Source organism: Drosophila ananassae, assembly GCF_017639315.1.
Source record: "Drosophila ananassae strain 14024-0371.13 chromosome 4 unlocalized genomic scaffold, ASM1763931v2 tig00000054, whole genome shotgun sequence".
NCBI classification, from domain to species: Eukaryota; Metazoa; Arthropoda; class Insecta; order Diptera; family Drosophilidae; genus Drosophila; species Drosophila ananassae.
Window position 1 is genome coordinate 169,941 of NW_025319037.1, and position 71,043 is coordinate 240,983.

Here is a 71,043-nt window from a genome sequence, read left to right on the forward strand (position 1 = left end):
TTTCGATCAAAGTTGTGTGTTATCGGATCTTCTTAAGATTAAGCCCGTGTATTCGCCAGGCCCTGATGGAGTACCAGGCTGTGTTCTGAAGTACTGCGCCGAGGCACTGTGCAAACCGCTTGTTAAACTCTTTAATCTATCGCTGGAAACTTCGATCTTTCCCCTTATGTGGAAGGAATCCTTCATTATTCCGCTGCATAAAAAAGGGAAAAAATCCGACGCTGCTAATTATAGAGGCATCTCTAAATTGTCAGCAATTCCAAAGCTTTTTGAAAAACTTATCACTCCACATTTGCAACACCTATGTAGTTCAATAATAACTCCGTGCCAGCATGGCTTCATGAAGCGCCGCTCCACCACTACCAACTTATTGGAGCTAACATCTTTTATCACGGATGGCTTCCGGAATGGCTTACAAACAGACGTCATATACACTGACTTCAGTAAAGCATTTGACTCTGTTAACCATTCGCTTCTTATAAGTAAACTCAGTCTTTTGGGATCCCCAACTGATCTTCTTATGTGGATTTCGAGCTACTTATCAGGGAGAACCCAACGTGTTTTCTTTAAAGATGTTACCTCGCGTTTAGTCCGCGCCACATCGGGGGTGCCCCAAGGAAGCCATCTTGGACCCCTACTCTTTACTTTGTTTATTAACGACTTGCCCCTTGCCTTAACTAATTCACTTGTACTTATGTACGCTGATGACTTTAAGCTATGCCTTCAGTATAAATTCACTAGCGCCCAGTCTAGACTTCAATCCGATTTGGATAAACTTCAAAATTGGTGTTTAGCAAATAACCTAAAGCTTAATGGATCGAAATGTAAACTTATGTCTTTTTACCGATCTAGTCCTCACCAGGCTATGTACTTTCTCTATGGGAACGCCTTAGAACGATTAACTCAGGTTAACGATCTAGGTGTCCTATTAGATTTGAAACTTAAATTTACCGACCATGTATCTACCATGGTTAATAAAGCCATGGGTGTTCTTGGTTTTATTAAAAGATGGTCAAAAGAATTTAATGACCCGTACATAACTAAAACGTTATATACATCACTGGTCCGTCCGATTCTAGAGTATGGATCGTGTGTCTGGAGTCCTCAATATGGAGTACACCAAGATCACATTGAATCTGTACAAAAAACTTCCTTACTTTTGCGCTTAGGGGACTCAATTGGGATGCAAATCTTTACCTCCCCTCTTATCGTAGTAGACTTTTACTAATCAACTTACCATCATTAACAAACCGTAGAACGATGCTGGGTGTCATGTTTCTATACAATCTTATTTATGGAAATATTGACAGCCAGCATTTACTAATACGCTTAAATTTTAACGTTCCTAGTAGAAGGACCAGAAACTTTCGTCCTCTACTCCTCAGCCATTGTAGTTCGACATATGCCCAACACGATCCGTTCAGGGTATTATGTTCGGACTACAATGGTCTCTACCACATCTTATCACTTTGCTCTACTAACAATCTTAAATCGCTTATATTAACCGCCTTATCTATGCAACACCCTTCCTCGTAATATCTTTCTCCTATTCCTCGCTTATCTGTCTCGGATCTATTCCCGCGATTCGAGCCGTACGTTACGCGGCAGCGTCCCTCGGTCGGTTGGACGGGAGGTGGGCTGTACGTATGCAGTGGGAACCGCGCAAAAAAAAAAAAAACGTCAAAGTAATGGCATTTCCGATCAATCAGTAATATGGCAGCTATAGGATATAGTCGAGTTGTATGGCAGCTATAGGATATTCCTTGAATTCATTTGGAGTTTTGCCATGGAGGACAAGGCGGACAATTGAGTTGGCGGCAAATTCGGGTGCCGAATTTTTTTTTACCGTTCCTGCTCTTTGAGTAGCAAGGGAAATGAGCGGCTGCATAATTGAGGGAGGATCAAGCTGTCCCGCGATCTTTGGGCTGCAACTTTCCTAGTAGCAGATTTTTCCCGCTTAGAATATTTATTCAACGGCTGAAGGCAATTGGATTGAGTATCCAGCGTACTGAGTTGATCGTTAATTTTTGGGAAACCAACGATCAATTCTTTAATGCCAGCACATTTGGCGTGCGAGACACTTTCGCACAGCCAACAATAGATGCTGGCCTGGGATGAAGAAATCGGCTTATTACAGCCCGGAACATCGCTGGCCTGGGACGGACAACTAAAAGATTTGTTGACCCTATCATCATTAATCCAGCTTCAACAGACCAGACATCAACGAAATTGGGCTAAAAATCGAAATCAGCAATATCAGCGGTAAGAATGACAGACTGACCAGAGAGAGCAAAACCAGCGAGCTCAGCAGAAACCCAATACCAAGCGATCTGAGTCAGCTAACCCAGAACTAGTACCTAGCACTTACTTTCTTGAACATTAATCTTACTGTGCTTACTTTCATTAAAATTGCCCAGCTAACCATAATTCAGCCACAACATGTGTAATTATTTGATCTTATGAAAGATCACCTCGTCCAAAATAAAGACAGATTGGAATACTTACAAAATGTAACTTTTGATCTGTCGGGTCAAGCAGCCGCCGGAAAGTTTAGCCAACAATAATTTATTAAATTCGCTTATCTTTTTTTTAATTTTTATGTCTCTATTTGTGTCGCTCACTCTCGTGCATTTGATCAGTCACCTGCATCTGCCGTCATGCGCTAGCGTTGCCTCGTTTTCTCGCGGTATCTCTCGGTCGCTCCGCAGCATCAAGCGGTGAGACGCGCTCCCGCGTCATTTACTTCAAAATTCGGTCTTCAACCCTACGCAGGTCCCATATGTAATTTGTATATATATAAACCAAATCAAGTTATGAAAATAAATTGTGTTTTAAATAATAATAAATTAAGACCTAGATTTGAAACATTAATTAAAGCTCCCGAAAACGCTCGGTAACTGAACATTGGTGAACCCCGACGTGATTTTGCTTAAGATTGTGCCTTTGAAAATTTGAGCTATTTCTGCCACCAATTATGTGAGTCGTTCGGCAGAACTTTCCAGGCTTTGCCGCCACTGCCCACTTTTAGTGGAGGTTATGCGGAGTGGCTTGACGTTCTCGACCATGGTTTACCATCTCGACCATTCATAAGTCGGGTCGAGAAGCTTCAGCGGTTGCGGCTGCCTACCTGCCTTGACCTGAGACTGTTCGATCTTTGGAGCTCACGGGCAAAAAATAGGACGTCGCGTATGAGCTGCTAAACAAAAGGTTAAGTAATCGCAGGATTATTTTTAGCTAAGCTCATGTTAATAAGAGAATGTATCTGAGGGTCGTAGAATCCGCAACGGCGACGAGGCTTCACGAGCTTTCGGATAAATTTAATTCGCATATGCGAGCCCTTGGGCACATGGGCACAATGAAGCAGATTGCTAACTGCATCATAACCCAAGTGCTTTTGCAGAAGATTGATAATGCCACGCAATCTAAGTGGAAGGAAATGCAAGCAGACTCGGATTCCTTGAGCAGAGATGCCGGAGTTTGGAAAGCTTGGATTTTCCGACGCCATCACATGCACCAAACCTTGCGGTAGAACGACGTGGACCCATTCATCCAGGTGACTCTGCATTAGTGATTACAATCTCTTCCACATGTATGATCTGTGATGGCCATTCTCACATAATAAACTCCTGCCCAAGGTTTTGAAGCTCGTCGCCAGAGGATCGTTTAGGGACGCAGGCATCATAGTCTTCTGCATTTTGGTGGCAACTCGCAAGCTGGTATCCAAGGCCAACACCCTCTCCCGAGGTTTCCGCATCTAGCGACGTTCGTTCAGTTTCTCGTTCAGCGTCCGCTGCCATTCATTCGTCGCGAACTGCGAAGTTTCGTGCATAAAAACCTGTGCGATGACCGGCACCTGTGATGATGAAATTCTCATAAGGATCGGTCAGCTATATACGATCCGATATATATATAATATTATAAGCTGCTACCTAACTGCAAGGGTATATACACTTCGGTCCGAAATAATCATTATTATTATCTGAGCGAAAAAATAAAAGTCCCAAATAATCATTATGGTCAAAAATATCACTTAATTCATGATTGCGGGCTATGTATTAAATTTTTTGGACATATGCGAACATATCTCCATAGCCCAGGTATATAGGTCCAAATCAACACTATGATTTTTCCGCGATCACTCCTTCAAACTATTAAAAATTAGAAAAAACAGAAATATATTTTCAATGAGAGACTAGTCCGGGCCGAAACAAATAGGCAGACATACAGACCGAGAGACAGTCGATAGACGGTTTTAAGGTCTTTTACGGCGTTGCACACTTTTGACCAAAATTATAATGCCTCTGCTAAGGTATAAAAACAGGAAGCAATTTTTTTTTAATAGTTAGTTTTAAAAGTTAGTCGACCACTCGACTTGTATTCAAGAATACGAGAAAGAAAAAAATGTCCTATGTTCCCAAAATCATCTATCTACTTTCCTCTGTGCAGCTGCAAACAAGGCAGTGCTTGTCCACGTAGCTGGCAGCAAAAGATGCCCACTCCGGAGGCTACCAAAATCGGGCAAACCGCCGGAGGCCCCATAGTCCAAGCCAAGGCAATCGAGAGGAACAAGAAATACCGAATGATCGCCACGCTGGACATTAAGAATGCCTTTAACAGAGGCGTTGTACAAAATCCGAGTGCCAACAAGCATTGTGGAGGTTACAAGGTCGTACCTTAGCGATCGTACCATCAGGTATGAGACGACCGCAGGCGTCCATGAGCATGCAGCCCTATGCAAAGTCATGTATGCTCAGACTATGCTCAGAGCTCCCAGACCGTACTTAACATACCTAGTCGGATTCGCGGACGACTTGTCAGGATGTTGAGATTTCCTGGAATGCTGCAGTTGCAAGCGTCATCGATTGGCTCGACCAGGCAGGGCGAAGCATAGCCCACCGCAAGACGGAGGCTGCAGGGGCCCACAGCAAGGACGCACAATATTGCTCCAGACCGTCTGCAGTACGACGACCGTCCGTGTGGGCGGAGGCAGCCAAAACAAGATCGTACACAAAGGGGCTAAACAGCATATACAGCACTCCGGCGGCAACACGCCATCAGCTAAAACTGAGCTCGAGAGCAACGAGTATCCAAAAGTGGCAAAGACGTTGAGACAAGTCGACCAAGGGACGCTGGACCCACCAATTGGTCACCGACCTTAAGAAATGGGGCCAAACGAGACCCGGCGAGGTAAACTTCTATCTCACGCAAGTTAGCTACCTGTCACCTTAAAGTTTTGTAAATAAAGTAACGATAAAAAAAAAATATATACGTCGGCGACCCTGACCCTTCCGTTCGCGCCGGCGTAAGTCTCGACGACCCTGGCGGTGATCCACTGTTGGGGCGGCTGGTTGTCCTCGGCGACCAGGACCAGATAGCCATTCCTGGCGTCCTCCTGCTCCCGCTGCCACTTCGACCGCGCCTGTAGACGTACTCCCGGGACCATCGCTGCCAAAACGTTTGCTTGATAGACGAGACAAGCCGCCATCGCCGCAATCTCGGTATTAAAATATCTTTTAACTGTGACAAGGCAAGCTGAATTTTGTTGCACGCGGTTTCCAAGTGCAGTGGAATCGACTCATCCCAATCTAGCTTAATAACTAGCTTGGATTGAGTATCCAGCGTACTGAGTTGATCGTTAATTTTTGGGAAACCAACGATCAATTCTTTAATGCCAGCACATTTGGCGTGCGAGACACTTTCGCACAGCCAACAATAGATGCTGGCCTGGGATGAAGAAATCGGCTTATTACAGCCCGGAACATCGCTGGCCTGGGACGGACAACTAAAAGATTTGTTGACCCTATCATCATTAATCCAGCTTCAACAGACCAGACATCAACGAAATTGGGCTAAAAATCGAAATCAGCAATATCAGCGGTAAGAATGACAGACTGACCAGAGAGAGCAAAACCAGCGAGCTCAGCAGAAACCCAATACCAAGCGATCTGAGTCAGCTAACCCAGAACTAGTACCTAGCACTTACTTTCTTGAACATTAATCTTACTGTGCTTACTTTCATTAAAATTGCCCAGCTAACCATAATTCAGCCACAACATGTGTAATTATTTGATCTTATGAAAGATCACCTCGTCCAAAATAAAGACAGATTGGAATACTTACAAAATGTAACTTTTGATCTGTCGGGTCAAGCAGCCGCCGGAAAGTTTAGCCAACAATAATTTATTAAATTCGCTTATCTTTTTTTTAATTTTTATGTCTCTATTTGCGTCGCTCACTCTCGTGCATTTGATCAGTCACCTGCATCTGCCGTCATGCGCTAGCGTTGCCTCGTTTTCTCGCGGTATCTCTCGGTCGCTCCGCAGCATCAAGCGGTGAGACGCGCTCCCGCGTCATTTACTTCAAAATTCGGTCTTCAACCCTACGCAGGTCCCATATGTAATTTGTATATATATAAACCAAATCAAGTTATGAAAATAAATTGTGTTTTAAATAATAATAAATTAAGACCTAGATTTGAAACATTAATTAAAGCTCCCGAAAACGCTCGGTAACTGAACATTGGTGAACCCCGACGTGATTTTGCTTAAGATTGTGCCTTTGAAAATTTGAGCTATTTCTGCCACCAATTATGTGAGTCGTTCGGCAGAACTTTCCAGGCTTTGCCGCCACTGCCCACTTTTAGTGGAGGTTATGCGGAGTGGCTTGACGTTCTCGACCATGGTTTACCATCTCGACCATTCATAAGTCGGGTCGAGAAGCTTCAGCGGTTGCGGTCCTTCCTTCGAGAACCTGCCTTGACCTGAGACTGTTCGATCTTTGGAGTTCACGGGCAAAAACTAGGACGTCGCGTAGGAGCTGCTAAACAAAAGGTTAAGTAATCGCAGGATTATTTTTAGCTAAGCTCATGTTAATAAGAGAATGTATCTGAGGGTCGTAGAATCCGCAACGGCGACGAGGCTTCACGAGCTTTCGGATAAATTTAATTCGCATATGCGAGCCCTTGGGCACATGGGCACAATGAAGCAGATTGCTAACTGCATCATAACCCAAGTGCTTTTGCAGAAGATTGATAATGCCACGCAATCTAAGTGGAAGGAAATGCAAGCAGACTCGGATTCCTTGAGCAGAGATGCCGGAGTTTGGAAAGCTTGGATTTTCCGACGCCATCACATGCACCAAACCTTGCGGTAGAACGACGTGGACCCATTCATCCAGGTGACTCTGCATTAGTGATTACAATCTCTTCCACATGTATGATCTGTGATGGCCATTCTCACATAATAAACTCCTGCCCAAGGTTTTGAAGCTCGTCGCCAGAGGATCGTTTAGGGGAAGTTAGGCGATTGGATTTATGCCGTAAGGGCCTTGGATCTGGGCACCTATCTCGGCATTGCAATGCTTTAAGCTGCCGTGCGTGTGGACGCAGGCATCATAGTCTTCTGCATTTTGGTGGCAACTCGCAAGCTGGTATTCAAGGCCAACACCCTCTCCCGAGGTTTCCGCATCTAGCGACGTTCGTTCAGTTTCTCGTTCAGCGTCCGCTGCCATTCATTCGTCGCGAACTGCGAAGTTTCGTGCATAAAAACCTGTGCGATGACCGGCACCTGTGATGATGAAATTCTCATAAGGATCGGTCAGCTATATACGATCCGATATATATATAAAATTATAAGCTGCTACCTAACTGCAAGGGTATATACACTTCGGTCCGAAATAATCATTATTATTATCTGAGCGAAAAAATAAAAGTCCCAAATAATCATTATGGTCAAAAATATCACTTAATTCATGATTGCGGGCTATGTATTAAATTTTTTGGACATATGCGAACATATCTCCATAGCCCAGGTATATAGGTCCAAATCAACACTATGATTTTTCCGCGATCACTCCTTCAAACTATTAAAAATTAGAAAAAACAGAAATATATTTTCAATGAGAGACTAGTCCGGGCCGAAACAAATAGGCAGACATACAGACCGAGAGACAGTCGATAGACGGTTTTAAGGTCTTTTACGGCGTTGCACACTTTTGACCAAAATTATAAAAACAGGAAGCAATTTTTTTTTAATAGTTAGTTTTAAAAGTTAGTCGACCACTCGACTTGTATTCAAGAATACGAGAAAGAAAAAAATGTCCTATGTTCCCAAAATCATCTATCTACTTTCCTCTGTGCAGCTGCAAACAAGGCAGTGCTTGTCCACGTAGCTGGCAGCAAAAGATGCCCACTCCGGAGGCTACCAAAATCGGGCAAACCGCCGGAGGCCCCATAGTCCAAGCCAAGGCAATCGAGAGGAACAAGAAATACCGAATGATCGCCACGCTGGACATTAAGAATGCCTTTAACAGAGGCGTTGTACAAAATCCGAGTGCCAACAAGCATTGTGGAGGTTACAAGGTCGTACCTTAGCGATCGTACCATCAGGTACGAGACGACCACAGGCATCCATGAGCATGCAGCCCTATGCAAAGTCATGTATGCTCAGACTATGCTCAGAGCTCCCAGACCGTACTTAACATACCTAGTCGGATTCGCGGACGACTTGTCAGGATGTTGAGATTTCCTGGAATGCTGCAGTTGCAAGCGTCATCGATTGGCTCGACCAGGCAGGGCGAAGCATAGCCCACCGCAAGACGGAGGCTGCAGGGGCCCACAGCAAGGAGGCACAATATTGCTCCAGACCGTCTGCAGTACGACGATGCTATATGCAGCCTCCGTGTGGGCGGAGGCAGCCAAAACAAGATCGTACACAAAGGGGCTAAACAGCACATACAGCACTCCGGCGGCAACACGCCATCAGCTAAAACTGAGCTCGAGAGCAACGAGTATCCAAAAGTGGCAAAGACGTTGAGACAAGTCGACCAAGGGACGCTGGACCCACCAATTGGTCACCGACCTTAAGAAATGGGGCCAAACGAGACACGGCGAGGTAAACTTCTATCTCACCCAAGTTAGCTACCTGTCACCTTAAAGTTTTGTAAATAAAGTAACGATAAAAAAAAAATATATACGTCGGCGACCCTGACCCTTCCGTCCGCGCCGGCGTAAGTCTCGACGACCCTGGCGGTGATCCACTGTTGGGGCGGCTGGTTGTCCTCGGCGACCAGGACCAGATAGCCCTTCCTGGCGTCCTCCTGCTCCCGCTGCCACTTCGACCGCGCCTGTAGACGTACTCCCGGGACCATCGCTGCCAAAACGTTTGCTTGATAGACGAGACAAGCCGCCATCGCCGCAATCTCGGTATTGAGATATCTTTTAACTGTGACAAGGCAAGCTGAATTTTGTTGCACGCGGTTTCCAAATGCAGTGGAATCGACTCATCCCAATCTAGCTTAATAAGCCAAAGTTCCTGCAACAGGATCTTTCCTTTAATAAGGATCGGGCCTAATAAGTCAAGGGGGTCGAAAAGCTTTGATGTCTCCTAAAGAATATTCCGCTTAGTCGCCCTTTGACCGATGACTGACATATCAATTTCGAATTTAAACACGTCATCTTTAGGAATCCAAACGATTCCTAATGTTTTTGTCAGCCATGAGTCCGAAAGTGTTATTGGCTTAACCGTGCTCTCGGATGCAGTAACTTCAGGCGAGTTTGAAAACCATCTACTCAATTCAAACCCAGCGTTTTAAAGAACCTGAGTTACTTCAGACTTAATTGTCTTTAGCTCCTCCAGGCAACCAGCACCCGTTAACATGTCGTCGCGTAAAAGTCAGACCCAATAACTTTAGCAGCTCGAGGGAATGTATGTTTCGCGGATTCACTCAAGCTCTTCAAACACCTTATGGCCAGGAATGGGGCTGGTGCAGTGCCATAAGTAACGGTGTTGAGCTTGCACAATTTCAAGGACTCAGATTATTTTCTCCACCCTATCAACTGATATCGTCGATCTGCTTCATTAACCATCACTTGACGATACATCTTTTTTATGTCGGCTACCAGAGCGAATTTGTTTAGCCGAAATCTAAGAAGAGCTCTTCCTGAATTGTTGGACCCACCATCAACAACTCGGATCTCGAGATAATCTTCTCTCGAGCGACAGAAATCGGCGTTTGGCTATCTCGAATGAGTTGCCAAACCGCTTGGATCCGACTTAAATGGAAGTTTAACTTCAAATCGACCTGAAGGCAGTATTCTTGTAGTCTTCCAAACATGTTCCTCACATAGCTCTTGTTCTGGCGACAACATCTTTTTAGAAGATGGAACTTCTTCCAACGACCAGAATTTTTTCAAGTTTTTGTCTATTAACTCTAATATTTCTTCTTGGCAATTCAGGCTAGAGACCGGCTGTTGAGGAGTTGAGGAATTTGCCAGATATTTTCCCAATACTATCCACCCAAGGAGAGTTTTTTGAAGGATGGGATGGTTCGGACCTTGCTTTATTTGGCCAACGGACAACAGTTCGAAAAATGACTCAGCTCCAATTAGCATATCTATCCGCTGAGGTTTGTAAAAATATGGGTCTGCTAATGGCAAGTTCTTTGGTAGGGTCCAATCTTTCACGTTCACTGACTGATCAGGGTGATAGCCTGAAATTGTTTTCAAAACCCAAAAGTCGAACGGAAACTCGCTACCATTGACTCTCGACTTCACCACGGTGTGTATCTTTTTCTTTACTTATGAATTAGTTTGACCAATTCCAAGCAAGTTGATGCACGATTCCTCCCTACGGATCTGTAAGCGTTGAGCAAGATCTTCTGTAATAAAATTCATTTGTGACCCTGAGTCATGTAATGCCCGGGCCAATATGTGCTCATCATTTTTTGTTCGAACGCTTACGTTGCTAACAAAACCCTTTCTACAGACGACGCGTGCGAAGCATGTGAAGTAGAAGGGCCATCATTCGTTAACGCTGGAGGAGGATTTTGTGTGGGTGGTGGGAACGCTAAGTTATTTTCAGTCACTGTAAATCGGTGCAGAAGTTTATGGTGCGATCTTGCACAGATTTGACACCTGGTCGATTTGCACTTCGCTACCGTGTGACCTTTTCGCAGACAATTCAAACATAGGGAGGCTGACTTAACAAACTCAAACCTTTGTATTACAGCAAGGCGAGCGAACGGACTGCACTGGGCCAAAAAATGGTTGTTAGCGTTACAATAACTGCAAGCTGGTTTGGCGTTGGTAGAAGAACAAGCCAACGAAGTTCTATTCAGTTGCTTGCTGAACCCAGTTTTTTCTTGTTTTGGGTTGCCAGTCTCTTCAGCGGACAGATGCTGGTATCTACGATTTAGTATTTTTTCGAAATCGGACCACAGCGGCAATTCCTCATAATCCAATGACTCTTCCCATTTTTGCTTGGTCACTGGATCCACTCTACTCAAAACTAAATGAATAATCATTGAGTTTGCAATTTTAGTATCATCTCCTATGGATAATAGTGATCCATAAATTGATGACACAGTGTCGATGAGACCCCTCAACGACGACGCAGACGGCTGGGAAATTCTCGGAAGGCTGAAGAGATGACGCAAAGATGAGACATTCGTTATCATAAACTCTTTTTAGACTAGCGATAGCCTTGTCGTAATTACTCTCGGTGACTTGGAATGCCTTGAAAGTTCCTAAGGCTTCACCAGAGAGGCAAGAAATTAAATGATTAAATTTCTCGATAACTGGAATGTTCACATCTTTGTCAACTAATGACTCGAAAAGACTTATGAAATTTCTGAAATCCGAATAATTTCCACTGAATTTTGGCAACGCCAAACTGGGAAGTCGAGCTCGAGTTGGGGCTGCAGAAATTGCAGTAGCTGGGCGGGACTCTTCAGCTGAATTAAAGGCATTACATAAGGACATAATCCTTGCCTTGGTAGTTATTCCTAATTTTTTCAACTCGGCTCCGAAATCATCCAATTCGTCAATTTGCTCGATCTGGTCTTGCAACTCATTTGCTTTAGAAATTGTCTCATCTAAAACATGAAGCCTACATTCTAGCTCGGTCTTTTCTAGAGGAAGTGATCCAGCTTCCAAACGTTCCTCTAACCGGCGAATGCTTTTTACTTTAACATTTAATCTTCTTTTTAAATCATGAAGGGTCGTGGTATTAATTTTAAGTTTATTACTCTCCATTCTAGAATTATTAATTTTCTAAAAAGAAGCGAATTCGCTGCAATTTAAATATTTAAAAATTATTTAAAATTTAATAAATAAATAAAATTTTAATATTTATATAAAATTAAATAAATGTTAATTTTAATTTCGGTACAAACAACGAAAACAATAATAATTAATTAATTTACTAAATTTAAATTTACTTTTATTTAAAATGTTTATTTTAAAGTAATTCTGTGGATTTTAATTTTTTATTTATTATAATAAGAAATAATTAATTAATTTTCAACCAACGAAAACAATTGGTAGTCAAATAAAATATAGTCGAGGCACTGAGAATTTAAATATTTGTTCGCCAGTGATACCGAAAACAATATACCGAACCAAATTGTAGGGTATCGCGTCACTTGGCGTTCAGTTGAACAAAAGGCGCCAAAATTGCATATACGTGCATACATACAGCAGCGGATAACAGAGGGAGGCGAAAACGATAAGTTCAACGCTGCATCTATTTGTATGTACCAATTATTTATGCACAAATATATAAAATAATTTTTTAGCTGCACTTTATCTATTTTATTGGCAAATATTTACAATATCGAAAACGAGGGGTAGGGGCGACAGTGATTTTCTGCATCTTAATTTTTGTCCACAGGCAATTGTTCATATGTATTGGCAATATTTAATAAAATTTATACATAATATCATTATTCACTTTCTCACTGCTCTACTATTTTTAAAGTACGTATGCGCCAAGAATTGAAAGGAGGGTGCAATATTCCAGCACACGACGAATATTATTTTGTCTTTTCTCGACTTTCAATTTTTTGCACAAATACCTGCAGTTCTGATTTTGGATCCTTTAATCCTGCGGCCTATTTATTGCGGCGAAGCGGGGCAAATTCACGGGAGAGTGCAAGTGAGCTTTTCTTGCGCTCCCGCTCCGCCCTATGCTAACTTATACTAGACTTTAATACAATTCAAAACTTCTACAAAATCTTCTACATTAATTCTAAAATACTTTTATGGCTGAGATTAAAAATACGCCGTAAAATTGAGTTTTTTATCAACAAAACAGCTTCTACTCTTACTTTTCAACCCGCGATCGGCGGAAAAATCGGCGATTAAGAGCAGCCCGGCTGTACTGATCGCTGAAAGCCAAAGGTCTTGCTCACCCGCTCTACTCACTCTGACTCCCGTGTAAAACCCCCCTCCATTGGTGGAACCAAATGTCGCACCAAGAGGAACATAGAGGAAGTATAGTGTAAAAGGAGTTGAAGAGTCGCATGCGTCAAGCGACCGCAACGGGCAAACAAAATCTACAGAATGTGAACATTGCATCAAAAGTTACGCCAGACGTCTTCTTCGCCAAAGATGTGAGGTCCTCATTCGGTTCCCTAAACACCACCAACGGCTTCTCCTATACCGATGCTCTACGCACTAGAATGAAAAATCCAATTCAGCCTAACTTACAAAGCGCTCAACAGGCCCCAGAACAGCCACATAGCAAAACGGAAACTATGATGCTTACCCTCCAACAAAGTACGATGGAGCTTATGTCATTCATGAAAACGACCATGCAAACACTTGTTCAAAACCAGAACATGGTAATACATAATCTATGCAGACTCTACGAAACCCATATTGACGTTGGTGGAAACGGATCTTACAAGCAAATAAAACATTTAAATAAGAGGCTATAAAATCTACCGCACAGATCATCCAGATGGGAAAGCACACGGCGGAACTGGAATTCTAATCAGAGAACGCGTTAAACACCATTTTCACATAAGGTTTGCAACAAACTTCTTGCAGGCCACATCGATACAAATTCAGTCAAGAAACGGAAGCCTTTCAATCGCTGCCGTTTACTGCCCTCCTCGTTTCTCAATCTCGGGAGGACAATTTATGGACCTCTACAATTCACTCAGGATTTCTTTTTATAGCCGCAGGAGACTACAACGCCAATCACACGCACTGGGGATCACGTCTAGTGACTCCCAGAGAAAGGAATTGTACAATGCAATTATAAATGTGAGAAATAAGCTGGACTATGTTTCCCTTAGAAGTCCCACATGCTGGCCAACCGACCGACGCAAGCTCCCAGACCTTATTGATTTTGCGGTGACAAAAAACATACCTCGCCATCCAATAAGTACCAAAGCAGTCTCGGACTTATCATCAGACCACTCGCTTGTGCTTTTAAGGCTTCTTCAATGCCCAGAAATAACCAAAAACCCCCTCAGGCTGGCTTAAATACAAAAAGTTCGTGAGTGCCCACATAGAACTCGCCCCGGAGCTTAACATGGAATCGGACATCGACTACACTACGAGCCCCCTGGAAGAAGTACTGGTTGAGGCAGCTAAAATCTCTAATCCTCAAAGGAAGGAAGTAGACCGAAACCAATACTACAAATCCAATCAGCAAATCTAACAGCTCGTGCGAGAAAAGAGTCGCACGCTTCGTGATTAGCAAAACAGCAGATCACCAGCTTCAAAGTAACACCTTAAGGAAGCAACCCGATCACCCGACCAGGCTCTTCACCAACAGGAAAAAAAATGCACAGCTGAGGTACATCCAGAATCACCCGATAAGAAACGGGATACTCGCATCTACGAAGACCGAGCTGAAACATTCGCTACACATCTCAAAAGTGTCTTCCAGCCAAACCCTGCCTCAAATTCATTCCTCCTGCCAGTCATTCAGCCAGAGGCTACCCCTCAGCCAACTGCACCTTCATTCCGGCCGAACGAAATCGAAAAAGTCATAAGAGCGCTAAAAGCTATAAAGAGCAAATGAACAGTTTAACATCCGAAATACACTCAGCCTTCGAACGGCGAGAATACTGTAGCGCTATTTTTCTCAACGTATCTCAAGCTTTCGGCCGAGTTTGGCTTAATGGACTCATGTACAAAATTAAAACGTATTTGCCAATATACACCCACAAGTTATCAAACCTCTACAATAGGGAGAATACTGAGAATAGTGAGATGCAACGCAGCTATCTGGACTAAAGAAAATCTGAGAGCCATTAGCTGTGGGGGAACGCGAGCAGCAGCAAAATATACATCATAAAGCGCGCACAATCACAAATCTTGAGAACTATCACTGGGGCACCTTGGTATATTCGCAACGAAAACATCCACCGGAATCTGGGCATCATCGCAGTGGAAGACGAAATCCAGACGAATCTGCAAAAAGAGTCCTATAAAGAAAAACTGTCTTCACTCACAAATTTCCACGCTCGGGGATTGACTTGGGTTTCTAGCGGATCTCGCCTGCGACGCCACGACCTTCCAACCCAGCAATCGATTTTTTTGGGCGTCTAACTCTGTACAGTCAATATGACTGTCAGTTAAGATAAAAATATAAGATTTGACAAACCTCTTGTTAGTCTCGCAAAGAAAAGATTCAAGGAATAAAAGCAACGTTTAAAAAAAATTTCCACGTGCAACACCAATAAAAGCGAATGAGCCAAATAAAAAAAAACAAATGTTTCACAAAAAAATATATTTTTTTAGTGAAATTTTTTTGTCTTCTATAACGACGTAACAATATTATGTCCCAAAAACGGCAGTGGTTGTAATTTAAACAATGCAGTGCTTTTTTATATGCATTATATGCTCAGTGAGGACATTTGCTTAATAACCATTTTGCTCGTAAAGTTGTGAATTTCTGAGTCTTCTCATTAAGACATGGGACACTGAAACACTAGCTTAGTGTTTAGCTTAGTGGAGAGCCTTGTGGGTTCTGACGCCAAGGGTCCTGAGTCTAGTTCTAGTTGAGCAAAGTTCTAGTTGGTTCTTTTTTACTTTAAGCCAAAATTGGTAGTTTACCGTTGTTGGACCGTTATTATTTTATAGAGAGAGAAGTTATCGACTATACCGTGTTGCCCGCTTCTTTCGTCAACGCCAGGTGGCATCCTCGAATCAAGGGCGCCACTGTTCTCCCTCTCCAGGAACGACTGGACTACGATATGTTGAACTGGATTCTTTTCTTCTAGTAAGTTATTGGCTGGACTGAAATTGTAGGTTTGATCCATTTGGGCTCCTATTTGGGATCCTATCGACAAAAATAGCTTCTTTTTTGCTGTTGATATTCAGTTGTTCGTTGTTGCAATAAATGATTTGAAACGGTCCCGAGTAAGGTGACCAAAAAATGCTTCGTCATCTGTCGTGTATCGGTCCTGACATATGCGTGGGAGAAATTGTGATTTTTTTTACACGAAACATTTTTTGGGTTTTAGGTTTCGACATTCCCCAAGGAAATCGGCCGGATCTATGTACGTCTGTTGGTCGATGTTTGGCAAACGTAGCGTTGTTCCGTCGAGCATCTCCGCAGCCGATGATTTAAAGTCCTTCTTTATGCATGTCCGAAGTCCCAACAAGAAGATAGGTAGTAGCTCTGGCCAAGGAGTTGTTGGGTGACATATCATCACATTGAACGAGCTCGCAGCTCTGAGTGATAACCAAACGTGTGCATGTGTTAACTACCCATAAGTTGAGCCAGCTGCTTTGGTCCAGCCCCGATTCAAATGGCTTTAGCCACTGATTTGGCTGCCATGTTTGTGAGAGGAATCGTGTCCAAATAACTGGGCAATGCTTAGAAAAACTATTACACGTATCAGCTGCGGGCAAGGGCATACAAGCCGTAGTAAAGGGAATTCAACCCGATTTTACCGCCGCGGAAATAAAAACCGCCCTTAAAGAAAGGGGCTTCGCCGCCAAGAATGTTATTAACATTCTAAATAAAGATAAAAAGCCACAACCCCTCCTCAAGGTCGAGCTCAAGCCAGAAAGCTGGTCGCTGAAGAAGAACGAAGTCCACCAAATCACAGTTGAAGAGCCACATAAACGCAACGGTCCAATGTAATGCACTAATTGCCTAGAGTATGGACCCACTAGGTCATACTACACAATTCGGGCTGTCTGTGTAGTCTGCGGGGACGCTCACAACTCCACTCACTGCACTACAAACAAGGACAGTACCGTAAAGAAATATGGAAACTGCGGAGGCAACCAAACTATAGAGGAAGTATAGTGTACAAGGAGTTGAAGAGTCGCATGCGTCAAGCGACCGCAACGGGCAAACAAAATCCACAGAATGTGTACATTGCATCAAAAGCTACGCCAAACGTCTTTTTCGCCAAAGCTGTGAGGTCCTCATTCGGTTCCCTAAACACCACCAACGGCTTCTCCTATACCGATGCTCTACGCACTAAAATGGAAAATCCAATTCAGCCTAGTTAGGCTAAGGCTAAGTAAGTTTACAAAGCGCTCAACAGGCCCCAGAACAGCCAAATAGCAAAACGGAAACTATGATGCTTATCCTCCTACAAAGTATTATGGAGATTATGTCATTCATGAAAACGACCATGCAAACACTTGTTCAAAACCAGAACATGGTAATACATAATCTATGCAGACTCTACGAAACCCATATTGACGTTGGTGGAAACGGATCTTACAAGCAAATAAAACTTTCAAATAAGAGGCTATACAATCTACCGCACAGATCATCCAGATGGGAAAGCCCACGGCGGAACTGGAGTTCTAATCAGCGAACGCTTTAAACACCATTTTCACAAAAGGTTTGCAACAAACTTCTTGCAGGCCACATCGATAAAAATTCAGTCAAGAAACGGAAGCCTTTCAATCGCTGCCGTTTTCTGCCCTTCTCGTTTCTCAATCTCGGGAAGACAATTTATGGACCTCTACAATTCACTTAGGATTTCTTTTTATAGCCGCAGGAGACTACAACGCCAAACATATGCACTGGGGATCGCGTCTAGTGACTCCCAGAGGAAGGCATTGTACAATGCAAATATAAATATGAGAAATAAGCTGGACTATGTTTCCCCTGGAAGTCCCACATGCTGGCAAGCTCCCAGACCTTATTGATTTTGCGGTGACAAAAAACATACCTCGCAATCTAATCGGATGACCACTCGCCTGTGCTTTTAACGCTTCTTCAATGCTCAGAAATAACCAAAAACCCCCTCAGCCTGACGTCGCCAAAAACGAACTGGCTTAAATACAAAAATTACGTGAGTGCCCATATAGAACTCGCCCCGGAGCTTAACATGGAATCGGACATCGACTACACTACGAGCCCCCTGGAAGAAGTACTCGTTGAGGCAGCTAAAATCTCTACTCCTCAAGGGAAGGAAGTAGGCCAAAACCAATACTACAAATCCAATCAGCAAATCGAACAGCTCGTGCGAGAAAAGAGTCGTACGCGTCGCGATTGGCAAAACAGCAGATCACCAGCTTCAAAGCAACACCTTAAGGAAGCAACCCGATCACTCGACCAGGCTCTTATTCGGACATTAGGCATTATTTCGGATCACAAAAGCAGGTTTAATTCTATTGACAAAAATAGCTTCTTTTTTTCTGTTGGTATTCAGTTGTTCGTTGTTGCGATTAACGATTTGAAACGGTCCCGAGTAAGGTGAACAAAAAATGCTTCGTCAAAAAGAAGGAGTCAGCCAATAATTTGACGGCCGACGGTCCTGACATATGCGTGGGAGAAATTGTGATTTTTTTTACACGAAACATTTTTTGGGTTTTAGGTTTCGACATTCCCCAAGGAAATCGGCCGGATCTATGTACGTCTGTTGGTCGATGTTTGGCAAACGTAGCGTTGTTCCGTCGAGCATCTCCGCAGCCGATGATTTAAAGTCCTTCTTTATGCATGTCCGAAGTCCCAAAAAGAAGATAGGTAGTAGCTCTGGCCAAGGAGTTGTTGGGTGACATATCATCACATTGAACGAGCTCGCAGCTCTGAGTGATAACCGAACGTGTGCATGTGTTAACTACCCATAAGTTGAGCCAGCTGCTTTGGTCCAGCCCCGATTCAAATGGCTTTAGCCACTGTTTTGGCTGCCATGTTTGTGAGAGGAATCGTGTCCAAATAACTGGGCAATGCTCAGAAAAACTATTACACGTATCAGCTGCGGGCAAGGGCATACAAGTCGTAGTAAAGGGAATTCAACCCGATTTTACCGCCGCGGAAATAAAAACCTCCCTTAAAGAAAGGGGCTTCGCCGCCAAGAATGTTATTAAAATTCTAAATAAAGATAAAAAGCCACAACCCCTCCTCAAGGTCGAGCTCAAGCCAGAAAGCTGGTCGCTGAAGAAGAACGAAGTCCACCAAATCACAGTTGAAGAGCCACATAAACGCAACGGTCCAATGTAATGCACTAATTGCCTAGAGTATGGACCCACTAGGTCATACTACACAATTCGGGCTGTCTGTGTAGTCTGCGGGGACGCTCACAACTCCAATCAATACACTACAAACAAGGACAGTACCGTAAGAAATATGGAAACTGCGGAGGCAACCAAACTATAGAGGAAGTATGCGGAAGTATAGAGGAGGCATGCGACTCTTCAACTCCTTGTACACTAACAAGGAGTTGAAGAGTCGCATGCGTCAAGCGACCGCAACGCGCAAACAAAATACGCCAAACGTCTTCTTCGCCAAAGCTGTGAGGTCCTCATTCGGTTCCCTAAACGCCACCAACGGCTTCTCCTATACCGATGCCCTACGCACTAGAATGGAAAATCCAATTCAGCCCAACTCACAAAGCGAAAACGATAGTCAAACAATCAATCAAACAATCAAACAATCGCATAATCAAACAAAAAATCAATGAACAACAATAACAGCAGCAGCAAGCACAATGGTAGTCCAACAAGAAAACCTGTCCTGCGCAGATGACCAATAAGATGATGTTCCAAAAACCAGCAACAGCCAAACCAACATGCGAGAAAAACGGAGAATAGAAATAACTGAGTGAGTTGAGTGCAAGCAACGGGAAGACGAGGAGGTGTTAAAAATAAGGTGAACATAAGAAAAGCTCCCGCGTGGTCGACTGCACAAAAGTTGCAGGCCGAGCATAATTTTTTTTAAAAAACAAGCCTCACAGAGAGACGCCCACATGCAACATAAAATACAAAATATAAGAAAGATGACATTCTTCTCTTTATCTCAAAGCGGACGGACGTATTTTTTTTTGTGCGCACTGCGTTGTTATAAAATTTGCTTATTAGATTTCCATAAAAAATCGGTGTTTATTTCTATTCACTTAAAAAAATAAAAATAATAACAAATTGCAATTCATAGATCCGTATCGCTTCGCGTGTGCAGTTGGGAGGTAAAATAATAATTTTAAAAATTTTCTTCCAAAAATAGTCCTGCTCTGCTTTTTCATTTCTTACGGTGTTGCTTCTATTCTATTGCTCCTATTTCTCACCCAATATAGATTCTTATCTCTATTCTTTGCATTTTACTACCTCGCACTAACAGCTCTCTTCAATCTCCCCCATTCGTTTCCCTGGTACAGTGGTACAAGGTTCATTAATATTATTAATAAATTAATTATTTAATTTTTAATAATTTTTAATAAATTGATTATTTTAATTTTTAATAATTATGGAATTTAAATTGGTCTGTGCGTTGAAGTCTTGTAATAAGACAATCTCGTCTTCCCAGCCTACCATCCACTGCTGGCTCTGTGAAAACGTTTTACACGCTAAGTGTGCCGGGTTCACGGCCTCAGTGTCGGATGCAATCTCGCGTAGGTCTGGACTCCACTTTTGCTGTGACGGTTGTCGTGCTGTTCAGGACGAAATGAGATCGTTCATGAGGCAGAATAAAAGCGGATTCAAGGAGTTGATTAGTGGTTTTCGAAAAATCAATGACCAACTCTGTGCGCTCGATACACAGTTTAGTAGTCTTTGACTACTAAACGAGTCTCCAAAGCGTAAAAAATCCTCTTTTAGTGATGTGCTTATGGCGAATAATCTTCAGCCTGCTCAGCCGACAACTATGCAGCCGCTTATATCTCTGCCCAAGGGCCGGACCTGAGAAAAATTCAGCTTCCGAATACCTCAGGATTAATGAGCAAATGTCCGATATGTCCTCTGTGGCATCGCTTCAAGTGATCCCAGACCCATTAAAGTAAACCCCTGTAACAGTCACCAAACAGGGCAATCAACCGCCCGGACCCCCGGTACGTACTGATGCCGCTGTACTAGTTGCGGCGGCACCAAAACTCTTGCAGGTGATCCCACCATCGAAACATATTTTTGTTTCCCGGCTTGCTCCTGATACTTCTGAGATTGATATCTCTGCTTACATCAAAGCCAAAACAAAAGTCGACATAAAGGTGGTGGACATTACAAAATGTAAATATTCATACACCAGGCACACGTCATCTTTCAAAATACGTGTGCCCTTGCAGATGTTCAAGACGATTTGTACCGCCAGCTTTTGGCCAGAGAATATTTTCGTCCAAGAACATCAGCCAAGTACGGTGAAAAAAAAAATGACCAAACCTGTGTGTGTAAAACTCCCACATGTTACGGCCACTGACCAACCTTCCACTTCATCTTCCTCTGTTTTAAAAAACTAATGTCTTCTCTAACACTTACCTTAAACTTCCCAAACTGTATTCTGATAGTTCTTTCTTTGCATCTCACATTATTTTATTTATAGAAACTTGGTTAAAGCCGGAGATCTTAAGCTCCGAAGTTTTTCCTAGTTGGTACACCACTTTTAGATGTGATAGAACTCTGCGAAGAGGACGGAGGAGGACTGTTAATCTCTGTAGACTCCAAACTCGCTTCTGAAGAGGTAAAATCACAAGAGTTTGGTGACATTGAATTCCTTTGCATCAATATCACTTTGTTCGATCAATCTTTGTATGTTACCTGTTCTTACATACACCTTCGTCCGAACCGCCAACAAACTGGCAACATTTGTCCGCTATTCGTTTGGTTTTCGATCGTCTGTCTGATAGTGACCAGCTGATGGGTGACTTTAATATCCCAGAACTTATATGGCCAAATGTTGAAAATTCATCGTCTTTACAGTTTAACTCCCACTACGACTTCCCTGTGGGCATGTTTGACATGTCACTCGAGCAAATTAACCACGTTAGAAATACTTTAGGTCGGCTGTTGGACTTATGTTTCGTTTCTGATCCTGATGGAATTACTCTTTCCAGAACTTTGCCCCTTTCTGACAATGAGGATTCATATCATCCCACTCTTGAGCTTTCAATTGAAAACAACTCCTTAATTGACCTTAAGTCTACACTTAAATCTCATAAAGTTCGTTTCTTTCGTAAGGCTGACTTTATGAAATTAAATGAGTTAATTTCGGAATTTGATTGGTCTGATTTACTGGCATGCGATGATATAAACTTAGCATTACAAAAATTGTATTTCACTGACAACTTATTTTTTTACGTTTGTGTGCCGTGAAAATATCCGTCCGCTTCAACGAATCCGCCTTGGTATACAAGGCATCTTAACTACTTAAAGAATAGTATGAGTAGACTTTTGAATAAACATAGATTATCTGGCTGTACAGTTAGTTATTCTAGGTACTTAGTAGCCCAGTCCAATTTTACCGTGCATAACGCAGAATGTTATAGGAGTTATATTCGCCGCTGCAGGATTCAGTTTACTCACGATCCGAAGCAGTTTTATAACTTTGTAAACACTAAGCGTAAACATGTATCTTTTCCCCCCCTGCTTACGTTTGAGAACTCTTATGCCTATGTTTGAGAACTCTATGCGCATGCCTGTAGCCCAAGACCAGTGCGAAGACCGGCACCGGCCCCGCCTGAGCCAATAGGCCCCGGACATCTGCAGCAGATCAACAGCGAGAGGGGCAAACCGCCATTTTCGCCTACGAAGGAGCGTCAGTGAAGCCAACCGTCGACGACCAGCTGACGCAGAAGATACGGGTCATTAATGTTCAGATAACCGGAGCATGCCTGTACTTATAAATATAATATAAAATATACATACATATCTCTATATATATAAAAATGATTTGCTGTTCGTTAGACTCGCTAAAACTCGAGAACGGCTGAACGGATTTATCTTATCTTAGTCTTGAATTATTCGTGGAGGTCTAGGGAAGGATTAAAAGGTGAAAAAGAAAAATTCGAATAATTGCCGGGAAAATCCTCAAACCGCATTTTTCTATTTCCCATACAAACGTTTTCTAAATAAAATGGAGACTACAATAATAGTAGGCGCCTGTACGTGATACATTGTTTGACAGCTACTCATTGTTCTCTGCTTAGTTAATTTTATGAGACAAACCGATATTGTGTTTACTGAAAAATTGTGAAAAAAATTTTAATTTGAAATTTTCTCACTTCTCAAGCCAGATGTACTGGAAATTGTAAGCGCTTAAAATCGAATGGTATGTTCGTTGGATTAGTCGGTATCCGCGGAAATTTTCTCACTTTGATTAATTACAATTTACGATGCCGAGGAGAAAACGGCCTGACTTAGGTCGTCGTAGTCAATTAAATGTGCGAAGAGCTACCTCACGTGCTAACCGCACTGACAGATCAAGAAAATATGTCAGAATTGCGTTCTTTAGTGAGTGACAATGTAGAAGATGGGCTTAGAATGCAACGATTTCGTGCACATCAAACACATCGACAGCAAGCTAGACAATTCCATTGAATTGAGCGAATCCGTAGACGCAGTACTCCTGTGATTCTTGAACGAGCTGCATTCCACTATGATCCGGCAATTGATTATTGTGCCGACCAATCAGTAAAAATTGGGGAAATGAAAACAATTTGTAAATATTTTAAGGCGTTACAGTACACTGGTGAATCTACTGAATTATGTTGCGCTGAAGGCAAAGTAAAATTGCCACAATTGGTCCCACCACCAGATCCTTTACGCTCTTTAGTTTCTGGGATTGGAAATGATTCGAAGCACTTCTTGACCAACATTCAGAAATATAACAACTGTTTCCAGAAGACATCATTTGGTGCTACACATATTATACAAGACAATTTCATGCCCACTTTTAAGGTAATATATAAAAATATTCAAGTTTGTATTAAAATATATATATAGGAAATAAATAATGGCAAAATTTTGATAAATCACAGATACAAGGACAATTTTATCACTTACTGGGAACTCAGTTACCACTACCTGATGAAGATCATCAATTTTTACAAATTTATTTTATAGGCAATTCAGATGCGGAAATTAATAATCGTTGTGCTCACAATCGAACAGTGAAGAGAACCATTGTCCAACAATTACAATTGTTTCTTCATCAGAATAACAATTTAGTAAGCATGATCAAAATAGCATTGGATCGGATGCCATCTGATAGCCATATTACTGGAAGACTGGCTGTGAAAAGACTGATGAATAACGTCATTGAGGCGACAATCATAAAAAGAAAATACAAAGGAGAGGATGTCTTGATCCCGCGGATACCGATGATTCCGACGGACATACCATTCGATTTTAAACGCTTACAATTTCCTGTACGTCTGGTTTTTGCGATGAACATAAATAAATCGCAAGGACAATCGTTAGAAGTTTGTGGAATCAACTTTGAGTTTCCCTGTTTCGCGCATGGACAATTATATGTCGCGTGTTCGCGCGTCGGAAAACCGTCTTCTTTGTTTATTTACGCACCGCAAAACAAAATAAAAAATATAGTTTATGAGAAAGCTTTAAATTAATTAACAGACTGAATTTTAACAGTGTGTGTCTGTGAATATCAAATTTAAATCTTATAAATCTTATAAATATTTCAGGAAAACTCTGTTTTGTAAGTAAGCAACATGATGTATCGAAAATAAAAATAAAACTTCATGTTTTATTCAATAAATGAAGTTGAATAAAATAAGAGTGTACTCTTTAATTTTTGGGATTGAAAATGATTAAATTATAGCTCCGCGAAACTTAATTTTACACCTAATCTTCAGTTCTTACTGTATCAGATAATTTTTTTAAGTTTGAAAAATTTTAAATTTTGTCACAAAAGAAGATTCTGAACGCAACAAAAAAAAAAAACAACAGCTGGCAGTACGAAGTCTGCCGGGTCAGCTAGTAGTATATATAATATAAAAAAAAATTTGTGTAAAAGCGTGCGGAACCATTTCCGCTCGTTTAGAAGTATAACCCGTAAAGCTATGCGAAAAAATAGGTAGGATAAATGTAAAAGAAACAAAAAAAAACATATAAGAAAGAATAGATGTGAAGTAATTCGATAAGTAAATTCAGTGAGGAAATAGGTGATAATTATAACTATAATTATAATTTTACAAAAACAAAAATAGCTTAAGTCAGTGGATTCCACTGCTAACGTAATAAATAAAGTTGAGCCAAATAACATTAATTTGGAATTTGTAAATATTATGCTATTAATTCATAATGTGTGCCAATTGCTTTTATAAATTATCATAGCTTGCAAATAACTGTTAACCGATTCGAGCGGTCTCAAAATAAGTGTTTGTCACTGAGACTTTGAGCAAAAAGTCTGAGAGCAACCGATTGAGTTGCTCGTATACAAATTGTGCTCGCGCTCAGTCAAAGCACACTTTTTTCTGTTTTCGTTTGGTCTGCTCATTCTAGGACCGTTTGCTTGCGTTCGACGATTCAAAAAGTCTTTTGTGCATGTATGTGTGTATGTGAAGTTTAGTGGGCTCAACTTGTCAATTTGCTTTGTAAATCTCTCGTGTAAACCGTGATTCATCAAATTTATTGAAAATGGGACGAGAATTTAATAAAAAAGTGCATCAATTTCATCAATATTTAACAAAATGGACAGCAAAGTTGTCCAAAGTTTAGTTGTTAAGCTTAACTCAAAATAAATTAAAAGGAAAATATTCATTTTTTAATTAAAATAATCAATATATTTATTTGAAATTGGAAAATTCACGTTTAAAATTTTAATAAGTTTTTTCGTCAAATTTCATGTACCATGTGCCACTGTGCAGCGAAACGAAAACAAATTATTGAAAAGACTTTTTGCGCTGACTTTTTCAGTCAATCGGTCTTTTACTGAGTCTCTCTGTGCGAGTGTCACTCAAATCTCTCATTGAGCGATGTTCGGTAGATGAGAGTTTCATGATTTGCTCATTGTAATTCGTTCAACAGAAAACCGAAACAAAAAAAAACAAAGCCTGCTGCTCAGAGAGGGACCGAAACGGCATGCTTTGTTTCGGTTGCTCTCGCAAACAGAGCGTAAGCAAAAAAACGGTTAACAGTTATTTGCAAGCTATGTAAATTATACAAACTTCACAATAAATGTTTGAAAAAAAGATATATGAGCCAAGCAAACGACTTGGACAAAATTTAAAAAAAAACAAGAAAGGAAAGCTAACTTTGGTCGGAGCCAAAGTTGACCCTTGCAGTTAAGGTTTCTCCATTTCCGATCGTTCAGTTATATGTCGTCTATAGGATATAGTCGACCGATCCTTATGAAATTTGGCAGGTCGAATTATATTAGAATATATATAGATATATAATAAATATCCCAAAATAGAATCTGTACCAAGTCCCATCTTTCTAACTTAAAAACACCAAAGTTATCCAATTCCGATCCTTATAAAATTTTGTACACAAGATATTTTGATCAAATATAACATGTGTGGAAAGTCCCAACCCTCTAACTTAAAAAACACCAAAGTTATGGCGATAGCTTTAAAACTAGAGACTAGTTTGCGTAGAAACCGACAGACAGACGGACATGCTTATATCGACTCAGGAGGTGATATATATACTTTATAGGGTCGGAGATGTCTCCTTCACTGCATTGCACACTTTTGACCAAAATTATAGTACCCTATGCAAGGGTATAAAAAGAGAACAAAGCACACAAACAACAAATATTAATGATGCAAAATATTATGAAATATTATAAAACAAGAAAGGAAAACTAACTTCGGGCGTAGCCGAAGTTGATATACCCTTGCAGTTGAGTCGCGGTCCGCTAGGTGGCGCCACGCATCTTATATTATTAGATATATAGCGGATCGTATATAGTCTGCCGATCCTTATGAAATTTTGTACATAAGATATTTTGGTCAAATATAACATGTGTGGAACCCAACCCTCTAACTTAAAAAACACCAAAGTTATGGCATTTCCGATCAATCAGTTATATGGCAGCTATAGGATATAGTCGACCGATCCCGGCCGTTCCGACTTATATACTACCTGCAAGGAAAAAAACGATGTGTGCAAAGTTTTAACTCGATAGCTCCAAAACTGAGAGACTATTTTGCGTAGAAACCGACAGACAGACAGACAGACAGACAGACGGACAGACAAACAGACGGACATGCTCATATCGACTCAGGAGTTGATCCTGATCAAGAATATATATACTTTATAGGGTCGGAGATGTCTCCTTCACTGCGTTGCACACTTTTGACCAAAATTATAATACCCTCTGCAAGGGTGTAAAAAAGTAACGACAATGAAATAAAATAAAGAAAATTTAAAACAAAATATATATATATATACTAGCTGTCCCGGCAGACTTCGTACTGCCAGCTGTTGTTTTTTTTTGTTGCGTTCAGAATCTTCTTTTGTGACAAAATTTAAAATTTTTCAAACTTAAAAAAATTATCTGATACAGTAAGAACTGAAGATAGCTAAAATTAAGTTTCGCGGAGCTATCATTTTAATCATTTTCAATCCCAAAAATTAAAGAGTACCCTCTTATTTTATTCAACTTCATTTATTGAATAAAACCATGAAGTTTTATTATTATTTTCGATACATCATGTTGCTTACTTACAAAACTCTGTCTCTGTCTCTGTCTCTGTCTCTGTCTCTGTCTCTGTCTCTGTCTCTGTCTCTGTCTCTGTCTCTGTCTCTGTCTCTGTCTCTGTTGAATAAAACCATGAAGTTTTATTATTATTTTCGATACATCATGTTGCTTACTTACAAAACTCTGTCTCTGTCTCTGTCTCTGTCTCTGTCTCTGTCTCTGTCTCTGTCTCTGTCTCTGTCTCTGTCTCTGTCTCTGTCTCTGTCTCTGTCTCTGTCTCTGTCTCTGTCTCTGTCTCTGTCTCTGTCTCTGTCTCTGTCTCTGTCTCTGTCTCTGTCTCTGTCTCTGTCTCTGTCTCTGTCTCTGTCTCTGTCTCTGTCTCTGTCTCTGTCTCTGTCTCTGTCTCTGTCTCTGTCTCTGTCTCTGTGCAACACCTTCAACACCATGAATGATGCCATATCCAAATTCGTAAACAGTTGCACATAAGCAACTGGACAACCTAATACTGTCCTTTATTTTAAAAATAATTCACAGCATGGTGGAAACCGCGGACGTGGAAATTTCAGAGGAAACTCAAGAGGCCGTGGCAAGTCGAATCGAGGCCACAATAACAATAACACAAATAATAATGTGAGAGTTGCCCAGAATAATTCGGAAAACTCTCGCCCTTCAGATGTTCAGCAGTAGGCAGTTATGCGGTTCATACAATCAATCTTAGCTTAAATATATTTTTTGTCTTTTATAATGTAAAGACAATAAAAAACTTGTATTTTTAATAGATACTGGTGCAGACATATCTCTGTTAAAGGAAAATTCGGATATCTTTCATGATATCCAAATCAATAAGAAAATCAATATCCATGGCATAGGCCAAGATATAATACAATCGAACGGACTAATTTCAATAGAGATACAGACAGGTAAATACATAATTCCACGCGATTTTCACTTAGTAAATTTGCACTTCGCAATACCTTGTGATTAAATAATAGGCATTGATTTCATTAAGAAAATCAATTGCCAATTAGATTTCAAACCAAATGAAGATTGGCTCATAATGAGACCAAAAAATGTTAATTTCCCAATTTATGTTCCAATAACATACAGTTCTGGTAATAATTCCATTGTTCTACCAGCAAGATCCCAAGTTGTCCGAAAGATTCATCTATCATCAGATGAAGAAAGTATATTAATACCTAATCAGGAAATTCAACATGGCATTTATGTTGCGAACACGGTCGCATCAACCAAAAATGCATTCTCTCCAACTACGACGTAGTTCACAAAAATCCAAAAAATAGAGAAAAAAAGGTTTTATCACAATTAGCTAAAAATTTCCCACCACAATTCAAAAACGAACTGCCTAATTTACGCCCCCAGTTTTGTGACGTGTTCGGACTTGAAACCGTATCAATCACTACCAACAATTTCTACAAGCAAAAGCTAAGATTGAAGGATGATGAACCAGTTCACATAAATAATTATAGAAGTCCACATAGTCAGAAAGATGAAATTAATATACAGGTACAAAAATTAATAGACAATAAAATAGTAGCACCGTCTGTATCAGCCTATAACAGCCCACTGTAATTAGTTCCGAAGAAACCACTTCCTGGATCTGATAAGAAAAATGGCGATTAGTAATTGATTACCGTCAAATTAACAAAAAACTGTTGTCGGATAAATTCCCGCTACCTAGAATTGATGATATTTTGGATCAACTAGGAAGAGCGAAACATTGCTCATGTCTGGACTTAATGTTTGGCTTTCATCAAATTGAACTTGAAAAAGGTTCAAGGGATGTAATGTCATTTTCAACGAGTAATGGCTCGTATCGTTTCACACGATGACCTTTCGGTTTAAAAATAGCGCCTAATTCATTTCAGAGGATGATGACTATTGCACTCTCTGGATTAGAACCTTCACAAGAATTCCTTTATATGGATGACTTAATAGTTATAGGTTGTTCCGAAAAACATATGCTTAAAAACTTAACTGATGTTTTTGAGAAATGTACGGATTTCAACCTTAAGTTACATCCTGAAAAATGCTCATTTTTCATGAAGTCACCTTTCTGGGACATAAATGCACTGATAAAGGAATCTTGCCAGACGACAAAAAATACGACGTCATTAAGAATTACCCAGTCCCTCATAATGTGGACAGCGCTAGAAGATTTGTTGCATTTTGCAATTACTAAAGACGTTTTATCAAAAATTGTGCCGATTATGCTGGTCACATAACAAGATTATGTAAAATAGATGTTAAATTCGAATGGACAACTGATTGCCAGAATGCCTTCGAACATCCCAAATCGGCACTAGTAAATCTGAATTTATTACAATACCCAGATTTCAGCAAAGAATTTTGCATAATAACGGATGCAAGTAAGCAAGCGTGTGGAGCGGTTTTAACTCAAAACAAAAATGGACTCCAACTTCCTGTTGCTTATGCATCAAGATCGTTTATTAAGCGTGAAAGTAATAAAAGTACAACAGAACAAGAATTGACAGCAATTCATTGGGCAATAACTTATTTCAGACCATATGGTTAAGGTGAAGTCACTGTCAAGACTGATCATAGACCCTTAAGTTACCTGTTCTCAATGAATAATCCCAACTCAAAGCTAACGCGCATGCGACTTGAGCTGGAAGAATATAATTTCATTTTGGAATATCTGAAGGGAAAAGACAACTATGTAGCTGATGCGTTATCAAGAATAACCATCAAAGACCTACAAAATATAACTAGAATTTCAATAAAGTCACTACAAGATATCAGAATAGATAGAAAATCCGCGCGGGAAATAAAGAAAAAGAATTGCCTACGAAATCTTTAGATTCAGCTTCTAGGCCCAACGTATATGAAGTCATAAACAATGACGAAGTACGTAAAGTAGTGACATTGCATGTAAAAGATATGTTATGTTTATTTAAACATGGCAGAAAAATTACTGCAAGATTCGATGTTAGCGATTTATATACCAATGGAACTTTAGACTTAGGTAAATTTTCCAAAGGTATGAACTGCAAGCCGGTATAAATAAAATCAGCCAACTCATGGTGGCACCGTGGGAAAATATCTTTGAATATACTTCAATAGATAATTTAAATTTATGGGCAATAAAATATTGTAAACATTAAGAGTAGCGCTACTGAACCCGGTGACCATAATAAATAATCAAAAAGATAAAGAAGCTATTCTGAAGCTATTCTAAAGAAGCTAATTTCCATGACGGTCCTATACAAGGAGGTCATACTGATATTTCAAAAACTTTAGTGAAAATGAAAAGATATTATTTTTGGAAAAATATGACTCGTGAGAGCACAGAATACATACGAAAATGTCAGAAATGGCAGAAAGCTAAAGTAACTAAACATAGTAAGACCCCATTAACAATAACAGACACACCTAAAAATGTTTTCGACAGAGTGATAGTGGGCACTATTGGTCCGCTACCCAAATCAGAAAATGGTAACGAGTATGCAGTCATGTATATGTGACCTAACTAAGTATTTAGTTGCCATACCTGTACCAAACAAGAAAGCTAATACTGTCGCTAAAGCAATATTTGAATCTTTTCTTCTGTAGTACGGTCCAATGAAGACGTTCACTACGGACAGAACAGAACACAAGAATTCAATTATAGACAATTTGTAAATAGTATTTAAAGTATTTAAATATTAAAAATATTACGTCTAAAGCACACCACCACCAGACAGTTGGAACAATAGATAGAAGTCATAGAACTTTTAATGAATATGTCGGAGAGGAGGTAATTCAGTCTCTCGTTAGACTTTAGACTTTAAGGTGTGACCATAGGTCGTGCTGGTATGATGGGGACTCAGTTTGCGAACTAAGGCCGTGTGTGGCTTCGTTGTGTTGCTAGATCTGTTAGATCTCTCCTTTTTCATCTCTTCTTCGTACTGAATTTAGCGTGTTGAGTTAACTTCTAATCTATTGACCAATGATGAGCAACAAAGGCAACGAGGACTCGCTGCATCAGCCAGAACATGGCATGGAACACCACCAGGGGATCGAACAATCGAATAATGAGAGCCCGGGAGGAGAAGGCTTAACTTATTCGACATCAGAAGTGGGATTCGGCCCTAACCAAACTTCTTCTAAAGACGTATTTGTGCTGTTAAAACAACAAAAGCGGAACTTTCTGGAACTGGTTAAGAGGCTACAGATGCCGGCGAGTGAGTTGCAACCGACTAGCGAGATTTGCCTGCCGAAATATAATCCGGACGTTGTTGTTGTGGATTCCACGCAGTGGTACGCTACGGTCGACATCATCTTACGAGAAAAACCATTAAGTGACAACGCTCTTACCAGAGACCAGCTCTAACCAGAGACGAAGCGAGCTAAAACTGCGGAAATCAAATGTTAACTGTGTGGAAAACTAGGCCACAAAAAGCAAGACTGTAGATCCGGATCCCAGGATTCGACAACTGGAAAGGAGTGGCGGTCAGCGCAGCCCCGTCATGGAAGGACAAACGTAACGTGCTACAGATGTCAGGAGCCGGGACACATAGCCACTAATTGTCAAAAAAAAGTGCAGAACGCTGGATTGGGAGTCAGAACAGAAGAAAGAGTGGAGCTATGCGCTTTAGTGGAGCCTCAATCGAGTATGCTGGTCAATGGTGAGAGATTTCCAATTACATTTGATTCGGGAGCTGAGTGCTCATTAATTTAGGAAAGCATTTCAAATAAGTTAGTTGGTAAGAGAATTCTTAGCGTTATTTCTTTAAAGGGGATAGGTAATGCCAATACCTACAGTACCTCACAAGTTGAATCAAACATCATGATTGATGGTAATACCTGGTTGTTTTGTTTCATATAGTACCAAACGAATGTATGAAAAATCATATTGTAATCGGCAGAGAAATATTAGCTGAAGGGTTTTCAGTAGAAGTCTCCTATGATAATTTTAAAATTGTTCAATCTAAAGTTGTAAACATTTGTGAAACCGTTCAACCTACTAATTTTGATAATATTGAGACGGAAATGGCCGAAAATGAAAAATTAATTTTAACATCATTGCTAAAGCAACATTCTCTATCTTTTATCGAAGGCACTCCACAAACACGTGTGAATACTGGGGAAATGCATATTCGTTTGATTGAATCGACTAAGACTTTGCAAAGGCGACCATACAGGTTTAGTCCAAGTGAACGGGAGTTAGTACGTGATAAAAATAAAGAATTGATCGAATATAAAATTATCAGTCCTAGTAACTCACCATTTGCGAGTCCTGCATTATTAGTAAAGAAGAAAAACGGCTCAGCAAGACTTTGCGTTGATTATAGAGAATTTAATAAGAATACCGTAGCTGATAAGTTTCCAATACCGTTAATATCAGATCAAATAGCTAGACTTAGGGGAGCTACAGCCAGCATTTACTAACACGCTTAAATTTTAACATTCCTAGTAGAAGGACCAGAAACTTTCGTCCTCTACTCCTTAGCCATTGTAGTTCGACATATGCCCAACACGATCCGTTCAGGATATTATGTTCGGACTACAGTGGTCTCTACCACATCTTGTCACTTTGCTCTACTAACAATCTTAAATCGCTTATATTAACCGCCTTATCTGTGCAACACTCTTCCTCGTAATATCTTTCTCCTAATCCTCGCTTATCTATCCCGGATCTATTCCCGCGATTCGAGCCGTACGTTACGCGGCAGCGTCCCTCGGTCGGTTGGACGGGAGGTGGGCTGTACGTATGCAGTGGGAACCGCGCAAAAAAAAAAAAAAAAAAAAACGCACCTTCAGTGTTCCAGAGAGCTGTATTAAAGGCACTAGGCAGTCTTGCTCATTCGTTTGTAATTGTTTATATGACTGACATATTAATTGTTTCAGAAACGAAGGAAGAAGCGTATGAACGTTTGAAACTTGTATTAATGAAGGCAGGATTCTCTTTTAACATTTCAAATTGCTTTTTCTTGAGAACTTCAGTGCGCTACCTGGGCTATAAGATACAGGGGATAAGATAGCGGGGCTATAAGATACATAAGATAGCGGGGAGATACGTCCAAATTATAACAAAATTAAATCACTAGTGGCGTTGCCTCCACCAAAGTCAGTTGCTTCTTTAAGACAGTTCATTGGGCTAGCGTCTTAATTTCGTCAATTCATTCCGTGGTTTTCTGAACTGATGAAGCCATTATATTTTCTCACATCTGAAAAGATTAGATTTGATTTTCAAACACAACATGAACAAATTCGCAGTAAAATCATAAGTGTGTTAACAAATAAGCCTGTTTTGATTATTTTTGATCCTCAATTTCCCATAGAACTGCATACCGATGCCAGCTCTATCGGGTATGGTGCCATCCTTTTGCAACTACCACCTGCGAGCAACTAGCCCCTGCGAGTCCAGATATACATCATACAAATAAAGTGGAGTTGTCACCTAGGATTTATCGTTGGTGGGAGTTCCTACAAACATTTGAATTCGAAATTGAATACACGGAAGGTAAACGTATGGCGAACGTTGACTTTTTATCTAGGAACCCGGTGTGTCTAAAAAATAAGTCAGTACCAATTAAAATAGAAGAAAAACGAATTGACTTAACAGAAATATCGGAGAAATGGATACTGGTGGAACAACAAAAGGATACAGAAATATCAGAAATCTTAACTAAGATGAAGAATGACGTTTTACCATTAGCATTAGTTGCCACTTATGAAATTAGATCAAATGTTTTGTATAGAACGATTCAAAGAAATTCAAGAACTTGTTGTTTACCTGTAGTTCCTCGTACTTTTCGCTGGTCAGTTATAAATCAGGTGCATGAGTCTATCATGCATTTAGGTTGAGAGAAAACACTTGATAAAGTGTACGATCATTACTGGTTTTCAGATATGGCAAAATATGTTCGAAGATTCATGGAGAACTGCATTACATGCAGAGTGTCTAAGGAAAACCTCAAATGGAGTGTCAGGAAAACCTCAAATGGAATTGCACCCAATTTTAAAAATAAGCATTCCTTGGCACACTGTCCACATAGATAAATCGGGAAAATTGACCGATCTTAAGGATTATATTATTTTACAAATCGACGCTTTTACAAAATTTTATCTATATCACACCTTTTCCTTGGATGCTTACATCTAATTGGAACGGGCGCAAATCAAGCCAACGGTCAAGTTGAAAGGGTCATGAGTACACTGAAGAATCTTTTGATGGCTGTTGAGACAAGCTGTAGATCGTGGCAGGACGCACTAGGGGATGTACAGTTAGCTCTTAAGCACTAAGTAACGAAACTAGACCCTTTTTGGTGGTCGAGGTATTGGACGGAGACCGATACGTTTTAAAGTCTACACAGAACAATAGGCGTTACAAGTACCCACACGAAAGTTTGCGAAAGCTACCGGAAGTGCAAATTCCAGAAGAGCTTGATGTAAATTACAAAGAACAATATCAGTTGGAAAAGTCTTTTGAAAAAGAGAGTGTTCGTGAAGCCATGTGATCGGCGATGGACGAGAGTTGCTTTAGAAATGTGTTTAATAAATTCGTGGTCGAAAGATGTGTTTGATGAATTCGTGAAGACAAGTGTTGGGCAATGGGCGAGTAATGAGATTAATAAATTTGTGAAACCGTGTTCTTGGGCGATGGACAATTTAATTTGTTTGAAAATGTATTGCGTGTGCGAAAGTGGGGCTTCGACTGATTGAATGTGTGTGGCAAAATGATAATCCCATCAACTGCGTTCTGTAAGAAAAATACAAAACGCTTGTATCAAAGTTCCATCGAAGGTCCCAATGATTTTAAAGTAATAAACAGGCGGAGTTTAGTTTATTCCTCTTTATTATATTTGTGTCAGGAGCAGCTGTTGTTGCCGCTCCGAGCTCATAGGAGTTTCTGATTTTACAAATTTACTTAGGAGTTAAAGGAGGTCTAAGTCTCGTAGCTGCGCTGCCCAAAGCGGCAGCAGAGAGACGGTTATGTATTCTTAAGTATATATATATGCGGACATATGCACTTTTCGGCGTACAGCAAAGGCACAGCGGGCGATTCATATTTCGATGCACTTAGGTTTATGACCGAGACCTTGAATAACATAAACACTGCGACAAAGTGTTACAGTGTGTACCCTTTACGTCCTCTTGGTACTGTGGGTGGTCGATATATATATCGCTCGGTTCCCACTGCATACGTTCAGCCCACCTCCCGCCCAACCGACCGAGGGGCGCCTGCCGCATAACGTACGGCTCGAATCGCGGGAATAAATTCGAGTTAGTATAATGAGTATAGTATATAAGTTTAAATAGAAGGATTATAAAGAAAACGAGGAAGAATTAGTATGTTCTTGTAGGTAATTTAAAATGGAGGTTTTCAAATTTGACAGGGAAGAAAGAGAAATAATATTATATAGACCACTAGCTGTCCCGGCAGACTTCGTACTGACAGCTGTTGTTTTTTTTTTGTTGCGTTCAGAATCTTCTTTTGTGACAAAATTTAAAATTTTTCAAACTTAAAAAAATTATCTGATACAGTAAGAACTGAAGATAGCTATCTTAAGCTTAAGCTATAGCTAGAAATTAAGTTTCGCGGAGCTATCATTTTAATCATTTTCAATCCCAAAAATTAAAGAGTACCCGCTTATTTTATTCAACTTCATTTATTGAATAAAACCATGAAGTTTTATTATTATTTTCGATACATCATGTTGCTTACTTACAAAACAGAGTTTTCCTGAAAGACTGGCTATTTATAAGATTTAAAATTGATATTTACAGACACACACTGTTAAAATACATTCTGTCTAATCATCACTAATTTACCTCTGTCTCTGTCTCTCTGTCTCTCTGACTCTCTGTCTCTCTGTCTCTCTGTCTCTCTGTCTCTCTGTCTCTCTGTCTCTCTGTCTCTGTCTCTGTCTCTGCCTCTGTCTCTCTGTCTCTCTGTCTCTCTGTCTCTCTGTCTCTCTGTCTCTGTCTCTGCCTCTGTCTCTGTCTCTGTCTCTCTGTCTCTCTGTCTCTTTGTCTCTCTGTCTCTCTGACTCTCTGACTCTCTGACTCTCTGTCTCTCTGTCTCTCTGTCTCTCTGTCTCTCTGTCTCTCTGTCTCTCTGTCTCTCTGTCTCTCTGACTCTCTGTCTCTCTGTCTCTCTTTCTCTCTGTCTCCATAGCACCAATTACCACTTTTGAATGAGCATAATATTCAATATCGGGCTCATACTGGAATGCTAGACGCAGGAATGAATCAGATATAAATGCTCGATGTACCTGTTGTCGTTGTTGGTTATTTGTTCTTCGCCTATTGACTGTGAAACGGCGTGATTGTCGTTGTTCTAATCTTCTGACTTCATTGCGTTCATCTCGTGTATCTTCTGGCTCTTCTTGATGCAATCGCGTCATTCTGACACGTGCATCAGTATTTTGTAGCTGGATTGTTTCTTCTGTTCTTTCGGATCTGCTATTTTGCAACTTTCGAGCTCTGCTTGTACTGCGGCTCATATCAACCCCTTTGCGTTTTCTTGGCATTGCTTGTCATTGTAATTAATCAAAGTGAGAAAATTTCCCGCTCATAAAGTGTCACTATCACAATACACTTGTTGCTGGCTTAAGACAAATGAATTTGAAAAATAATTTCCACAATACACGTGATTGATTTGATGGTTTTAAATTAAAATTTTTCCAATATTTTTCACAATTTTTCAATGAACACAATATCGGTTTGTCACATAAAATTAACTGAGCAGAGAACAATGAGAAGCTGTCAAACAATGAATCACGTCTCGGCGCCTACTATTATTGTAGCCTCCATTTTATTTAGAAAACGTTTGTATGGGAAATAGAAAAATGCGGTTTGAGGATTTTCCCGGCAATTATTCGGGATGAAAAATAGATGTTGGCCGATTCTCATAGATACCGGATAAGCACAAAAAATTTCATCAAAATCGGTCAAGCCGTTTCGGAGGAGTACGGTAACGAAAACTGTGACACGAGAATTTTATATATTAAACTAGCTTACCCGGCAGACTTCGCACTGCCAGCTGTTGTTTTTTTTGTTGCGTTCAGAATCTTCTTTTGTGACAAAATTTAAAATTTTTCAAACTTAAAAAAATTATCTGATACAGTAAGAACGACAGTAACACTATTAAACAATATCAATCTCTTAATGCTATAGCTAGAACAATATTTTTTGTTAGTCCATCCTTAGCTAACACAAACAAACTGGATGGTTTACCCACTCGAGAGCACGCCTTGACAAAGCTCACGACATCGTAAAATGACGTTGTCCAGGCCAAGTCTAATCATTAATCGGTACGCATAATAATCCTTTGAGCTAACGTTCTTGTTTGTTTCAGCTCCTGTAAAATTTGTTCATAAAAAATAAGTTAAATTTATTACGTTCAATAATTTAATTGTTTTGTTAAATGATTAATGATCAAATTAATAATCAATGAAGTACCTGATACGGTATCTCGTTGTTTTATGTTTATGCAATATCCGTCTTGTCCCTTCCAGAATATTAGCGGATATTGGAGAGCGTCATATGAACGATGTGTGTCAGAAATGAACTGAAGATTATTATTTCTTCTACGAATCACAATTTCTCGTGCAGCTGTACAATCGCCAACCATGATTCCAGCAACATCATCAACAACGGGTGCATTGAATCTACGAATATGCTCTCCAGCTGGTGTTTTATCAGGATTAATGACGATAGCGTGATTATCGCTTTGTAATTGGTGCATATGTGATTTGAATATTTTCAACAACTCGTTGTGCTCGTTCAAAAGAGCATCTAGCTCGCTGACGATGCGCCTGGCATAAAGTGAATCAAGGTTATTATAATTACAACGTGCATTCACGCGATTGGCAAGTGCGCTTCCGGAATCCTCGCCGCCCATAAAGTAAATTTTTAAGAATTTATGTGGTTCGTTTGGCATTGGCAGCAGTGAGCCCATTTTATGATAAACTTGGCCTCTGATTTTGAATGTAGAATTGAATTGTTGACCATTTTCATTAGTATTTCGAACTATTTCTGTTGCTCCGAACGATGTCATTTGAAAGCATGAATTGAATCTTAGAATTGACTTCAGGAACACGTTAGAATCTGGATCCGTGCCGTTAAGTAAGCCGTTCAATGGTTCAGGTGGTGTTTCAATTTCAGGTAGTTGCACTTTTCCTGACGCGCAACACATCCCAGCTGGCTCATTTTTGAATTTCAGAGCATGACAATGCGGACATTCCTTGTCCATAGCACCAATTACCACTTTTGAATGAGCATAATATTCAATATCGGGCTCATACTGGAATGCTAGACGCAGGAATGAATCAGATATAAATGCTCGATGTACCTGTTGTCGTTGTTGGTTATTTGTTCTTCGTCTATTGACTGTGAAACGGCGTGATTGTCGTTGTTCTAATCTTCTGACTTCATTGCGTTCATCTCGTGTATCTTCTGGCTCTTCTTGATGCAATCGCGTCATTCTGACACGTGCATCAGTATTTTGTAGCTGGATTTGTTCTTCTGTTCTTTCGGATCTACTATTTTGCAACCTTCGAGCTCTGCTTGTACTGCGGCTCATATCAACCCCTTTGCGTTTTCATGGCATTGCTTGTTTTTGTAATTAATCAAAGTGAGAAAATTTCCCGCTCATAAAGTGTCACTATCACAATACACTTGTTGCTGGCTTAAGACAAATGAATTTGAAAAATAATTTCCACAATACACGTGATTGATTTGATGGTTTTAAATTAAAATTTTTCCAATATTTTTCACAATTTTTCAATGAACACAATATCGGTTTGTCACATAAAATTAACTGAGCAGAGAACAATGAGAAGCTGTCAAACAATGAATCACGTCTCGGCGCCTACTATTATTGTAGCCTCCATTTTATTTAGAAAACGCTTGTATGGGAAATAGAAAAATGCGGTTTGAGGATTTTCCCGGCAATTATTCGGGATGAAAAATAGATGTTGGCCGATTCTCATAGATACCGGATAAGCACAAAAAATTTCATCAAAATCGGTCAAGCCGTTTCGGAGGAGTACGGTAACGAAAACTGTGACACGAGAATTTTATATATTAAACTAGCTTACCCGGCAGACTTCGCACTGCCAGCTGTTGTTTTTTTTGTTGCGTTCAGAATCTTCTTTTGTGACAAAATTTAAAATTTTTCAAACTTAAAAAAATTATCTGATACAGTAAGAACGACAGTAACACTATTAAACAATATCAATCTCTTAATGCTATAGCTAGAACAATATTTTTTGTTAGTCCATCCTTAGCTAACACAAACAAACTGGATGGTTTACCCACTCGAGAGCATGCCTTGACAAAGCTCACGACATCGTAAAATGACGTTGTCCAGGCCACGTCTAATCATTAATCGGTACGCATAATAATCCTTTGAGCTAACGTTCTTGTTTGTTTCAGCTCCTGTAAAATTTGTTCATAAAAAATAAGTTAAATTTATTACGTTCAATAATTTAATTGTTTAGTTAAATGATTAATGATCAAATTAATAATCAATGAAGTACCTGATACGGTATCTCGTTGTTTTATGTTTATGCAATATCCGTCTTGTCCCTTCCAGAATATTAGCGGATATTGGAGAGCGTCATATGAACGATGTGTGTCAGAAATGAACTGAAGATTATTATTTCTTCTACGAATCACAATTTCTCGTGCAGCTGTACAATCGCCAACCATGATTCCAGCAACATCATCAACAACGGGTGCATTGAATCTACGAATATGCTCTCCAGCTGGTGTTTTATCAGGATTAATGACGATAGCGTGATTATCGCTTTGTAATTGGTGCATATGTGATTTGAATATTTTCAACAACTCGTTGTGCTCGTTCAAAAGAGCATCTAGCTCGCTGACGATGCGCCTGGCATAAAGTGAATCAAGGTTATTATAATTACAACGTGCATTCACGCGATTGGCAAGTGCGCTTCCGGAATCCTCGCCGCCCATAAAGTAAATTTGTAAGAATTTATGTGGTTCGTTTGGCATTGGCAGCAGTGAGCCCATTTTATGATAAACTTGGCCTCTGATTTTGAATGTAGAATTGAATTGTTGACCATTTTCATTAGTATTTCGAACTATTTCTGTTGCTCCGAACGATGTCATTTGAAAGCATGAATTGAATCTTAGAATTGACTTCAGGAACACGTTAGAATCTGGATCCGTGCCGTTAAGTAAGCCGTTCAATGGTTCAGGTGGTGTTTCAATTTCAGGTAGTTGCACTTTTCCTGACGCGCAACACATCCCAGCTGGCTCATTTTTGAATTTCAGAGCATGACAATGCGGACATTCCTTGTCCATAGCACCAATTACCACTTTTGAATGAGCATAATATTCAATATCGGGCTCATACTGGAATGCTAGACGCAGGAATGAATCAGATATAAATGCTCGATGTACCTGTTGTCGTTGTTGGTTATTTGTTCTTCGTCTATTGACTGTGAAACGGCGTGATTGTCGTTGTTCTAATCTTCTGACTTCATTGCGTTCATCTCGTGTATCTTCTGGCTCTTCTTGATGCAATCGCGTCATTCTGACACGTGCATCAGTATTTTGTAGCTGGATTTGTTCTTCTGTTCTTTCGGATCTGCTATTTTGCAACCTTCGAGCTCTGCTTGTACTGCGGCTCATATCAACCCCTTTGCGTTTTCATGGCATTGCTTGTTTTTGTAATTAATCAAAGTGAGAAAATTTCCCGCTCATAAAGTGTCACTATCACAATACACTTGTTGCTGGCTTAAGACAAATGAATTTGAAAAATAATTTCCACAATACACGTGATTGATTTGATGGTTTTAAATTAAAATTTTTCCAATATTTTTCACAATTTTTCAATGAACACAATATCGGTTTGTCACATAAAATTAACTGAGCAGAGAACAATGAGAAGCTGTCAAACAATGAATCACGTCTCGGCGCCTACTATTATTGTAGCCTCCATTTTATTTAGAAAACGTTTGTATGGGAAATAGAAAAATGCGGTTTGAGGATTTTCCCGGCAATTATTCGGGATGAAAAATAGATGTTGGCCGATTCTCATAGATACCGGATAAGCACAAAAAATTTCATCAAAATCGGTCAAGCCGTTTCGGAGGAGTACGGTAACGAAAACTGTGACACGAGAATTTTATATATTAAACTAGCTTACCCGGCAGACTTCGCACTGCCAGCTGTTGTTTTTTTTGTTGCGTTCAGAATCTTCTTTTGTGACAAAATTTAAAATTTTTCAAACTTAAAAAAATTATCTGATACAGTAAGAACGACAGTAACACTATTAAACAATATCAATCTCTTAATGCTATAGCTAGAACAATATTTTTTGTTAGTCCATCCTTAGCTAACACAAACAAACTGGATGGTTTACCCACTCGAGAGCATGCCTTGACAAAGCTCACGACATCGTAAAATGACGTTGTCCAGGCCACGTCTAATCATTAATCGGTACGCATAATAATCCTTTGAGCTAACGTTCTTGTTTGTTTCAGCTCCTGTAAAATTTGTTCATAAAAAATAAGTTAAATTTATTACGTTCAATAATTTAATTGTTTTGTTAAATGATTAATGATCAAATTAATAATCAATGAAGTACCTGATACGGTATCTCGTTGTTTTATGTTTATGCAATATCCGTCTTGTCCCTTCCAGAATATTAGCGGATATTGGAGAGCGTCATATGAACGATGTGTGTCAGAAATGAACTGAAGATTATTATTTCTTCTACGAATCACAATTTCTCGTGCAGCTGTACAATCGCCAACCATGATTCTAGCAACATCATCAACAACGGGTGCATTGAATCTACGAATATGCTCTCCAGCTGGTGTTTTATCAGGATTAATGACGATAGCGTGATTATCGCTTTGTAATTGGTGCATATGTGATTTGAATATTTTCAACAACTCGTTGTGCTCGTTCAAAAGAGCATCTAGCTCGCTGACGATGCGCCTGGCATAAAGTGAATCAAGGTTATTATAATTACAACGTGCATTCACGCGATTGGCAAGTGCGCTTCCGGAATCCTCGCCGCCCATAAAGTAAATTTGTAAGAATTTATGTGGTTCGTTTGGCATTGGCAGCAGTGAGCCCATTTTATGATAAACTTGGCCTCTGATTTTGAATGTAGAATTGAATTGTTGACCATTTTCATTAGTATTTCGAACTATTTCTGTTGCTCCGAACGATGTCATTTGAAAGCATGAATTGAATCTTAGAATTGACTTCAGGAACACGTTAGAATCTGGATCCGTGCCGTTAAGTAAGCCGTTCAATGGTTCAGGTGGTGTTTCAATTTCAGGTAGTTGCACTTTTCCTGACGCGCAACACATCCCAGCTGGCTCATTTTTGAATTTCAGAGCATGACAATGCGGACATTCCTTGTCCATAGCACCAATTACCACTTTTGAATGAGCATAATATTCAATATCGGGCTCATACTGGAATGCTAGACGCAGGAATGAATCAGATATAAATGCTCGATGTACCTGTTGTCGTTGTTGGTTATTTGTTCTTCGCCTATTGACTGTGAAACGTGTTCTAATCTTCTGACTTCATTGCGTTCATCTCGTGTATCTTCTGGCTCTTCTTGATGCAATCGCGTCATTCTGACACGTGCATCAGTATTTTGTAGCTGGATTTGTTCTTCTGTTCTTTCGGATCTGCTATTTTGCAACCTTCGAGCTCTGCTTGTACTGCGGCTCATATCAACCCCTTTGCGTTTTCATGGCATTGCTTGTCATTGTAATTAATCAAAGTGAGAAAATTTCCCGCTCATAAAGTGTCACTATCACAATACACTTGTTGCTGGCTGAAGACAAATGAATTTAAAAAATAATTTCCACAATACACGTGATTGATTTGATGGTTTTAAATTAAAATTTTTCCAATATTTTTCACAATTTTTCAAAGAACACAATATCGGTTTGTCACATAAAATTAACTGAGCAGAAAACAATGAGAAGCTGTCAAACAATGAATCACGTACCGGCGCCTACTATTATTGTAGTTTATTTAGAAAACGTTTGTATGGGAAATGGAAAAATGCGGTTTGAGGATTTTCCCGGCAATTATTCGGGATGAAAAATAGATGTTGGCCGATTCTCATAGATACCGGATAAGCACAAAAAATTTCATCAAAATCGGTCAAGCCGTTTCGGAGGAGTACGGTAACGAAAACTGTGACACGAGAATTTTATATTAGATTGTAGTTCGAACATAAAATCCTAAGGAGATCATGCTGTGTGTTCGTCCGTAGAGCGTTATGCGGCAACTACGTCAAACTTGAACTCACGGGAGTAACGGTAGGTCCCGGAGTCGTAGTCAAAACCGTAAATAGTCCTGACTAAATTTACCTGGATTCTGCAAGGGACTGCTCGGGTTGGCCAGACGCTTGCTGTGATCAGGCATGAGTTGATGTGCTTGAAGTCCTGGGGTGGTTTTCCTCAAGTACCGGTGGTATGGTGGTTCGGCTGATTCCTTATCGGCCGGTCCTACTGGCGGTCCGTTTCACGGGAGCAACACTCTAAGTAGGTTAGATAGCGCGGGGTCTGCTGGTGGTCCGTTTCACGGGAGCAACACTCGAGCTAGACTGGTATGCCGCGGGGTCTCCTCGTGGTCCGTTTCACGGGAGCAACACTTGGAGTAGTTAGGTACCGCGGGGTCTACTGGCGGTCCGTTTCACGGGAGCAACACTCGAAGTAGACTGGTATGACGCGGGATCAACTCGTGGTCCGTTTCACGGGAGCAACACGAGAAGTAAGGAGGTGACGCGGGGTCTACTTGTGGTCCGTTTCACGGGAGCAACACTAGAAGTAGACTGGTATGCCGCGGATTCTACTTGTGAACTGTTTTACACAGGATCAATAGAAGTAGGTTGATTTTAAGTGCCGTGGTTCAGACACTGAGTAACGAGACGATTGACTCTGATTTCGGAACTGTCTTTATTTCAGAAGAATAACTCTTATATAAGATGCTAAATTATACATCATTAAATCTAAGAAAGGTCAAAGCTCTGGACGTGCTAAACTAAGGTTAATGCCAGGGTCACCCACCTCTGAGTCTGCTGACTCAGATTGTTTGTTCATGTACTGCTTGCGCATTTCGGCTTAGCTGGCTGGTTTTTACTTGCATCGGTCAGTCGGTCATTCTTCCCGCTGATATGCTGCTTCTGCTTTTGGCGCCGTCTACTAGTGCTGGCTTAATAGGTTGGATACAGTTTTATGCTTATTACTAATTGTTTATAGGTGAGAAAATCGGTTAGTGGGTTTTTATATTGCGACATGCTGATGCATATTGATTGGATCAAATTACTTAGTGTGCATATAGGGTAGTAGGTCTTGGCACTAGGTGCCAACATTCTCCCCCCCCATTGAGGTACTCAATAATAGGGGCTGTGCGTTGTTGTTGGACCGTCTTAGTGAACCGATGTGTACCCTTGCGATAGAAAATATTGTGTATCTTAAAACTAATAACTAAAAATCTAAAGTTACTACAAAAAAAATGTTGAATCATGTGGGTGAGATCTCTACCAACGATAATTCTATCCGACCTGTTGTCTCCTTCGCCTTGATGCGCGCCCTCGTAACCATTCTCCTTGGGCATCCCATGAAGTACTACACCTTTTTTCTGGTTGGTCAGTGCGCATACAGGACTCTTGGTCCTCTCTTGACCTTGCTTCTTGCTCCCTTTCGGAGATGCATGTTACCCATGCCAGATAGGAGGTGACTTCTACTCCTTGAATTTCCTTGGTTACTGGCCCTTTCACTCTGTGCTCTTCAGTTGTGAGTTGACAACCTTGGGCTTGTGGATTGGGGTCCGTCTGCGGCTCTCCTTGTTGATCTTGTCGTGGCTCGTTAGCTTCTTGTTGATCCGCAATGAGTGGGGAACTATGTACTCTTCCGGATTTTACTATTTGCTCCTTGCCGATGCATGCAATCAAACTTTGTCGTGGCTCGTTAGCTTCCGGTGTCCAAGCCGTCGTATTACCGACGACTTGTTCTGCCTTGCTATTAGGAGCTGATTCCGGTCGCACTGGCCCCATCACAATCCATCCAAGCGCGGTATTTTTTAGTAGTGGTTGTCCTTCTCCCAAATATGTCTGTTGTGGCCTCAAAAGCTGGGAGATGATTTCGGCGCCCAACAACAGATCAATATTCTGGGGCTGCGTAAATTCAGGATCGGCTAAGCGCAACTGAGGTGAGATATTTCTTGGCGCTTGAATAGGGTGGGATGGTTGATTGGGCATTATTTCCGGTAGTACAACGACGTTGATTTGATCTTCGAAGTCAGTGGTTAATGATGATAGGGTCACCACAGCCTTTTTTCCTAATCTTGTTGTTGTTCCTCCCAGTGCAGCGATGTTCAGGGTTGATGGCTCCAATTGTAGTCCAAGTGTGTCAGCCATCCTTCTGGTGATTATGTTAATCTGTGATCCAGAATCTAGGAGTGTGCGGCATTGCTGATGGGTTCCGGCTGGGCCATGTATTGCCACTTGGGCGGTTGGTAAAAGAACGGTGGGCTTATCTGTAAGCAGGGCTGTGGCTGAACACACCCATCGTGATGAACTGGATCGAAGTGGAGCCGCCGACGTATTTTTCTGCATTTTTACTTGACTGGTTGCCTGACGCTCAAGGTTTTCTAACATCTGCTTCAGAGATTGTCGATTGGTTGGATCGGTGACGGCTAGTTCTAGAGCTGACAGCGTGTGTGGATCCAATCTTTCCTCAATGATGTGTATCAAGATTGGGTCCCAGTTGTCTGTTGACACTTTGAGTGCGTCGAGAGTGGCGACCGTTCGGAGCACGGTATCATGTAAGCTGCGCAGCTGGTCCGCTGATCCATTTGTTCTGGGGTGTCCGAAAAGCTCTTGAATCGCGGATTTAATCAACAGCCGTTCATTGTGGTATCGATTCTTTAGTCGTTGCCATGCATCCTGGTAACTGGTCTGTCCGCCAATCGACGTTGCGATTAGGTTTTGTGCTTCACCTGTTACATGATTCTCCAAATGACGGAATTATACTGCATCACTGTAGTCTTGATCGTGGATGCATTCCGTAAAAATTTCGTAGAATCGTAGCCAATGCCGGTAGTCTCCGTCAAACTTTGGAATTTCTACTGGTGGTATTACAAACGGAGGTGCAATCGCGAGTTTTTGTGTTGATGCTGAAGTTGATTTCGATTCTTCGCTCAAAAACGAAAAATATTCTGCTCGTACAACCTGAAATCTGTCATCGGTGTGTCCATCATTTTTTATGGCTGGTTCCAGGTCGATGAGATCATGGTATCCCGTGACGATTTCCTTCCATAGCTCCTTCATGTGTTGTCTGACGTGTGTGGACACTTCCCGTCCTTCGGTGCGGTTGCACAGCAAAGTCTTCCATATCGTCTAATCGTCCTTCATGTCTTCGTTTTAATGATGTTAATCGAAGGTCTTCTCCTTCGTTTCCTGGGCCTTTGTGACGGGCCTGACACTGATGGGATTCCATCCGAAAATATTGCTTCATATTTTTTCACAAGCTCTTCTAGCGCTTTGGCCTTTGTGAAATACTCATTCTCAGGACTTAGTGCTAGCTCCTTGAGCTTGGCATCATTTTTTTTAAACTGGGTCCATGAGTGAGTGAGCTGTCTGAGTTTCTCTTCGAAGAATCCTCCCTTGAGTTTACGCTCTGCGGAGTCCTTAGTCCTCCGTAGAGCGTTATGCGGCAACTACGTCAAACTTGAACTCACGGGAGTAACGGTAGGTCCCGGAGTCGTAGTCAAAACCGTAAATAGTCCTGACTAAATTTACCTGGATTCTGCAAGGGACTGCTCGGGTTGGCCAGACGCTTGCTGTGATCGGGCATGAGTTGATGTGCTTGAAGTCCTGGGGTGGTTTTCCTCAAGTACCGGTGGTATGGTGGTTCGGCTGATTCCTTATCGGCCGGTCCTACTGGCGGTCCGTTTCACGGGAGCAACACTCTAAGTAGGTTAGATAGCGCGGGGTCTGCTGGTGGTCCGTTTCACGGGAGCAACACTCGAGCTAGACTGGTATGCCGCGGGGTCTCCTCGTGGTCCGTTTTACGGGAACAACACTTGGAGTAGTTAGGTACCGCGGGGTCTACTGGCGGTCCGTTTCACGGGAGCAACACTCGAAGTAGACTGGTATGACGCGGGATCAACTCGTGGTCCGTTTCACGGGAGCAACACGAGAAGTAAGGAGGTGACGCGGGGTCTACTTGTGGTCCGTTTCACGGGAGCAACACTAGAAGTAGACTGGTATGCCGCGGATTCTACTTGTGAACCGTTTTACACAGGATCACTAGAAGTAGGTTGATTTTAAGTGCCGTGGTTCAGACACTGAGTAACGAGACGATTGACTCTGATTTCGGAACTGTCTTTATTTCAGAAGAATAACTCTTATATAAGATGCTAAATTATACATCATTAAATCTAAGAAAGGTCAAAGCTCTGGACGTGCTAAACTAAGGTTAATGCCAGGGTCACCCACCTCTGAGTCTGCTGACTCAGATTGTTTGTTCATGTACTGCTTGCGCATTTCGGCTTAGCTGGCTGGTTTTTACTTGCATCGGTCAGTCGGTCATTCTTCCCGCTGATATGCTGCTTCTGCTTTTGGCGCCGTCTACTAGTGCTGGGTTAATAGGTTGGATACAGTTTTATGCTTATTACTAATTGTTTATAGGTGAGAAAATCGGTTAGTGGGTTTTTATATTGCGACATGCTGATGCATATTGATTGGATCAAATTACTAAGTGTGCATATAGGGTAGTAGGTCTTGGCACTAGGTGCCAACACTGTGCATATGTCGATCTACAATGGCTTAAGAATAAAGGACTAAAGTTTCTGGTCCTTCTATTCGGAACGTTAAACTGTAAGCGTGTTATTAAGTGCTGGCTATCTACATCACCATTAATAAGGTTGTGTAGGAAAACGACACCCAGCATTGTTCTACGATTTTTTAAGGAGGGTAAGTTTATTAGTAGGAGTCTACTATTATACGAAGGTAGGTGAAGATTTGCGTCCCAGTTAAGTCCCCTAAGAGCAAATAATAAGAAGTTTTTTTGTACGGATTCTATGCGGTCTTGATGAACACCGTATTGGGGACACCAGACACATGAACCGTACTCCAGTATCGGGCGGACCAAGGATATAAATAAGCTTTTAGTAATGTAAGGGTCGTTAAATTCCTTAGCCCATCTTTTAATAAAACCGACAACACCTTTAGCCTTATTAACCATTGAAGAAATATGGTCGGAAAATTTAAGTTTTATGTCTAAGAGGACACCAAGATCATTAACCTGAGTTAATTTTTCTAAGGCAATCCCAGAGAGATTGTACGAAGCCTGGTGAGGACTAGTACGATAAAAAGACATAAGTTTGTCATTAGCTAAACACCATTTTTGAAAATTGTCAAGATCCGACTGGAGTCTGTTTTGGGCAGACGGGAACTTATATTGCAGACAAAGCTTAACATCGTCTGCGTACATTAGTACCAGCGCGTTCGTTATGGATGGGGGCAAGTCATTTATAAAAAGAGTGAATAGTAATGGGCCAAGATGGCTTCCTTGAGGGACACCAGATGTGGCACGGACTAAGCGGGAGTATTGATTTTTAAATAAGACTCTCTGTGTTCTTCCATTTAAATAGCTGGAGATCCACGTAATGAGGTCGGTTGAGAATCCCAAAAGATTTAGTTTACTCAACAAGAGTGAGTGATTAACTTAATCAAATGCTTTACTAAAGTCTATGTAAATAACATCAGTTTGAAGTCCCTTTTGGAAGCCATCTAAAACAAAGGATGTCAACTCCAATAAGTTAGTGGTGGTAGAGCGACGCTTAATGAAACCATGCTGACATGGAGAAATTATTGATGAGCATAGGTGTTGCAAATGAGGAGTTATTAATTTTTCGAATAACTTTGGAATCGCTGACAATTTTGAGATGCCTCTGTAGTTGGCAGCATCGGATTTTTTCCCCTTTTTGTGCAGAGGAATTATGAAAGATTCCTTCCATTTAAAGGGGAAAATCGAAGATTCCAAAGATAAGTTAAATAGTTTTTGAAGAGGTTTCACAGAGCCCTAGCACAGTATTTTAGCACACAGGCTGGTACTCCGTCGGGGCCTGGCGAATAAACTGGTTTTACCTTTTGAAGATCCAATAGTATATTGTTTGCAGAAAGAAATGGAACAAATATACTATTAGTTGGTTGAATGTTGTAAGCGTATGGCTGATCTGAAGTGTTAGGAGGTAAATAAGTTGTTTGGAAAAATTTTGCGAATAAATCCGCAATGGCCTGATCCGAAGTCGCTGATAAATTTTGATACGTAAGTAGGGAAGGAAAAGATACATGTTTACGCTTCGTGTTTACAAAGTTATAAAACTGCTTTGGATCCTGAGTGAACTGAATCCGACAGCGGCGAATATAATTTTTATAACATTCGGCGTTATGCACGGTGAAATTTAGCCGAGCTATTAAGTATCTTGAGAAATCTATGCTGCTACAGGTTCTTTTATATTTATTTAAAAACCTGTCTTTATATGTTTTTAATTTTGTTAGGCACCTTGTAAACCAAGGGGGATTATTTGTAGCGGACGGATATTTCCACGGCACGCTTAAGTCAAAAAATGAATTTAATGTCAAATAAAATTTATCTAGGATGATATTTATATCAGTGCATGCCAGAATATCGGACCAGTCAAAAGTATCAATTAATAAATTAAGTTTACGAAAATCAGCCTTACGAAAACAACGAATCTTCTTTGATACGCAGGAAGGCTTCTGATTGACACCAGAATTGGTTTCAATTGAAACTTCAAGCGTTGGGTGGTATGGATCTTCAGGGGTTGAGAGGGGCAACGCTCCGGAAAGTGTGGTACTATCTGGATCAGATACAAAACATCTAAAAGTGGTGTACCTACTTGGAAAAACTTCGGAGCAAAAGATCTCCGGCTTTAACCAAGTTTCAGTAAAGACTATAATATGGGACGCAAAGGAAAGACTATCAGAATAAAGTCTAGGGAGCTTGCTACGTAGGCCCCGACAGTTCTGATAGGTAAGATTGATAGAACATGTTAGTTTTTTGAAGAGTCGGATTGGACAGATGTTGGGAGCTTGACTCCAGCAGGCTTCGAATTTTTTTTCTTTACCTTACTCGGCTGATGCTCTTGTACAAATATGTCCTCTGGCCAGAAGCCAGGCGAACATATTGTCACAAACATCGGCACTGGCACACGTATCATGAAGGATGACATGCGCCTCGAGTAGGAGTATTTAAATTTCCTAATGTCTTCCACTCTAATAACGGCCTTGGTTTTGGCTTTGATATAAGCCGAGATATCAATCTCCGAGGTATCGGGGGCTAGCCGTGAGACAAATATTTGTCTAACAGGTGGTATTACCTGTAATGGTTTTGGTGCCACGGTCGGTAATACCGCGGCATCAGTCCGTTCCGGGGGTCCGGGCGGCGGGTTACCATTTATAGTGGAAGCTATGGGGGTTAATTCAAGGGGGGTATTCCTGGGAATCACTTGGAGTGATGCCATGGAGGACAAAGCAGACAAATTATGCTCTGCTACGGTTAATTCGGGTGCTGACTTTTCATTTACCGTCTCTGCTCTTGGAGTAGCAAGGGAAATGAGCCGCTGCATTATTGTGGGAGGATCCAGCTGTTCCGCGATTACTGGAGCTGCAACTTCCCTAGTAGCAGATTTTTTCCGCTTAGGAGATTCATTCAACAGCTGAAGGCTATTGAATTGAACATCCAGCGCACTGAGTTGATCGTTGATTTTTCGGAAACCAACGATCAAATCTTTAAACCCACTCTTGGTCTGTCGCATGAATGATCTCATTTCATCTTGGACAGCTTGGACAGCACCCACTGCAGCAATAATGGAGGCCAACACGGCGGGATATGGCATTCGAGACAGATGCAGTAAGGCCAGCACATTTGGCATGTGAGACACTTTCGCATAGCCAACAATAGATGCTGGCCTGGGACGCAGATATCGGCTTATTGCACGATTTTAAAGAGCAGACAACATTGTATTCCATTTTAAAATATTAATAAGCAAATTAGCAAAAATTAATTAATAATTTTTAAATATTCTATTATTTTTTTTTTTTATTTTAAACAAATAAGCCTTCAACCACTGTACCAACTAAGGTTAATAAAAGAGTAGGTAGACGAGAGTGTTAGTAAAGAGAGAGCTACGGGAGAGCGCAAGTGTAAAGAAATGCGCGCAAAAAGATAAGAGCAGAATTAACTGCAAAAATTAAAAAGGCAGAGAGTAAAAAAGAAGCAGAGCTATATTTGGATTGCGACTTTTTAATTTTATTAAATACTCACCCAAATATGGCACTGCACAAGCGCGTAGCGATACGGGTATAACTTTAATATTAAGACACAATATTAGTAATGAAAACAAAGTGTTTAAATTAAGGTTTCAAACCCGCGTTTGGCAAAAATAGAATTTATCGCAAGCGCAAAAAATAATCACGACCGTTCGCTATGAAGTGAAGGAAGAGAGTGATATATATATGTAGGGTTGTACAAATTATAATTTATTATATTCTTTTGGGTAACGTATACAAAGAAATTAATGTTTTATTTAATAATAATCGCGACTTTCGCACTCGATGGGCTTCGGTAGCTTTTTCCGCGTCTTCTCTTTTCTGCGTTCAACTGTCTTCTTCTTCCCAAACGACAGTGTTGTATATCTTTGGATTGGTGTTTGGCAAATTGGTATTTTCTTAAGTGTGGCCCTTTCTATAAGTCCTAATATGTCCCAATCCCACATTCGGCCATCATGATTTTTCATTCGACCCCGAATGAACTCCATTTCTTCATATACTCTGCCGATGTTGTTGTTTTCTTTGGTCCTTCGTGATTTCCCTCTTTTATGACTTCATATCGACCGTGATTTAGTTTTTTTGTAATTTTATAAGGGCCGAAAAATTTTGGCCTAAGCTTCATGCCTGTTCCGTATTGTGTCCTTTTTATACCTACTAACTCGCCTACTTTATAATTCGACTCTTCCTTTCTTTTCTCATTGAAATATTTTCTGTTTTCTTGCTGAACCTTTTCAATATTTTGTTGCGCCTGCTGACGTATATCTTCCCTATTATCGTTTAACTCTTCAATTTGCATCTCCTCAAAAAGTTCTCTTAGCTCGCCGTCTTTCTTTCTCATTGTTAATCCTGTCAGTATTTGAAATGGGCTGAATCTTGTAGTTCGAGGTTTCGATTTATTTATTATTTGCTGAACTCTATCTACATGGCGATACCAATTCCATGGATTGTCTTGACACAACTTGCTTAGCTTTGGTATAACGATTTTATGGATTCGCTCTACTTGACCGTTTCCTCTGGGCATCCCTGTGGTTATGTGAAGCAATTGAATGCCTTCGCGGCTACAGTACTCCTGAAACGTTCCTGATGTAAACGCTGTACCTCTGTTTGTAACAATTCTACGAGGATTACCAAAAATTGCTACCTGTTTTTCAAGTTTGTTTACTACTTCGTCTGTTCCAGTCGACTTCGTCGGGTAAAGCCAAGTAAATTTAGAAAATCCGTCCACTATTGCTAGTATATGATTGTATTTTTTCTCCGAGTCCGTTATTGGTCCAACATGATCAATGTGATATGTTCCCGGAGGTTCCTGAGCATTATCGATTGGTGATAGTACCCCTTCTTTTTTCCCTCTTTTTGAATCAACTATTAGGCATTCTACGCAACCTTTAACAATTCTTTCGACATTTTTCTGTATCTCTGGTATGAAGTAAAACCTTTCTAGCATGTCTCGCGATTTTTTATATCCTAAATGTCCATCTCTATGTGCCATACTGATTATTTCGATTACCACTAACAATTCCTTCACTGTATCCTTGTATAGTATGTCATTATTAAGGAAATAGTCTTCATACTCATTCCCACCTTCCAGAATAGTTTTTACTGCCTTGATCCACTTGTCATTATCCTGTGCTTCAATTATTCTAGATTTTGTTGAATCTTCAATTAAAAAGCACGAAAGGCGACTGAGAGCATCAACATGTCGCATTTTAGTACCAGCTCGGTTCTACGGTAAATTTAAATTCTTGTAAGGCCATAATCCACCTTTCAATCCTGGGTGGTATTTTCTCTTTTTTTACTGTCATCGAAAAAGCACTGCAATCTGTCACTAGTTTGAACTTTTTATCTAGCAAGTATACCCTCCATTTCCTAAGAGCATTCACTACGGCTAAAACTTCTAACTCGTAGGCACTATATTTCTCTTCGCAAGCATTCGTTTTGCGACTCATATACTCTACTGGGTGGAACTGCTGATCTTCTGAGTCTTTTTGCATCAACGCGGCGCCGAAACCATATTTGCTTGCGTCTGTATGAACTTCCGTATCTGCTGACGGATCGAAGAATTTCAGCACGGGTGCTGAGACTAAAAGATTTTTAAGCAAACTAAAAGCTAATAATCCTTGGTCATTCAGCTCTATTTCTTCTCTAGGTTTGTCGCTTTTCATCCTTAGCAAGTCTGTCAGTGGCTTGGCTGCCAATGAGTAGTCCTTGATAAAGCGTCGCATGTATGAAGTCAGTCCTAAATACCTCTGTAAAGATTGCCTATTTTTTGGGGCTGGAAAACTAACAACTGCTTTTATTTTTTCGTCCGTCGGCGCTATTGTCCCGTTTTCTATCTTATATCCCAGGAAGGTTATGCTACTTTGTAGGATCTGTGCCTTTTCCCATTTTATTCGTAGTCCTACCTTGGATGCAACTTCTAAAACCTTCTCTAGTGCCTCAACTCCTGCAGCTTCAGTCTTCTTAGGAACAATGATGTCGTCCATGTAGACCACTATTGTTTTAGCTTGGATAAGCTCCCTTAACACAGCAGATATATAGCGACAAAAAACTGCTGGCGAGTTGGATATACCAACGGTACAAAGGTAAATTCGTATTGTCCATTGTGCGTCACGAATGCTGTGAATTTCCTAGAGTCCGCCTCTACTGGAACGTGAAAGAATCCGTTCATCATGTCAAGAGTTGTAAATACTTTTGAACCCTGCAGTCTTTCGAGAACGTCGTCTATCAATGCCATAGGAAAATTATCTTTCTTGATCTTCAGATTAAGCTTACGGTACTCACAGCAAAGTCTTTTTGAACCGTCCTTTTTTGAAACAAGTACCACTGGTGATGCGTACTCAGAGTAACTTGGCACAATTCCTTCCTCTAGCCATTTCCGTATTTGAGCCTCAATCACGCATCTGTTCTCATACGAAGTGCGTCGTGGGCGTTGGCAAACCGGAATGTCGTCTTCTAGAATAATTTTCATACTAACGGGAGATTCGATTGATTTACAGGGCTTGTATTCATTTTTTTTTTTTTTTTTTTTTTGCGCGGTTCCCACTGCATACGTACAGCCCACCGTCCAACCGACCGAGGGACGCTGCCGCGTAACGTACGGCTCGAATCGAGGGAATAGATCCGAGATAGATAAGCGAGGATTCGGAGAAAGGTATTACTAGGAAAAGTGTTGCACAGATAAGGCGGTTAATATAAGCGATTTAAGATTGTTATTAGGGCAAAGTGACAAGATGTGGTAGAGACCATTGTAGTCCGAACATAATACCCTGAACGGATCGTGTTGGGCATATGTCGAACTACAATGGCTGAGGAGCAGAGGACGAAAGTTTCTGGTCCTTCTACTAGGAATGTTAAAGTTTAAGCGTGTTAGTAAATGCTGGGTGTCTATATTTCCATAAATAAGATTATATAAAAACATGACACCCAGCATCGTTCTACGATTTGTTAATGATGGTAAGTTGATTAGTAAAAGTCTACTATGATAAGAGGGGAGGTAAAGATTTGCATCCCAATTAAGTCCCCTAAGCGCAAAAGTAAGGAAGTTTTTTTTTACAGTTTCAATGTGATCTTGGTGTACTCCATATTGAGGACTCCAGACACACGATCCATACTCAAGAATCGGACGGACCAATGATGTATATAACGTTTTAGTTATGTACGGGTCATTAAATTCTTTTGACCATCTTTTAATAAAACCAAGCACACCCATAGCTTTATTAACCATGGTAGATACATGGTCGGTAAATTTAAGTTTCAAATCTAATAGGACACCTAGATCGTTAACCTGAGTTAATCGTTCTAAGGCGTTCCCATAGAGAAAGTACATAGCCTGGTGAGGACTAGATCGGTAAAAAGACATAAGTTTACATTTCGATCCATTAAGCTTTAGGTTATTTGCTAAACACCAATTTTGAAGTTTATCCAAATCGGATTGAAGTCTAGACTGGGCCTAGAGAATTTATACTGAAAGCATAGCTTTACGTCATCAGCGTACATAAGTACAAGTGAATTAGTTAAGGCAAGGGGCAAGTCGTTAATAAACAGAGTAAAAAGTAGGGGTCCAAGATGGCTTCCTTGGGGCACCCCCGATGTGGCGCGGACTAAACGCGAGGTAACATCTTTAAAGAAAACACGTTGGGTTCTCCCTGATAAGTAGCTCGAAATCCACATAAGAAGATCAGTTGGGAATCCCAAAAGACTGAGTTTACTTATAAGAAGCGAATGGTTAACAGAGTCAAATGCTTTACTGAAGTCAGTGTATATGACGTCTGTTTGTAAGCCTTTCCGGAAGCCATCCGTGATAAAAGATGTTAGCTCCAATAAGTTGGTAGTGGTGGAGCGGTGCTTCATGAAGCCATGCTGGCACGGAGTTATTATTGAACTACAGAGGTGTTGCAAATGTGGAGTGATAAGTTTTTCAAAAAGCTTTGGAATTGCTGACAATTTAGAGATGCCTCTATAATTAGCAGCGTCGGATTTTTTCCCTTTTTTATGCAGCGGAATAATGAAGGATTCCTTCCACATAAGGGGAAAGATCGAAGTTTCCAGCGATAGATTAAAGCGGTTTGCACAGTGCCTCGGCGCAGTTCTTCAGAACACAGCCTGGTACTCCATCAGGGCCTGGCGAATACACGGGCTTAACCTTAAGAAGATACGATAACACACCACTTTGATCGAAAGATGGGCAAAATATAAGGTTGACTGATTGGATATTATAAGTGTAAGGCTGAGCTAAACTGCTGCTAGGTGAATAGGTAGTTTGAAAAAACTGTGCAAAGAGATCGGCCATTGCCTGATCGGTGTTCGCATAAGAGTTCTCAAACGTAAGCAGTGGGGGAAAAGATACATGTTTACGCTTAGTGTTTACAAAGTTATAAAACTGCTTCGGATCCTGAGTAAACTAGGATTCAGTCAGCAGCGGCGAATATAACTCCTATAACATTCTGCGTTATGCACGGTGAGATTGGACCGAGCTACTAAGTATCTTGAAAAACTAACTGTACAGCCAGATAATCTATGTTTGTTTAAAAGTCTACTCATACTATTCTTTAAATTTATAAGGTGCCTTGTATACCAAGGCGGATTCGTTGAAGCGGACGGATATTTCCACGGCACGCAAGCGTCGAAAAATATGTTCAAAGTGTAATAAAATATTTGTAATGCGATGTTTATATCCTCGCATGCCAGTAAATCAGACCAATCAAATTCCAAAATTAACTTATTTAATTTCGTAAAGTCAGCCTTACGAAAGAAACGAACTTTCTGAGATTTAACTGTAGACTTAAGGTCAAAAAAGTAATTATTTTCGATTGAAACCTCAAGAGTGGGATGATATGGATCCTCAGGGTTAGAAAGGGGCAAAGTTCTGGAAAGAGTAATTCCATCAGGATCAGAAACGAAACATAAGTCCAACAGCCGACCTAAAGAATTTCTAACGTGGTTAATTTGCCCGAGTGACATGTCGAACATGCCCTCAGTGAAGTCATGGTGGGAGTTAAGCTGTAAAGACGGTGAATTATCAACATTTGACCACATAAGTTCTGGGATATTATTCTGGTCACCATCAGACAGACGATCGAAAACCAAACGAATAGCGGACAAATGTTGCCAGTATGTTGGCGGTTCGGACGAAGGTGGTATGTACGAACAGGTAACATACAAAGATTGATCGGACAAAGTGATTTTGATGCAAAGAAATTCAATGTTACCAAACTCTTGTGATTTTACCTCTTTAGAAGCGAATTTGGAGTCTACAGAAATTAGCACTCCTCCTCCCCTTCGCAAAGTTCTATCACATCTAAAAGTGGTGTACCTACTAGGAAAAACTTCGGAGCTTAAGATCTCCGGCTTTAACCAAGTTTCTGTAAATACTATAATGTGGGATGCAAAAAAAGAACTATCAGAATACAGTTTGGGAAGTTTACTACGTAACCCTCTTGTATTCTGATAGGTAAGTGTTAATGAAGACATTAGTTTTTTGAGATTGAGGAAGATGAGGTGGAAGGTTGATCAGTGGCCTTAACATGTGGGAGTTTTACACCCACAGGTTTGGTTATCTTTTTTTTCACCGTACTTGGTTGATGTTCTTGGACGAAAATGTTCTCTGGCCAAAAGCTGGCGGAACAGATCGTCTTGAACATCTGCAAGGGCACACGTATTTTGAAAGATGACGTGTGCCTGGTGTAAGAATATTTGAATTTTGTAATATCCACCACCTTTATGTCGGCTTTTGCTTTGGCTTTGATGTAAGCCGAGATATCAATCTCCGAAGTATCAGGGGCAAGCCGGGAAACAAAAATGTGTTTCGATGGGTGCGTACCGGGGCGTACCGGGGGTCCGGACGGTTTATTACCAGAGTCTGGCAGCATGCCACTCACTCAATGAGTACACCTGAAAAACACCGGGTGTTTTATACACCCGAGTGCCTTTCGTGCACAAAGTTTCGGGTACGAGTAGTTACTGTGTCAAAAAATTTCGGGTGTGTGTAAACACACATGATTTTGAGTACTTGCCTTTTCTTTACTCTGTAAAATTTTTGAAAATCAATCGTAGGCACTGATGAAAAAAAGATGAGTGGAAGGAAAGGCACAAAAAAAATTTCATAAAACAATAATAGGCAAGGATGGTTTTATTAAAATAACTTGAACATATATATTAATTTATAATAACATATAAAAAATAAAAAACATTGAATTTACATAATAGAGGACTTTATTAAAATTAAAATATTTAAGCCTCGCGTGAATTTTTAAAGATGGAGTGGAGAAAAATTATGTTGTCCACAGACTTTGGTGTAAGCCTATTCTTCTTTTCGGTCATAATATTACCGGCCATAGAAAACACCCTCTCACAGGAGGCACTACTGGCAGGTATAGAAAGGACTTGCAGTGCAAGATGAGAAAGTCGGGGGTATGCATTTTTATTTTGATTCCACCAATCAGTTGGTTCAAAGCCCTCGGTTAGAGCCACTCTTTCTCGGCAATACCTTTCCAGTTCTTCTAATGGCGTTTCGGATTTATAGTTATTAGGGTGGACTAAATTTGAAAAAAAAAAGATTGCTTAGAAGCAACTGAGGGGGGTGTAAGTCTCATTGGGTTATTGTTATTCAAAATGAAGCTTGAATTGGAATCTTGATTGTTTTCGGCGGTATTCATTTCCATTTGGTAAACGCAAAAAGATTTTATCTCATGTAAATCTTGTTGTTGGATTACAGTAGCTGGTGGATAAAGGAAAAAGGCGACTTTATGCCAAATGCTTAAATTTTCCTTCCAAATAGCGTTTATATGATTCAAAAGATTTTCTTTTAATTTAGCTATTGATAAAAAGTCTGTCATTTGAGTTTCGCATAGTTCACAGATTTTTGCTATTGAAGGAACTACGAAGCAAATTGAGGGAGATTTACAAATTTGTAGCTCTTTAAAAACCCTCTCAAAGCCCTCTAATAACGCCACTAAAGATTTTAGTTCTGCTAAATTTACATTTAGGACAGGTGCAGTTGGCGTCTCACTAATAATTTTGTTGACCTCCGCCCAGTTGTCAACAATTGATTTTAGCATGGTATAGTGGGAGTTCCATCGGGTGGGGCACGGGTTTTTTAAGGTGGTTTGTAAATGGTGTTGCATATTAGATTTTTTAAAATATTTTACCACCTTCTTGCACGTGTTCAAGGTATCCGCCAAATCCGTTGCTTCACTGAAGGAGCTTTCCAACGCGTTGGACAACAGATGGGTGCTGCAGTTCAGTCGGGTATATTCTTCTAAAGCTTTTTTTATATTTGATCCTCGATCAGTTACAAATTTAACTTTTTCAAGGCTGTCTACATTGAAGTCCGCGAAGAGGGTCCGCAGTTTTCTCGAAATGTTATCCGCTGTGGACCTCTGGTACTCCATCGATTTAATTCCCAGGACCAGACTTTGCAGTCTAGCGTCCTTGAAAAAGTGGACGGTTACTCCTAGGAAGTTCCGCTGCACGTAGTTATCCGTCCACATGTCGACTGTGGCTGACACATCTCCGGCATTTACAGCGTTTTTTAAATTTTGCGCCAATTCAACTTTTTTTTCGGCCGCTTCCTTTCCGGTGTTTCGGCTTAGAGTTGTCGGATCGGGAAGTAAATCTTCAATATTTACGTTGCTTCCGTAAGTGGCTCCTATTTTAATGAAAAATTTCACAAGTTCTTTAAATCCGGGTCCCGACACTGCTGTGAAAGGCCGGCAATCCTGGACGATCCACGATGTACATTTCTTTATGGCCTCCTTCTTATCCGCATCTGTCACATTTTTCTCCTCCGGAGGATTTTTTAATTGAACGCAGCACTTATGTCTCGACAGATTGGAGGTTTGCTTTTGGGAATATTTTAAAACTTTTTCACAAGTGCTGCAAAAAATCCACCCATCCACCAGTGATCCATCTTCTCTTTGAATTTCATATAAAATATTCCATATTAAGCTTTTACCTTTTCCTCTCGGTATCGTTTTAAGTTCGCCACTTGTAATCTTTCGGCGAATAGCTTCGGCTTCACTAGACATGTTGCTTACTCGGATATTCAATAATGAATGATTGAAGTAAGAAAGTGATACAAAATATGCGGATAATATTTTTGACAACCAATTTCGTCCCCAAAGTGAAACCATAGCAACAGATCAATCTGAAAACACCTAGGTGTTTCTGAAAAGACTCAAGACTTTCATGTGTGTTTTTACTACTCATGTTTTTTGACACAATCATGATTTTTACTAATCTCTCATTTGTGTGGCAAGTATGATTAATACTTACGAGCGTAAAATACCTGACTGTCTGAGTGTTTAAAGTCACACATACACAAAATGAACAAGTGCTAAAAAGGCAATACACTCATTACACTTATTGGAATTTGTGTGTGTCGCATCATGTAATTTTTCTGATGAGTGGAGAGTGCCATCCATATACGAATTTTTATGAGTATGCATAGGGTGCCGAAAAGTGCCACCCGTGCCGTTCTCTGTTTATTACCCTGTTTGGTGACTGTTACAGGAGTTTCAATTATTGGGTCTGGGATCACTTGAAGCGATGCCACAGAGGACATATCGGACAATTGCTCATTGATTCCGAGACATTCGGAAGCCGAATTTTTCTCAGGTCCGGCCCTTGGGGTGGCCAGAGATATAAGCGGCTGCATAGTTGTCGGCTGAGCAGGCTGAAGATTATTCGACCCGAGAACATCACTAAAAGCGGATTTCTTACGCTTTGGAGACTCATTTAGTAGTTGAAGGCTACTAAACTGTGTATCAACGCACAGAGTTGGTCATTGATTTTTCGAAAACCACTAATCAACTCCTTGAAACCGCTTTTAGTCTGCCTCATGAACGACCTCATTTCGTCCTGAACAGCACGACAACCATCACAGCAAAAGTGGAGACCAGACCTACGCGAGATTGCATCCGAAACTGAGGCCGTGAACCCGGCACACTTAGCGTGTAAAACGTTTTCACAGAGCCAGCAATGGATGGTAGGCTGGGAAGACGAGATTGTCTTATTGCAAGACTTTAATGCACAGACCAATTAAAATCCATAATTATTAAAAATTTAAATAATTAATTTATTAAAAATTATTTAAAATTAAATAATTAATTTATTCAAAATTATTAAAAAAATTAATAATTAATTTAAGAATATTATTTGATTTTATTAATGAGGAACCTTGAACCACTGTACCAAGGAAAAGAGAAGGGGAGATTAAAGAGAGCAGTTAGTGCAAGTTAGTAAGTGTTAAAGAAATAGAGATAAGAATCTCTATTGAGCGCGAGTAGAAGCAAAAGAATAGCAACAACACCGTAGGAGATGAAGAAGCAGAGTAGGGCTATGTTTGGAAAGTAAATTAAATAAATAATTATTTTACCAAATATATCACTGCACACGCGAAGCGATACGGATCTAAAAAATTGTAATTTGTTTTTATATCAGTAAAGAAATAAACACTGATTGTTTATAGAAAGCTTATTGCAAGTTTTACAAAAACGTAGTGCGCACAAAAAAAAACACGTCCGTCCGCTTTAAGATAAAGAGAGGAAGAAGATTTATCATCATCTCCACCCTATCTTTCACATCGTTCTTCAGATGCGATAGTTTGACTTTATCTATTACTGTCTCCTTTTCAATAATTTCCGTTGCACACAACCCTTTGAACACAAATTCATTTTCCTTCTCTTTAAATTTTACGCCGTTTGAACTAAACATCAGATCCACTGTTTCTAAAACGTCATTTCCCACGATTGCTTGATAATCAAAATCATTGTGCTTTACAATGTGAAAAGTTACAGGGAAGCAAACTCCTTCTGCCTCTAAATTGGTTTCGAAAGATCCTATCGTCCTATTTTAAATATATATATATTTAAATATATATACCTATTTTAAAATATGTCTTCTCTTATTAAGCATAAATCGCATCCCGAGTCAATCATGGCCGTGAAAACTACTCCTGCCGCTGTTACTTTCTTGTAGGTTAAGCCTTCTGAAATTCTAACTCTTAGCATATTTCTGTTTACAGTTTTTCGATATGTGACCCCTTTTATTGCAGTTATAGCACACTACTTCCCTCTTGCAGTATTTGGCAAAATGGCCTTCTTTGTTACACTTGAAACACTTTTTCTGAGAATTTGTGTCTTTCCCTTGAGTCTGTTTACTTTCTTTATAATTAGTCGTCTTATTTCTTATCTTCTCATATACTGTGATCTCATATTTAAGCTCCTTAATCGTTTTTGCCCGATATAATCCTGCCTTGTTCATTCTCCCATCGGGTATTCCATCTACAAAATAGGATATTAAACTCTCCTCATCGAGTTTAATCGGCTTGCCTATCTCCATTAAGCTGTAAAGGTATTCGATACATGTTTCTCTTGCCTGCTTCTGTCTTTGCTTTAGAATCTTATGAATTTCGGCAGCGCACAACCTTTTGCCGAACTCATCTTGTAGCACCTCTTTAAGTTTAACCCAACCTTTAACACCCGTCTGACTCTTAATGTAAAGCTTAGCAGCCCCAGCTAAAAGCTGTTTCGCGTATATAAATTTTTGTAGCTCATCCCAGCCAACAGTAAATGCAACGTCTTCAAATTCAGACACCCAATGATTTACGTCTTCTTGTTCCGACCCTGAAAACGAAGAAACACTGTCCTGCACATCTCTTAAAGTAAACCTTGAACTAAACATCTGCGGTGCTTCTTGGTATGCCGACGAGTTTACGCTCTCTGCATCTTCGTTACTTCGTTCTTCCACGTTATTCATTGCTTCAAGTCCAAAATGCTCAAACAACCGATCTTGCAATGCTCTCTTTAACCCTGTCGTTTGCAAGTTCAGTTCAGAGAGTTTTGCTCTTAAGTTTTGCACAGTCATTCTTAAAATTTCCTCAGCATCCATCGTAATGCGTTTAAGTCGTTCACAAAAGTCTTATGATTACGAATTTTACAGAAGTACAATGTTTTACAAAATTTCTTTTCTTAAAATTAGCGTTTAACAAAAAAAATGAATGTATTGATTGAGTTTCTGGATTTTCTCTCGCTCACCCAAGCCAATTGGATTTGGCTGACTTCGTCGATATCTGTCGTTTCTTTGGAATAAATATGGTCACCGAGCTCTTTGTTGCTCGCCGTTGGATTGATTCTCGGAGTTCCTTTCCCGTGTGTTGCACTCGTTGATGGTTCTGCTTTTCTTCTCGTCGTCTCGTCGTTTGCAGCTTCTTCTTTCTTCTCGTCGTCCAATTCGTTTGCGTCGTCTAATTCGTTTTTCGTCGTATTTTCGTTTTGTGGTTTCTTACAAAATTTTATCCGTTCCTCGTGTGGATAAAACTTAGCCGTCGTAGTTTTTGATACTGAGGGCCATCAATTTCCCAGATCTATGTATTCTTCCACGTTTCACAATTGCTCTGCCATAAAATTCCATTTAGAGCATTCTCGTCTCTACAGATCCCTGACTCCTTGATCTCTGTCTGATCGTGCTCCTGCGTGATCGTCCTTTTCTTGTTCTTCTCCGTTGCACAGCCTTTCGTCGAATTTTCGTTGCGGAATATGCGCCTTTCCTCGTCGTCGTCGTCGGCGGCCACTCTCGTTTTTTCTCGTATGTGCCGCTTCCACGCTGCGCAATTTCCAAGCCATGACTTTTTGAAAATATGAGATTAAAAACTCCAATTTAATTGACGAAAATATTGTTTAACCACCTATATTAAATTCAATAAAATTATTTCGAGTTTTTCCTTAAATCCAAAATTAAAACATGGTATGATCTACTGATTTCAATAAGAAAACAAAAATCTTCCATAGAAAAATGTTTGGGAAAAAATCATAAAAGACCAAAAATTAATGTAGAAATCTGAGATTTCGACTTTGGATGAGTATTCCAAATATATGGTAACTGCTAGATACCATTTTTTAATTTTAGTTGGTACACATACATTTCAAAAATTATATGTACTAGAAACAATGATGGTCATCGCCATTACACGGCCAACATAATTCAATATATAGTCAAATTTGATCAATTTCTTTTTTTAGGTGTACCGCGAAAACTGTGGGTGATAGAACCTATGTTTGTTCTGGACTTTGGTTCAGGGGAGCTTAAAGGTTATGGAGCAGGTGGAATTATGCGTGGAGATTTTTTGCTGTTGGCCTGTGTAATTGAATTTTTATATTCCGTTCCCATATCCGTAATGAACTTCTTCATTGGACAGTATTTTAGAATTAAATCTTCAAATATAGCTTTTGCTAATGTCTGTCTGTCTGTCTGTCGGTTTCTACGCAAACTAGTCTCTCAGTTTCGGAGCTATCGAGTTGAAACCTTGCACACATCCTTTTTTTCCTTGCAGGTAGTATATAAGTCGGAACGGCCGGGATCGGTCGACTATATCCTATAGCTGCCATATAACTGATTGATCGGAAATGCCATAACATTGGTGTTTTTTAAGTTGGAGGGTTGAGACTTTCCACACATGTTATATTTGGCCAAAATATCTTGTCTACAAAATTTCATAAGGATCGACCGACTATATCCTATAGCTGTCATAGATCGATCGGAGTTGGCATAACTTTGATGTTTTTTAAGTTAGAAAGATGGGACTTGGTACAGATTCCATTTTGGGCAAAATAATCTTATTTGACAAATTTCATAGGGATCGGCCTATGGATTAATTATGCAATTCTGTTTTTTCTTTTCCTGCGCAGGATTTTTGTCTACTTTGGTTTCTGGTAGTGACTTTCAGAATTTTAATGTTTAAATGTATGTTTTTCAAGTCGGCGATTGTTATTTTAGACAGCGCATCGGCTACATAATTATCTTTACCCTTTAGATACTCTACTGTAAAATTATATTCCTCTAATTCAAGTCTCATTCGTGTTAGTTTGGAACTGGGATTTATCATTGAAAATAAATAGGCAAGTGCTCTGTGGTCTGTTTTGACAGTGAAGTGCCTTATATGAAGTATTATATGGTTTGAAGTGATTGCCCAATGAATAGTTGCTAATTCTTGTCCTGTAGTGCTCTTATTGCTTTCACCTTTCGTAAAGGATCTTGATGAGTATGCAACTGGAAGCTGTAATCCATTTTTATTTTGAGTTAGTACTGCTCCACAAGCGTATTTGCTATATTTTTCGGGATGTAACTTTAGGTTGTGCTTCCTACATTTCTCGAAAACATCAGTTAGGTTCTTGAGCATGTGGTTTTCGGAGCAACCTATGACTATTAAATCATCCATGTAAAGAAATGCTTGCGAAGGTTCCAATCCAGAGAAAGCTATAGTCATCATTCTCTGAAAGGAGTTTGGAGCTATTTTTAAACCGAATGGTAATCGCGTGAAACGATATGAACCATTGTTTGTTGAAAAGGATGTTATATCTCGTGAATTTTCTTCGAGTTCAATTTGGTGAAAACCGGACATTAAGTCGAAATATGAGAAATACTTGAGACATGAGAAATAGTTGATCTAAAATGTCATCGATTCTAGGGAGTGGAAATTTATCAGATAAGAGTTTTTTATTAATTTGACGATAATCAATTACTAATCGCCATTTTTTATTTTCTGAATTTGGGAGTGACTTTTTTGGTACTAGCAAAAGTGGGCTATTATAAGGTGATACAGATCTACTATTTTATCATTAATGAGTTTTTGGACTTGTCTTTGAATTGTGTCTTGTTGACTATGAGGATTTCTGTAACTTTTTGTATATACGGGTTCATCATCACTTAATCTCAGTTTTTGTTTATAGAAATTATTTGTAGTGATCGCTTCTGTTTCTAGTCCGAATACATCACTATACTGGGTGCATAATTTTGTAAGTTGATTATTGAATTGAGGTCGGAAGTTTTTTGTAAGTTGGGAATACAGTTTTTTTACGCTTTTCTGGGTCTGTTTCTACTACATCGTAGTTTGAAAGTGGTTCATGTTGAATATTTTTTTTATTAACTACCTGATCTATATTTGTGGTATTTAGTAGTCTTACTATGCATTATAGACTGTTGCTATGGTATTTGCTAAATAAATCTCTTTGTTCGGAATTAATACACTGTTTTCTTCGGAATTTATCTTAATTTTTTGGATGACTTGGAATCTTGCTGGCAGAATTAGGGAGTTGTTGCCAGAACTGTATGTTATCGGAATATAAATTGGATATTTAAGATTATTTGGTATAATTACAAGCCAGTCTTCAGAAGGCTTGAAGTCTAATTGACAATTGTACCTATTGATAAAATCTATTCCTAGTATCCCATCCCACAAAGAATAGCGAATTGCACATTTACTATATGGAAATCATGTGGGATGATGTATTTAGATGTTTGAATTTCGATAGAGGTTAAGCCTTTTGATTTGGTAACCTCTTGGCTTATACCCTGTATGTTTATGATATGATTATCTTGAATGTTTTGAAAATTATCAGAATTTTCCTTTAATATGGATATTTCTGCACCTGTATCAAGAAGAAAAACTAATTCTTTTCCTGTTGCTGCTTTTATGAAACTAACGAATGTACTTTGACTGAGATTTATAGTGTGAATTTGGTTGTTTTTTACTGACGTGTATCTAAAGGTGTTTGGGAGTTTTCCGAATTCGTTTGGGCTATCCTTATATTGTTATTTTGGTTATTATTATTATTACCGTTATTATTGATATTTCCCCCACGGCTATTTCCGCCGCGGTTGTTTCCACCACGGTTATTTCCGCCGCGGTTGTTGTTTGTATAATAACTGTTATTCTGGTTATTGTTATTTCTGTAGTAACCAGAGTTTTGATTATAACCGTTATTTTGGTAATATCTGGTATTATTATAATTACCTTGATTATTACCTCTACCGCGATAATTGTTTCTGAAATTATTACCGCGATAATTATTTCCTCATTGGGTGTATAATATTGAATTGGCATTACCTGTCATTTCAGTACTGCATTGTATGTACTTTGTGGCGGCTTCATTCATAGTTACGAAAGTGCCTGATCCAATATTGTTTTGAGGCGGCCATGCTCACAGTTTTTAACCATTGTGGTGATGGCCTCCTCGGTACTAAATTTGTCAGCGTGTTCGGCCGATAGGCCTTCGTCAATGTACGAAGCTTCTAGGAGTTTTCTTATGTTGTCTATTTCCGTCGTGAATTTTTCTGCGGTTTTGCCTTTTTGGGTTGTTTTCGCCATTTTGGCTTTAATTATGTCAGATGTTTCTCCGACTATAGTGTCTTGTAGTTTTCTGGTTATTGCTTCTATAGTTCTTTCATTTTGGACTCTGTATAAAGTTGATCCAATTATTTTGGATTTAATTACTTCTACAGCCAAATTCTCGAATGTGCCTTTCGTTAGGTTAACTAACTTCAAAGCTGTTACAAATCTTTGAAGGTGTATCCTTTGCCCGTTAAATTCGGGGATGGCATTTGATATTTCTTTAATGTATGCCCTTTGGGCACTGCTCTCATCAGCTATTGTGGTTGGTTTTAATTCTGTCGTTAAATTCAAGTCCTGGTCTGATAATTCAGATTGAATAAGGACTGCCGGGATCGTAAGGTTGTTAATAACTCTTTCTTCTATTTCTTGTTGGTCAATAGCTTCTTTTGATTCTGGTTCGTTCCAGCTTCAATTGTTATTGAAGTATTGAGAATAGTAGGTATTGAAATATCAAGCTTGAACCTTTCTTTAACAGATGTTAAATTAGATCTTAGTCTGATCATAAACTTTGATACTCGAGATCAGTGATCTGGATTTAACTTTTCTCTGTGTTCATATATTCGAGCTAACTAACTAATTTAACTAATATTTCCACGTGTTTATTGACCGTTTTGTTTTTTTGTGTCGGTCTATTCTGTGTTAGTGACTTATGCAATTTGTCGAATTCTGCTTTAATGCTTGTAAGTTCTTTCGATTGCGAGCACTATAAGAATAAGAGCATATTCCTACTGTTACTCCGGTGCGCTCGCAATGTTGAATTGGTTTTTTTTTGGAATAACCGTTATAACTTCAACAATTTTCATAGTTTTTTAATGAAATTTGTCTCTTTTTATTCAGTATTAATGAGACAACATTGATATGTGGCATTCATGACAGAAATTTTGTAAGTTGTACCGAAAAACTGGCGTCAAAATCCGAAAAACACGATCAAAAGGCGAAAATTTCAGTTTCAGGTGTAAAAATTTTGTCCTTTTTGCCTAAAAAAATCGAAGATATATCTTTTTCTAAAATTACAACCTTTAACTATTGAAAAACATCGGCAATTTTGAAATCGGTTTAAAAAAACGAGTTTAGGAATTTTTAAGCGCAAAAAAGTCCCGAAAACTGGTTTTGTTAAAATAAATCAAGATTTTTAGGGTGTTAAACAATTTTTTATACACGGTTTTGTGTAATACTCGAACAGTTAAACAATTCCTACTATTTCACTATAAAGGTTCAGAATCACTGTTGCACTCTGTTATATTTAATTGTGAAACAAAGCTATGTCAAAATACTTATGCCACCTATCGAATTTAGTTTATTTTAGTTTAAATTAAAAAATAAATACAAAATACATTTATAAAAAACCTAAAACTGTTATTTTGGTAATAAAACATTACTAATATCTATTTGAAATTAAATCAATAATTGTTTTCCTTTAAATAAAGAAATAATTGAAAAAGAAAATGAAGCATCGCTATGTCAAAATATTTTTGGCCACCATAGTATATATAAATGTATTAATTATAGTTTATCATATAGTCATTTTCTAATCGCTGTTGTTAGTCGCAAGCCGACTCTTATCGGCCGCTCGGCTTTATTTTATTGTTGTCATTAAGTTAACGAGCTTTCACCCGTCCTATGCTAAAAGGCGGGCCCACTTTTACTCTTTATCTCAGTGCATACGCATTCTAAATCGGAGCTTTCTGTCTCCATTTCATATGCGAATAAATTAACATTTTTATAACGTGGTGAAACAAATAATTACCTTGTTATTATTTTGGATAAAAGTCATTGAAAAATCTCAATGACCAAACATTGGTGACCCCGACGTGATATAATTAATTATAAATTTTAATTAATAAAATAAATAAACAATTCCACGAGCATAAAACAGTGCGAACATAGCCGTTTCAGTTTTTGCGCGGTGTATTGACATATGTATGTGCCTTTTGAACCTAAACGGCACACCGTGCATTTGTGAAACAATTATTTTGTATTTATACATAAATCATTTAATAACATAAATTAATACAATACATACAATTGTTATCCGGTCCGCCAACATACATACGTTCCACTTGCAAGTGCATTCGACTCACACAAGCGTTCATATATATATACATTCCACAACTCAGTGTACGGTTCTGAGCGCACAGTGGGATAAATCGTGTTCGCTGCGCTCAAATATAATTAAATATAATAAAATAAACAAGAACTATAATCTTGGCGCCAAAATTAATTTGTGCGTGTTTTTACCTAAATTGAACGTATTTCAATTATAGTGGCGAAGAACTCCAGCGGCGCCGTCACAGGAGAACCCACTCCATCTCGGAGCGCGATTTTAAAATGCAAGGCAAAGGGTATCCTCCAAGATTTGAAGAGGATCCAAGGCGCCCTGCAGCCAATATCAAAGGTGGAGGATGCTATGCTCCATGTGCGTCACGGCCAGTTGGTCGCCATGTACGAGGATTTTAAGGCCATCCACGGGCAGCTTGAAGAGTTAGACATTGCTGAAATAAGCAGCGACTTGCGATGGACAGTGTCTGAGCTTATAGCTACGATGCATGCCGAAATCGAGCACGAGACGTCGTTGCGCTCTGCTCGAATTGCTGCCATTCCACCCTTGCCAGCGAAGTTTCCAGTGTCCAGGAGGAACCAGCGCTTAGTCGGAGTTTTCAAGCCTTGCCTCCTTTTGCTCTTCTCACTTTCAGCGGAGGATATTCAGAGTGGGCTGAGTTTCATTCGGTCTTTTCGACGATCGTAGGCTGCAATCCTTATATAAGTAAGGTGGAAAAGTTTCAGAGGTTGCGATCTTGTCTTCGGGACTCCGCTTTAGAGGCAGTCCGTTCCTTGGAAATCTCTGAGGAGAATTATGATGTCGCAGTGCAGCTTTTGGAGAATCGATTTAATAACCGTCGGTTGATATTTCAGGCTCATGTGAACGAGATTTTGGGCCTCAACCTATTGGAAGGTGACTCAGTGGCAGCGCTTCGAGGGCTGTCCGATAAGTTCAATGCCCATATGCGAGCTTTAAAAAATTTGGGGACAACAGCTCAGATCGCCGGCTGCATCATTGTCCAGGTACTTCTTCAAAGGTTTGATCCAGCTACTCAGGCCAAGTGGGAGGAAGGTCAAAATGCCTCGAACTCGGTTCTCATCCCTACTTGGGAGTCGATGGCAGAGTTTTTGGAACAGCGTTGCAGGACTTTGGAGGCTATGGATGTGGCCTTGGCCGCTTACGCGCCGGGCACTCAGGTGGGAAGACGTAGAGTCGCAGATAACAGTAGAGCCTCCTTTATTATTACTAATTCACCTGCCTCTCCTTGTATATTATGCGGTGGGTGGTCCCATGTAGTTTCCACATGCCCAAGATTTTTGTCATTGCCCCCTGAGAGCCGCCTTGGCGGGGCTAGGCGACTAGGTCTATGTCGGAAATGTCTCCAAACTGGCCATAACCTGCGTGAGTGCCT

At 40.0% G+C, this 71,043-nt stretch overlaps 3 protein-coding genes across 3 annotated transcripts; all 3 read right to left on the bottom strand.

Annotated features, from left to right (window-relative positions):
- Positions 1 to 37,630: 37,630 nt before the first annotated feature.
- Positions 37,631 to 39,359, bottom strand: LOC26515495. Its single transcript, XM_014904096.3, has 2 exons — positions 38,010 to 39,359; positions 37,631 to 37,908 (listed from the first exon to the last, which is right to left on the bottom strand). Exons 1-2 carry the CDS (start codon positions 39,130 to 39,132, stop codon positions 37,781 to 37,783), a joined length of 1,251 nt encoding a protein of 416 aa, XP_014759582.2. The 5' UTR covers positions 39,133 to 39,359; the 3' UTR covers positions 37,631 to 37,780.
- Positions 39,360 to 39,711: 352 nt separating this feature from the next.
- On the bottom strand, positions 39,712 to 41,440 carry LOC26515330. The gene is made up of 2 exons (XM_014904095.3): positions 40,091 to 41,440; positions 39,712 to 39,989 (listed from the first exon to the last, which is right to left on the bottom strand). Exons 1-2 carry the CDS (start codon positions 41,211 to 41,213, stop codon positions 39,862 to 39,864), a joined length of 1,251 nt encoding a protein of 416 aa, XP_014759581.2. The 5' UTR covers positions 41,214 to 41,440; the 3' UTR covers positions 39,712 to 39,861.
- Positions 41,441 to 41,792: 352 nt separating this feature from the next.
- On the bottom strand, positions 41,793 to 43,486 carry LOC26513950. Its single transcript, XM_014904092.3, has 2 exons — positions 42,172 to 43,486; positions 41,793 to 42,070 (listed from the first exon to the last, which is right to left on the bottom strand). Exons 1-2 carry the CDS (start codon positions 42,962 to 42,964, stop codon positions 41,943 to 41,945), a joined length of 921 nt encoding a protein of 306 aa, XP_014759578.1. The 5' UTR covers positions 42,965 to 43,486; the 3' UTR covers positions 41,793 to 41,942.
- Between the last annotated feature and the right edge of the window lie 27,557 nt (positions 43,487 to 71,043).

Coding starts and splice junctions, on each gene's coding strand:
- LOC26515495 (XM_014904096.3), bottom strand. CDS start 39,132: ATGAGCCGCAGTACAAGCAGAGCTCGAAGGTTGCAAAATAGTAGATCC. Junction 37,909..38,009: donor ACAACGAGATACCGTATCAG/GTACTTCATTGA, acceptor CAAATTTTACAG/GAGCTGAAACAAACAAGAAC.
- LOC26515330 (XM_014904095.3), bottom strand. CDS start 41,213: ATGAGCCGCAGTACAAGCAGAGCTCGAAGGTTGCAAAATAGCAGATCC. Junction 39,990..40,090: donor ACAACGAGATACCGTATCAG/GTACTTCATTGA, acceptor CAAATTTTACAG/GAGCTGAAACAAACAAGAAC.
- LOC26513950 (XM_014904092.3), bottom strand. CDS start 42,964: ATGGACAAGGAATGTCCGCATTGTCATGCTCTGAAATTCAAAAATGAG. Junction 42,071..42,171: donor ACAACGAGATACCGTATCAG/GTACTTCATTGA, acceptor CAAATTTTACAG/GAGCTGAAACAAACAAGAAC.